Source organism: Falco biarmicus, chromosome 5 (assembly GCF_023638135.1).
Source record: "Falco biarmicus isolate bFalBia1 chromosome 5, bFalBia1.pri, whole genome shotgun sequence".
Lineage (NCBI taxonomy): Eukaryota > Metazoa > Chordata > Aves > Falconiformes > Falconidae > Falco > Falco biarmicus.
This window is the reverse complement of record NC_079292.1, coordinates 43,425,048-43,497,136: the sequence shown is the minus strand read 5'-3', so window position 1 is coordinate 43,497,136 and position 72,089 is coordinate 43,425,048. Positions and strand designations below refer to the sequence as shown.

At 37.0% G+C, this 72,089-nt stretch overlaps 1 long non-coding RNA gene across 2 annotated transcripts; it reads right to left on the bottom strand.

Moving 5' to 3' along the window:
• Window positions 1-25,305: 25,305 nt before the first annotated feature.
• Window positions 25,306-71,694, bottom strand: LOC130150537 (uncharacterized). 2 transcript variants are annotated; one of them, XR_008822248.1, is made up of 5 exons: window positions 71,429-71,694; window positions 40,310-40,416; window positions 38,162-38,265; window positions 37,000-37,059; window positions 25,306-32,132 (listed from the first exon to the last, which is right to left on the bottom strand). It is a non-coding gene; the product is annotated as an uncharacterized LOC130150537 (long non-coding RNA). The 2 variants fall into 2 exon arrangements; XR_008822249.1 differs by lacking the exon at window positions 71,429-71,694 and adding an exon at window positions 41,584-44,339.
• Between the last annotated feature and the right edge of the window lie 395 nt (window positions 71,695-72,089).

Here is a 72,089-nt window from a genome sequence, read left to right as displayed (position 1 = left end):
TATAACATGTTCGGGGAATGGGAATTGGCAGGCTATTTACTGGCATCACAGGATCTAATAGATCATAGAATTTATCCCCTTTCATCCAAAATCAGTTTTAAGTTGCAAAAATGTCTTATTAATAGTGATGAAAAAAAGCTATCATTAGAACATAGGTTGTTCTGCACTGCCATTCTATTCTGCCTCTTCTCCCAGTTCCCAGAATGAATTAAAAGAAATACTGGGCTGCAAAATTACTATTTACTTCTGTACCACTATTAGTCAAAAGATACAATGGGAACCAATTCAGTGCAAGTATAAAAGTATTCAAAATGTATGTTTTATTGACACTAGAAGGACAGATGAAAATAGGCATGTATTTTTTTGAACCAGTGTTTATGCTTATTAAGAAAATAATAAAATTACTTTGTTCTGAGCTGAAACCTATATCTGTAGGCTAGATTCAACCATCCATATTAGTTAACAACAAGTAACCGAGAAATAGAGTAAGTTTGAAGTTTAACAAAATTCTGAAACACATGCTTAGGTCCATTTCTAGTCACCAAAATACACAAGGATGTGATAAACCATAACTAATTAAGAACAGAAGATTACAGAATATTCCTTTAAAAATAGTCATAGAAATGTATCTATAATCAGTTTTTCATTGCAATTCAAATTAAAGGATAAACATGAATGTTTTATAGGTTCCTTAGGAAGTGATATTGAAGAAATTCTTTATAACCTCTTTTGTATCCAGTGTAAAACTATGTTCTTGTTTCAAAAAAGACATCTCCAAAAGAACTTTATTTCCACATAGATGAAGTCTTTCATGTAGACCTCTTCTACACTGTATTTTCCAAGAGCAGCTGAAATCTTGTTTTTACTGCCTGAACTCAAGTTCATTTCTTTTGTAACTCAGTTTCCAACTTGAACTATTTTGCTGGTGAAAAGCTCTTTCTTGTTAGACAAGGAGTTCTGCCATCTGTGGACTTAACTAGTTCAGTGGGGCAGAGGTGAAGGACACTGGTAGTAAGAAAAGCTGCCCTGAGGGAGGCTGCTTTTGCAAAATACAAGCTCACCTCCACCCTCTGCAGAGATCCAGTGGCAGTGGCTTTCTTATAACATGCCCCAGAACTGTGTAGCACTAATGAAGCAAATTCTTCTGATCCAGCCAAATTCTTCCTACATCTTTTCCCATCCTCAGAAGATGTCAGGAAGACAGTCAGTGGTGTTCAAGGTGAGTATCCTTTGAAAACAATAATTATTGTAGGCAGTAGTTGCAAAGATTTTAACAAATGCCTTTTTGTACAGCTCTGATCTCCATACCATGAAGGAGCACAATTTGTTCCTCTGTGTATGAGGAAAACTAACAGTACTTTCCACTTCATATTGAAAACCTTAGACCAGATCTCAGAGGAACATAAGTTTTTCATTAAAATAATGGGCTCTAATGTTACCTAAATGACTTCTTAACCTCTTTCTTGAAAGACATTTTGTCATTCTCTATTGATTTCTGTTTGCAATCAACATATCTGTTATCTGATCATAGCTGAAGGTCTTTACAGTATAAGTTGAAAGAGCTATCTATGTCTGTGCCAAGGTCAGTTCTGGGGTCTGATGTCTTGCCAGCATCATTTTTCCTCCACTAGTTTCCACATTGCTTATCTGCTACAGAACCTGGATGAATCTGGCTTGCCTGGAGCACGTCCCTTCAAGTCTGGTGAGACCACATTAGCCTGTACTTCAAGAAAAGAATATATACCAGACCTCCTGCAATGCTAATGTTTTTATAGAAAATGAAAAGCAGGTTAAACAGCTGTTTATTGCCTAAGAAGAAATATCCAGTCAGCTTCTAATAGAGATGTCATCCAGTGTCTCACCTCCCACAGAAACAGATATGTCATGGAATGGCCATGAGGCTTTGGCTCTATTTTGTCTTGAAACACAAGAGAACTGGGGTTACTGGAGGGGACTGTAATCCTGTAAACATAAATATTCACTCCAGACAGTTCCATGTTATTCAAGGCCACCATCTTTCAGAGAATCAAAAAGTTTGGAAGATTTAATGAAGTGGCAAAAGAAATTTTGAGAACTGATTGGCTCCCATTTCCCCCTGCTGACACTCAGATTAAGAGGAACCTGAGCAAAGATGACAGCCTCCTTAGCCTTCCAATTCTTACCCTATGGTAAACTATGAGGATTTAAAAAAACAAAAAGAAAATGCATAGCTGTGGTGGGTTGACCCTCACAGAGGCCTCTGTAGCCCCCTTACTTCCAAAACCTTGCCACGTAAACCAAATGCAATAGCTGTAAGGTCTTTTAAAAAAAAAAAAAAGCATGCTCATCTACTCTCCCAAGTTGTGAATCATTGGCAGTTGGATCTGTTTAAGCACAGACCCATTTGGTCTGTCCCAACAATGACACCTTATCCTTTTAAAAATAAACTTCCAATCATACAACAAGGTTTCTTCATCAATGCTTTGCTCCACCAGCAGTTGGAGAAAACTATTTTCAAGGAGATCTTGCTTTCAAAGTAGCTACAATGAAATCTACCTTCCTGAAAAAGCGTGTGTTTATACATCCCATATCATAATGGTATCTTCAACCCACTGCCTGTCACAGAAACTTGGAAAGGTTTGCCTAAAACCCATTGTCCATCTTCCATTGTCTTGACTGGGAAAGTTGGAAACAGGTTGCCCTGCCTGTAAAGATATTTGCTTCTCAAGATTTTTTTACATTCTTCTGTCTATAGAATCAAAAATTTTAAAGTATACAATAACAGACATCTAAATACATCCAAACTTTATCAGAAATCAGGAAGTCTAGAAATATCAAACAAAGGAATGTTAGAATATTTTTGTTGAATCAGGACTAGAATTTTGGAATATTTTACTTGCAAACTCCTAGTACAAGAACACCTTATATGATGATCTAAGAATTTTTCATTAGGCTAATGGAAGTCTTATTAGTCTAATCAAAATAAACCAAACAGTTATTAGTCCAATTACAACAGTCCTAACACTCATAGTCCAGATTATCAAATTATAGAAGAGCCTCATTGGTAATACAATTAAGATTTATACACATAAAATTCCTAGTATTTGCCCTAGTGCTGTGCTCACCCTCCCAGTATCCCTCTGCATCCTCAGGCTCACACCTTCAGTCTCCCTCAGGAAGAGTTTATGTGGCAGGAGAGGGAGGGTAAGTGTTAAACATCATCACTATGCTTAGTTCTTCACCAAGAAACCTATGACACTAATTGACATGAAAAAGTTGTTTTTAATTCCACTACTCCAAACCATAAGTAGATTTGACATTACTTTTAGGTTCTTTTAGTACAGTCAACTTATTCTTTATTCACTGCTTCCCAGCTAAAGTTTCCATATCATACCAGTACATCATCAAATTATGCAATTGCCTCCACTAGCCCTAAAGGCCTGTTTCAAAGTGCCTATACAGGATTTTTACCATGCGCAGAAGTCACCTCACCTCTAGACAATTTCTGTCTCAGAGAAAACAACATAAAATCAGTTCCTGCTAAGATCAAGCCCATACCAGGCCTAAAGTGGTGAGTTAATACAAAGTCAAGTCAGTCTTTGAATAATATTGAAAAATACTACGTACCGCACCACAGTAGCTGTGCCTTACAATACGTAAAGACAAAAAGACTACTGCGCTAATAAAACCAAAATGTAAATTAAGAAGCATTTAATCTTCAACTGGATGTCAGTCTGTTACTGAAAGTTGTCTAGGTTCATCTGATTTGATTTTATCACATATTCTTAAGAAACAAATAGAACCTACTCCCCCACTGTTATGGTGAGTTAACTGTAAAGACCCAGATATGGGCTTCCTGGAAACTTTTGATTTCAGAGAATGTGGAACAGACTCCATTTGGTCTGTAAAGACCTACAGGACAAACTTAAAATGAGATAATCATCAGTGAAAATGTAAATACCAGCTTTTATTTTATTTCACTGGGGTTTATATAATTTTTTGGCTGCTGCCTGCAACCTGCTGTGCTTCCACAGGCAAGCAGCTATGTCTCTCATTTCAGTGACAATTTAATATGAAATCACAGCTCTGCTGCTGGACATCCTGCAAAGAAATGCTCTTCATGATTAATTCCAGTCATTTTTGACCCTCAGCTTTCCTCGGAGAGCCACATCAAAAATATTGATAAGACTTCATATTGCCTTCTCAGGAGTATAACAAGGTTAAGACGATTGCTGTGTCAGCAAGATGCTGAGCTTTTGATTCATGCCTTTATAACAACAAGGTTGGATTATTGCAATTTATTGTTGGCAGTTCTCCCAGAACGTTCACTATGTAGGTTGCACTTCACACAAAAAACTCAGCAGCCTAAATGTTCAAAAACTAATACAAAAATATCTAAACGTAACTAGTAGTAACATCACAACCAGATACATTATGGTGAAATCCTGATCTGGTATAAAAAAACCTGTGAAACAAGTACTTGCTGTGAAACCTGTGAACAACCAGGAACTATTTCATCTAAGTGTTATCTTCCTGTCATTTCAGAAAGTAACCTACTGTTTCTACCGCTATGTCTCTGTCAATCCTTTGTCTCTTTCTTTCATGCACCCTCTGTGGAATGTCTTATGCTGAGCTCAATGCTTCTGTTACATTTCAGTTTAGATTTGAATATCTAAATAATATTGTTATCTTGATGGATTGGTCATTAGACTATCCTAATGCACATTATGCTGTGTATTTTTAGATAAAATTATACAGAAACAGTAATGAAAGGATGTGTAAGCTGCACACTTTTTTCAGTAGATCATCTTTGGATAGGACACTGTTAAGTTTACAAATATTAACTCAACAGTATCTGAAATAGTTTAGATCTATTTAGCACTTGCCATCTCAAGCTTTGAAAATGTTTTACCAATAGGTATATATGCATATACACATACTGCATATTTTTGCAAAACAGAGCAGATGTTATTTCCCTTATTTCTATTATCATAATTATTATTATTATTATTTTTAAAAGCAGAAACAGTATTTAAAATCACAAAGGTCTAAAAGCAAGAAGTGCAAGATTTTTAGCAGCTTATATAGTCAGAAGTGAAGAAAAGCTTTCAGAAATACTGTCTTTTCATGTTATTTGACATAGCAGCAAAACTCAGTGAAAGATCTTTGGGTTTGGTTCAGAGGTTTGATAGGAATGGCTTTGGCTAGAACAGCAGATCATGAAGACAGAAAAGATACCTAAAAGCCCAGCTGCTCTATTTTACCTATATCAGAGCTAGGTAAAACAGTAGAAAACGGTTTCTACTGCTAGTGCTAGTGCTTCCCTTTCCTATCAATAGGAATACCACCCTGAGTTCCTAGGGATCATAGAAACAGAATAATTTATGTGGGAAAGGACCTCTGGAGGTCATTTAGTCTGACCTCCTGCTCTAGGGCCAGTCTAGATAAGGTTTCTCAGAGCCTTGCCCAATTTTGTTTTGATTATCTCTGGGTATGGAGATCCACAACCACTAGGCACCCTCTTCCAGTGTTTGACCACCCTCCTGGTGAAAAAATTGTTCCTTATTTCTAGTCAGAATTTCCCATACCCAACTTGTTTCCATTGTCCCTCACCTGTTTAATCTGAGAAGCATCCAATTAGGTAGCTGAAGAAGCAGAAAGATTACCTTTTAACTTTCTTGCAGCTGGACAAATCAATTTCTTCCAACTTCCCTTTGTACACCTGTGCTCCATCCCCTGATGTGGATGGCCTGCCACAAGACTCACTGCAGCATGTTTTTCTTGCACTGAGTCCAAAACCAGGGACAGTACTCCAGATGCAATCTCACAAGTGCCAGATAGAGGGGAACAATCACTTCTCTTGACATCTGGGCTACACTTGCTGATACATCCTAGGATATACCTGACTTTCTTTGCAGATGCTTCTTTGATTGCACATTAACTCTCTGTCTCAGGTTTGCTCCTCTGTTCACTTCCCTTCCCACAGCCAGAGCAGAACTGCTCTGCTCTGGACCTTACTCCTCATGTTGGGATGGTAACTTGACATTTTGTCTGTACTGGTGAGAAGCATGAAACTGACTCTGAGCTGGAAGGAGAAAAAGAATATACTGTAAAAGTGGTGTGTGTCTTGAGTTCATACATTTTAGTACCCGCTGGAGTTAAGACTTAGTCCCCAGTTTCTTCTTGTGAAGGTCTTCTGTGGCCTCCCTGAGGATCAAGATGGGTAAGCCAATGGTTATTTTTGAAAAATATGCTCCTGTCCCTTATTGACTCTGTGTGTGAGATCCTTTCTGGTGCACGGAGACTATATGATCTCATACACATAATTTCCACGAGGCTATTTCATATAGTGGATGCAGTAGAGCATATGTAGAGATAAACCTGTGTAAAACTTATGGTAGTTAATGGTCTTTTTCTAGATGAGCACTGATGACAGTGACCTTAGTCTCCACTGACCTCTCTGACACAGATGCTAACGACCCATTTTCCCTCTGTCATACAGCTCTAACAATCTGTTCCCTGCTGGTACCTGGCTGTGCTCCACTGGTGCTGATCACACACTATCTCTCAAGTCGTTTAATCAAGAAAAAGAACAGATTAAACCAGGAGCATCCAACTATAAGGTAACATATATGTCCACAAAATTGTGTTCTTGATTTTAAGATTGATTGACTTTCTGCTATCATATCCTGAAAAAAACAAGTCCTCCAACTTCAGCAGTCTTACGATTCAGTTCTCAGTTTAAAGGTCAGAATATGTGGCTGTCTTTCACCCAGCAATAAAGTCTTTTTTAACGAAGTAATGTTTAAGCAGCTCCTGAAGTGGAAAAAAAATCCCATTTAGGTGCCTATCCAACTCAACACAGAGCCATTCCTAAAGATTCAGGCTTGAATATTTACTTAAAAAACTCTCTCTGTTCCTCATGCCCCAGTTGGTAAGGGTACAAAGATAAATTTCCAGTCATGGCTGGAACAACTTATATTTCCAGGCGTTCTTCTACCAGCTCAAATGCAGAAATACAGACTCTGTATGTGAAGGTTCAACAAAGTGACTCCTTTTGTCCTAAGTATACGGTGACAGCAGTTTAATGTTTGAATTATTTAATTAATTTTATATGAAATATCACAATACTAGAGAATAAGTACTTTTAAACCCACTTGACAATATGACTTTTTAATACTGAAGTTGCACAGTGACACCTATAATCACTTACATGGTAGCAGCAAAATTATTGAGTAATCTTTTTATCAAGGAGATATTAATGATCTCATTGAAAACAAATTTAATTTTAAAAGACAGCCCAGTTATATCGCAAGTGAAATCATTTATATGACAAATTTCTTATGGATAATTTATTCTTTAAAGAATAAAAATGCTTGAAAATATGGGATTTATCATAAAAAAATAACCTCCACATTTTTCTATACCACATATTTAAGTACCTCCACATATTTCTGTGTATTTCTGAAATAAGTTTCCTTCCTAATGACAGAACATTTAACTCTATGAAAAATGACAAAGATTACGTGGTATTCCTGTTCCTGGAAATTTGTTGAATTCTGTAGATATAATAACCAAAATAAAATATGCTGATATTGTGTAGTATGAATTATTAAGGTTCAAGTAAGGTTTTTTCTCAATTACAATGAAAAAATTTACTAAGATCAGTCTGATTTTCAGTGTTGTGGGGAATTGCTGTCACCCCGTGTCTATATAGTTTTTATTCCGTTTGTAGAAGATAAGCTGATTTCTTTCATGTGTCTAATACACACAGAGCTATTTTGGATGCTGCTAAAACTGCAGTGTCTCTCTTTTGCATGCAAACCACAGGTAATTCATCAAATTTTGTCTTTACCTATTGAAGCGGTAATTTTTGGATAAGTACTGTCCAAAAATTTATTCACTGCAAATATGAAAGCAGGTTACTGATGGTAAATTTTTCTTTTCTTAAATCATGAGAGCTCCTTATACTGCATCTTGTAGCTGTGGTCCATCTCATCATAAATCTAGAGTATCCTGTAAATAAAAGTAAGGTCTCTTCACCCTTTTATACCTGTGAGCTTTGCTGAGATTTATGAGAAGTTAAAACAGATATGTCCAGATTCAATATCTGATCATTCTCTGACTCTGAGGTATTTAGTAGGTCTCTCAATGTCTTTCAGAGTTACTTAGTGTCATCCCCACAGCAGCTCTCCACAAGCAAACAGAAGTGTCCACTTCATGCAAGCTAAAAGATGACACAATGAGAATCAACTGTTTGGCCATTGCTGACCCATTTCTTAGACATTTTGCCCTGACAGAGGCATTTCAGTGCATCCTCCAGTTGCCTGGTGCACAAGGTCAGAAACTTTACGTTAGTGCTTCACCTTACCAAGGAGAAAGAACTGGTCCTTGGACTTAGCAGAGTTCTGTCAATGTCCAAATAAATCATTTGTACTGACATCACAAGGGAATGTCTCCAAATGATATAAATGTAACAACAGTCTATGGTTTTCTGATTATAGTCAGCAGACATTAACTGTTAGAATCCTAATCCACTCCAGATGACCAGCATATAAATAAAATAAATAAAATCTAACTGTGATGAGATTAAATGAAGTTGAATTAAATTATAAAATAGACTAAAAAAAAAAAAGAAAAAAAAAGATATCCAGAGTCTTACTGGTGTTCCTGCAGATAAGGTACTTTGGGTTTTTTCTGCAGGACTGAGATTGCTGGAACTCTTAATTCATATAAAAATGCTGAAGATAATCTGTATTCTGAAGCATGATGTGACCTTTTAACTGAGACCATGTTTGATGATTTTATTTTAATCTTCAAGACAATTTAGTTTTACAACAGTAGCCATACAGTGAGACCAGTCAGCTGGTCTCTGAATTTATTCAACATGATCTTTTTAACCATCTGGAGAAGTTCAGGTTTTATTTCATTTCTCTCTGCTAATGGGACTTCCTTTAGTGTATGAACTTTTGGCAGGATACCAGTGACTATATCCATGTGGTACATTCTGTCCAGACTGCTTGGTAGCCTGTTAATCATCTCATATAATTGTTAAAGACTAGCCTATGAATCCTCTTCAGAAATGATGTATACGTTCATTTGCTTATCTGCACTTGCAGACTGCCCTTAAGTCAGGCTTAAGGTATGTGTATAGTGGGTCTCCACAGGGAATTTAATTTAATCACTGAAGTTCAGGGCTGACTTTGTAAAAGAATTATTGATGACTGTCATACGTGCACTCCTAGGAAAGTTAAAAGATCTAAAATCTAAAATTCTGTGCAATTGTCAATACAAACACACGTATCTGGTGTATTTGTGCTATTTCAGTTAAAAATGACAAGTGCATAACTTTTAAAATATTTATTGCAGGTTTTAGCTAATGTGTTTAAATTACACTAATTACAGTCATCTCTTATTGGGTCTTAACACTGTGTTGCAGCTGGCATGACCTAATAGCATAACTAACAATTTATTATGTATCGTAGTTGAGCTTGGATTTAAAGTAGCTTATAGTATTAGTAGAGTTATAAAACTGGGGGTTTGCTGGGACATAAATCTGTATTTTATGGATAAGAGATGTATCTATTCCCTTTATGATGTACTAAAATATTTAGAGTAGAACTCATGAATATGTTTATGACATTCAAAAATTTACTAGCCAACATTTATTCCTGTGTGAAATTTGTATTTGATAATGAAAATGTAAGAAAAGGTGCAGGCATTAGTGGATTTACACAATGGAATTGCTAGGGCAGGTTTCTTATGTGCCACCATGACATTTTAGATATAATAAAAAATCATAGTTATTGTTGTAAATTTCTTTTGAAGTGATTTCTATTGGCAATGTTTGGAAGCTGACCTTTGCCTGCATGACACTTTCAACAAGAAATGTCATGAAAGTATACAAATTATTTTTACAGCAAATTAATAATTTATAAAATTTATGTTGCATCATTTAAGGAAACCCAAATATTACATAAACATCTTGCTATAACAGAGGTATTTGACACTTTGGAGCACTACTGAAAATGAGTTTGATTTCTTTCACATCATAAAGGAATATAAGTAGCAAGAGCCAAATGGTGCCACTTAACTTATTTTAATTTGCTTCTCACTTTATGAATGCACGTACTTAGTATAATGGAACAATTGAGGAGTAAGATGCTGTTCAGCATGAAGCATCAGGACGTGCTTCTAGGAATGTCATCCTTATGACAAGAGCCCTGACTACATCAAACATCTTGAGAACTTGGCTCATGAAAATATTTCTGTGAATTCACTTTAGAAAAAAACTCAGGTAAAATGGATCCAAGCAAGGCAGTCAGGAAGGGTCTAATTCCATATCTGTCCTTGCACTTACTTCCAAGTCTGACAGCTTTTCTAGGAAAGTTTTTCCAGAGGTGGAAGTAGAGGGTCTAATTCTGGGCCAGAAAGATTTAGTGTCTGGGATTCATTTTTTTCTTGCTGTGGATACTATAGACCTCTTCAACCAAGTGACTCATCCTATCCTCCATTCATAGCTGGTGGAAAAAATGGACACTTTTAGGGCACATTTCATCTTTTTTTGAAATAGGCAACTAAAATAACTCAAATGAATCTCACCCTGAAAACACGTATTACTATCTGCTGAGTACAAAATTGACCTAAGCTCAGTTGTAGACATTTGCATTTAGGTGAGCTGAATCTCACCCCTCATGTTTATTTAATGCAAGAAAAATTAATGAAGGCTTAGTACAAAACCTCCTGGGTCACATAGCATTTTGTTTCACAAAACAGTGGAATTATCCAGTGCAATGTTGTGTTAGAAAATAAAATAGGCTTTTTAAAATATGTTAATAGTAAGGTCAAAGGAAAATATTGGACACATACTTGACAAAGATAGTCACTTGACAAATAGGATTATGAAAAAGAGATATTCAATGTATTTATTGCCTTAGCATTTAATATTGTTAGACCATGGGCTGCCCCGTGCTCTGAGCTGAAGAATCACAACTGCAAGAACTTTGACTTTCCATTTGTGGACACTTAAATTATAAGGAACCAGCTGTATTAGATGAATATTCATACGTCTATAGGACTTGATGAGATTCATCCCAGACTACTGAAGGAGCTAGTAGATGTTATGGCAGCACCCCTCTCAATTATCTACCAAACATCTTGGGAATCTGGGGATGTCCCTGCTGACTGGAAGCTAGCCAATGTTATTCCAATTTACAAGAAGGGCATGAGGGAATCATAAAATGGTTTGGGTTGGAAGGGACCTTAAAGATAATCTATGTCCACCCCCCCTGCCATGGGGACCAGGTTGCACAAAGCCTCATCCAGCCTGGCCTTGAACACTACCAGGGATGGGGCATCCACAGCTTCTCTGAGCAAGTGTTCCAGTGCCTCACCACCCTCACAGTAAAGAATTTCTTCCTAATGTCTAACCTAAATCTACCCTCTTTCCTCTCAAAACCATTATTCCTTCTCCTGTCCCTATATAGCCTTGGAAAAAGTTCCTGGGAAGACGCAGAAAACTACAGTCCTGTTAGTCTAACCTCAGCTCCTCAAAATACGGCGGAGAAGATCATGCTGGGTGCTACTGAAAGGTATTTAAAGGACAATGCAATCATTAGGCACAGTCAACATGGGTTCACAAAGGGAAAGTTCTGTTTAATTATTTTTTTATCCTTCTACGATAAGGTGACAGGCCTAGTGGATGAAGGGGAGGCAGTGGATGTAGTTTTTCTGGATTTTAGTAAGACTTTTGATACTGTCCCTCACAGCACCTTTCTGGATAAGTTGTCCAGCTGTGGGATGAGTCAGTTTAGGGTGTGCCAGGCAAAGAAATGCCTGAAGGGCAGAGCTCAAAGGGTTGTATTGAATGGGACTACATCTAACTCGAAACCAGTCACCAGCAATGTTGCTCAGGCCTCAATTCTAGGGCCAGTTCTGTTCAATATATTCATCAATGATCTGGATACAGGAGTTGAATGCACTGCTAGAAAATTTGCTGATGATGCCGAATTGTGATTTGCTATTGCCTCTCCTAAGGGTCAAGTTGCCTTGCAGAAGAATCCAGATAGATTGGAGCATTGGGAGATGATTGCTGGAATGAAATTTTAAAAGACCAAGTGACAGATTCTGCACCTAGGATGGAGTAAGGCCAGGCACAAGTATAAGATGGGAGAGGAGCGGCTGGAGAGCAGTCCTGCAGAGCGGGATCTGGGGGTGCTGGTTGACAGCAAGCCTAGTATGGGTCAGCAGTGTGCCCTGGCAGCCAAGAGGGCAAACCACATTCTGGGGTGCATCAAACACAGTATAACTAGCCAGTCAAAGGAGGTAATTATCCCACTATAATGAGCATTAGTGCGGCCTCACCTTGAGTACTGTGTACAGTTCTGAGCGCCCAGTTTAAGAAGGATGTGATAGTCCTTGACTGTGTCCAGAGGAGGGCAACAAATCTGGTTAAAGGGTTGGAAGGAATGTTATGTGGGGAGCAGCTGAGGACTCTGGGTTTGTCTGTTTTGGAAGAAAGGAGGGTCCTTACTGCTCTCTACAGCTTCCTGAGGAGAGAAAGTGGAGAGGGAAGTGCTGATCTCCTCTCCCTGGTATCCAGTGATAGGACGCATGGGAATGCTTCAAAGGTGTGTGAAGGGAGGATCAGACCAGATATTAGGAAACATTTCTTTACTGAGAGGTTGGTCAAACTGCAACAGGCTTCCTAGATAGGTGATGGATGCCCCAAGCCTGTCAGCATTAAGAGGCATTAAGAGCCCTTAATAACACACTTTAACTTTTGGGCAGCCCTGAAGTGGTCACGCAGTTGCACCAGATTGTTGTAGGTTCCTTCCAACTGAAATTATTCTATTCTATTCTATTCTATTCTATTCTATTCTGTTCTATTCTATTCTATTCTAAAATCTCCCAAGGTTCTACTTTGCAATACTTCTGTTTTAGGCATCCTTTTTTCTTCTGTTGGAAAGAAGTTCAATTGCTACATTGATTTAACTGTTAGGTAAATATGATTAGGTAGTGTTCATTTTTAGGAAATATGTCCCCTTCATGCTTTCTCTTCTTTACTTCAGTGCACAAGTCCTGTTTTACTGCATTTAAATAATCTTTCACACATCTCTGTTATTTTCTTTATAGTATTGATATGACTGTTCAATAGTCAGAATGAAATCTGTTCCTGAAAGTGAAAATGGCACTTATTTGGCTTAGCACAGCAATCAGAAAGTTCATGTGCAGCTAGTTCTTTATTTTTTAGTATTTATAGATGGTAGAATTATAAGATCATTTATTCTAATTGAGCTTTTGAAAAATTGCTGATTGTGGCATTCCTGATGAGGAATAAACCCATTATAGAAATGGTTTAAGCCTAACACCAGTGATCATAAACCTGTCTCCTTTGGATTTACTGCTTAGTAAATATTAAGAATTTTCCTCAAATTTTAATTTTATAGACCAAGTAATGGAGAAAAAGTCAAGGCAAATTCAGGCTGGATATACAATATTGCACTATTAGCAAAATACCACATAACTGAAATGAAAACAGGTATGCAGAGTCTGTCACCTTTGTTTGCAGAAATACATAATAATAAGTAGCTCTACTTCCCAGAAAGAGTGGGAGATTCTGGAACTAGGATAATTTATGCCTGTTATTTTGAATTTCATACAGTTGAAGGAAAGTTAAAATTCTTTATCTTGGTTTAGCTCAACACATATCCAGTACCATTAGGGTGTCCACTCTAACTCCAAAAGAGATATCAGAGTCTCTGTTTTCACATTTTAGAAATCCTTCCACCTGATGCATCAAATATTTCAAGTGGATGAAACCAAACAACTCCTGCAAAGCAGAATAAACAAACAGATGGACAACAAGGGACAGAAACACCTGGTTAGCAGTAGGGGAAACACTTTCCAGTAAACAACCACACCATCCCTGACCTCTCAGTACTGGTATCCAAGGAAGAACAGTAAACTCAAAACAACTTAAACCTCAGAAGAGGCTATGAGCTATAGTTCTTTATTCCACTGGACACCATAAATATTTGATTTAGCATAAACACTGGTTTCATGGCACCTTTTTATTTGTGCTGCTTCCAGCTGTAGAAGGTAACGATGTGTGCCTGTGTCTCTTTCACAGTGATCCAGAAATAGCTTCTTTCCTTTCCCCTTCCATCTCGTAGATACCACACACCTATTTTTCTTCTTGGATTGTCTTATTTACATAACTAAGTTAAATTGAGAGTAACTATTCCCAGCCTATACTTAGCTTGAACTATATTGCTTCTACGCCTGACCTACATCTGGAGGGTTTATGTGCCTGAAACATTGTCTTTTTCCTTCCAGCTTCAACCATGGGTCTAGCAAAGGATACTGCTAACTCTATACAGCTTGTTCATTCTCTGAATCTAAAGACATCATTGTTAACACTACTATTGCAAAAGTAGTTATTCCACATTTTTTGAGTGGAAATAAAATATTAAAAAAATCAGAGAGATTGTTATGGTGGATTTTGTGGCAAAGTGGGTTCCTGTTGAAGTGCTTTGTTTGATGTTGATGTGTATGACATTTCATTTTTGGAACACTACAAATAGAAGCTAAAGGTTGCTCAAAACAGCTTTCAGTGTTCTCTGCTCTTAGCAATCCACTCCAGGATTATAATCAAGCATGTATTTATAAAGAACCAAGGTTACAGTAGAATGATTTGGCATTTATAAGCAAGCCTCTTGTTTGCTGAATTTTATGTGTATATGTGAACACCCACAGAGTTTACACAGAGGATATAATTTCCAGAGGTGATTTTTGGCCTGTGTAGAATGGGAATTAATTTTGTATGGTAACTGCCTTTTCCCAGCAGCTAGCATTTCCACAGCTGGTTGCTGTTTCACTCACCCATAGTTTCACATCACATACTATAATTTCAGCAGCTTTCTTTCACATCCCCAAAGAAAGAAAATATTTATCCACAACAAATCAAAGGAAGTGAAAAAATGCCAGTGAAAGCCCACTGTTTTCTTTTGTGATTGGAGAAACCTCTCACCTTTGCTTTTTGGACTTTGTTGACTCAAAGTCATGGTTTTAAGACTTCAAGGATCAAGAATTTTGAGTTCTGTTCATTTTGACAAATAATATCAGAAGTAAATACTTTATTACATTAAATGACATAACTGTTTTATTATATACTTTTAAAATAATTGGTTTTGGTAAAGTATTGTTATGGTTTTACTTCTTTGTTTATCAGAACTTTTTAGGAATATCTGTAACTGAAATAGCAGAGTACTGCCTCTCCAGGAGAAGCATCATGAAAAAATGACATTATTTCAACAGAGGAAATGAGATTAGGAAGAGATTGAGAAAGCATTTTTGAGGTAAAACTCAAATGTCCACAAAGAGAAGGTACTTGCTACCTCCTGCTGTTTAATCCTACAGAAAAAAACCCTTATGATAGTTTTTATAAACATTTTTGAAGGACTGAAATGATTGACAGTTGTAGTAATGCTTGAAGAAGTTCTGAATGATAAATCAGAGTGAGGGAATTTAAAGCTTTTCTTCATTCTAATTAACTGATGGTAATGATAGATATAAGCTCAAGGCAATGACATTGTCCCTTCAGGCAAGGACAGTTGTCTTGTTTGTTCCAGTATAGGTAAAGATCTGATTTGCCTGTTTACCATAGTAGAATTGACATGAACTTTAATCATTCAGTTGATGAATGAAGAGATGCAAAGCTATGAGATGCATCATTTGTTTTAAAAATTAGTAAATGTTATAGGAATTGAAAATTGTATTAAACAGCCCATAATGCTTTCCAAACCATTTTGATCACCCAGAAAGTGAGGATAACTTATGGATTACTCTAATGTATTATATAGGGGCACAGACAGAAAAGCACTTGTGAAACCTAAGGTGTCAGTCCAAGGAGTCTCTGGCTCCTTCTCTTAAAAATTATTCCCTCTGCAATAGTCAGCTGTAAAGGTTTTGTGCTTGTGCTTCAGGTGTGTCGATACAGCATTCTGCAGCTTAACTTAAGTGACATGCAGAGATGGTTTTAAGATAGATGACAGGTTCTGCAACCTGTGGCTAAGGCACAAGCAGGCACTTTGTTCTGTCTGCCCTCCTAGGGGAGCAGTAAGTTCCATCAGCAGGAAGGAGTAGGCAGTCAGGGATAGGGATTTCTGGAAGATTGGTTAGATCTTCAATGGTAATCCCTTATTTTCCATCATGTAGCACGTAAGACTACTTATGTCGGCAAGGCCTACCTTCCAAGGAAGAAAGGATGAAAGGGACAAAATGAAATTTGAGCAGAATATTAAAGACACATGAAGAGCTGTGTTTACAGCTCTTTTAGTATCCACTTCTCCTAAGAGTTGCCATTAGCATGAAGTATTTTGAGAATATCTTTTGTATGATAGTGACTATCACTGGTAATAACTTCCATTGGTGTCTGTGCCTTGGGTGGCCCAGATTAACACCACTGCCATTAAACATTTCACAGTCTATAGCTCCTGTGATGAGAGAGTGTAGTGGGTCTGGCTGGGATGGGGTTAACTTTCTTCACAGCAGGCTGTATGATGCTGTTTTGGATCTGTGACTAAACAGCATTGATATAGACCAATGTTTTTGCTATTGCTGAGCAATTGCCTCAAGGTTTTCTCTGTTTCTCACTCTGCTCCACTACCAGCACTTGGGGTGGGAGTGGACAGAGACTGGGAGGGGACACAGTCAGGACAGCTGACCCAAATTGATCAAAGGTATATTCCAAGCCATATAACGTTATTCTCAGAAGCAAAAATCTTGAGAGTTGTTTTTTCCAAACGCACCATTGCTCAGAGACAAGCTGAGCATTGATCTGCTTGTGGGACATGATGAGTGATTGCCTTTGCATCACTCTCCTCCTTTCTCCTCTCTCTTTCTTTCACTTATTAAACTGTCTTTAGCTCAACTTGAGCTTTTCTCAAGTTTGCTCTTCTTATTCTCACTCATCATCTGTGGGGGGGACTAAGCAAGCAGCTGGGGGGTGCTTAGTTGCTGGCTGGGGCCAGCCCACCACAGCCAGTCATTACAAAGTTTGAATGCCAGCTCACATGCTGGCAGAGAGCACAGCACAGCTCTTAGGTCTATCCTGATATTAGCCTCGTGACAAACATACAAACCAGAATATGCAACTGACTCCAAAGATCTCTACAAACACCTCCTACTCTTTGATGGAAACCTTTCATTTTTAACTAAATGAATTTCTAGAATATTGTTAAAGTCTAGACTGCACTAGCTGTAAATACTTTTAACTAATTCCTTTTTAAAAAAAATTATTTAGTACTTTTCCACTTATATCAGCAGTGGTTTTGACTGTCAATATTTGGTTTTAACATTTCTGCTAGAAGTATAATATTAACAAAGGTTCATTGATTTGTATTACTCCAGCTTTTTATCCTGGTTATTTATAGGACACTTCAGACTACTAACTTTTTTCCATGTCTCAAAGTTTCTGAACTCAGTGTTTTGTCGATCTTTACTTTTAGATTCAGGAATGCAACCTTACTGTCACTTAGCTGCTGATTCCTAACACCAAAGTTTATTTTGCACAAGTGGAAATTAGTCAGTCTATGCTTTAACTTATAAAGCCAGTACAAATTGTATCATATTTTGTTCTATTCGTCTAATGGTTCCATTTCAGTGTATCTAATCCTATCACATCATTTTCAGACTTAGGTCCCTGCTTTACATCCATTTTATCTGTACAGAAAAAAATGTTTTGAAGGTTTTTGTAACCACAGCAAGTAAGGTTAAGATCACAGTCTAAATTTTACCTGTCCCTGTAATATATCTTCCTCAGCTCAGAATATGTTACTTCATAATGTGTTCTAGTCCCTGTCATGGGAAATTGAAGTCTACCTGTTAGCCTCGTAATCCTTCTGTTGATGAGACAGATTCACCATACTTCCCCATCTTAGCTATGCCATTTCCTTAATCTTCATTTTCTCAGAGGAGAAAAGTTGTACTTTCAGGATTATGTTCTCCATCTCATAATGCTGTATTCTGAAGTTTTCTCCAGTCTCAAAATTACAAGTCATTTTCCCCTAACATTTACTTAGTACCATCTTTCATAGTTCAGTTTCTCAAATTCCCTTGTATGTTTCATATTTTATTCCAGTATCACTAGAAAGGATCAACAGACATTTAATATTTTTTCTTATATTATTTCTCTTTTCTCTTTCAGATTTTGTGATTCTACACTTGAATTTTCCACATTAATATTCTCCCCCACTCTCTGCTTCTACTCCAAAGATTTGAAAACAGCGCCATCCCTTTTTTTGCCTGCCAGAAAGTAACTACAAAAATAAATTTCAGGGAACTGAAAAAGAAAGGTAAGAAAAAGCACCATACATATTAATAATCCTGAAACAATACACTACTAACAACCTACTATTATTCCTTTACATCTAAAGAAAATATAGAATGTGAGCCTGAGAAACTGCAAAAGTGAAATTGAAAATTACACAAATGCTCTCTGGAAGAAGAGAGTTCAAGGAAATATTTCAAAAGAAAAAAAAAAAAAAAGAAAGAAAAAGAAAAGGACATACACACACACCCACACACCCAAGAATGCAAAGTTAGAAGCACTCCACAGTGGTAAGTGGAATATACCTATAAAAGGGTAGCATATACATCAGCCCTTAAATGATAGGTGTTCAGGGTTGCTTAGCCTATAAGAAGCCATTATATACCTGTGCAGGGATCCTTATTTTCATCTACTCATAGGAAAAAAGGGATAATGAAAAATTTAGGGGAATACAGCAGGAAAAGGTATTATTCACAGAGCTAGCCCAAAAGCCAAATGCCAGCACCTCATATAGGCCAAGCCATTGTACACTTAGGCTATGAAACACTATGGCGTGTCACTCAACAAGAAATTCCAGTGGATAAAGAGTATGTGTAGAAATAAATGTGCTCTCAGTGTGGGTGAGAGTATTGCAGGCTGGTCCGTGGTGTGTTGGAATCTATTTGGAACATATTGAGGACACCACCTGTTCATACTACTCAGAAGTTTAGCTCATAACTATAGTCAATATTATCAGAGTAAGTTTTAATGAAAAGTGTGAGGAATCAAATCCCTCTTTGCTTGCAGGCATCTTGTATGGTCTGTTGGGTGATGCAGTGACACTGGAATTTCTGCCTGGTAAAAGTCACCATGGTCAGGGCCTCAGTACAACACAATCTGAAATCAAATAGGTTCGCTGATTTATCTGCAAAACCTATTAGATTAGAATCAATGTGAGATAAAAGCCTAGCAGGATACAGTGGGTCTGCAGCTCATCGTAGAACTAGATGTGATTCTGCATTCCTTGACACTACATGACTACCAAATCACACTCAAAAAAACCTGTCTATGTTTGTTTCAGCAGTTATTTTGATAAAATAATGAGTGACACAATAAAGGCTTGGCTTCCATAATAACAAAAAATAGTGTTGAGCACCCTGATCATACTAACCACCATTTGTGCTGTAAAAAGCTGTATTTACCTGATTTTAGCTGGATTATATTTAAACTTCATATATTTCTTTAATTTCACCAAATCAGATTTGGGAGTAGCAAAATAGAACAAAAAACCCTTCTTGCAAGAGCTCTGTTGTAACCAGCAAGGATGAAGCACCACAAGAGGTTTTGGAGACCACACCTCAGTTGCCTCCAGTTCAATCCCAGAAGAGCTACAAAGTTTGTGAAGGATGAAAATTCTGTGTACATATTCATGAACCTTTTAGGTCCAAGATAGTTCCATTTTCAGGACAAAATGCATTAAATACTCCAACAAAAGCTAGCTGGTTTAGAATTTGTAAAATCAATGTCATCTTTAATAATTCTGGATCAAACTATTATGTTTGCATGTATACTATTTTAATAACAGATGAATATAAATAAAAATTGCACAAAAGAGTGATATGGAGATATACCATATGACTGGATGCATCATGAGTATCCAAACCTGAAAAAATTATCACACCGTAGAAATCCATGTTTCTATGGTAAACATAACGTTTAATAAAAGAGATCCAGAGCTGTTTGTAAACTCATGCATTTTTTTCTCATGTCTATTTTTATGAAGAAATAGAGAGCATTCCCAACCAACCCATTAAAGTAAGCCCCCTAAGGCACTGCAAAACTAAATATTTTTGTACGCTTCATAGTCAGAGCTGTACAGAATGTGAAAATTTGCCTCAGGGCAGCAACACACATCACCAAATTCCCCTCCGTGAAAGCAGGTTGGAATTGTGCATTCTGGCCTACAGATAAAACAGAATGATTACTCCTCTATTCAGAACTGAAGCCATGTGCTTTTTTCCTTTTTTTAAAGGTGCATTCAAGATGTTGAGGTTGTTTTTTAAAATGATCAGCTAATGTCAGCATCAGTAATCTCATATCAAAAGATCTCTGTTTAGATCTGACAATGGAAAAGGAAAAATTGACGGACTTAATGCTTGTTGAATGATATGCAAAGAAATGCAGATCTTTGTTGTTATATTCCTACAGTCAGCTATAAAAACATGTCTGAAGAAGCTGCACTAGCTCCAGAAGCATCATACATATTAATTACACTGAATCAATAAGGACCTAATCCTGCTTTCCTTTAAGTAAATGGTAAAGCTCCCATAGATTTCAGTCACAGCTCAGTATGGGGTTTCTAAATACAATTAAGTGAAAGGGCTTTTAAAGTGAAGGCAAGATTAACTGTATGTCTTCCTATACAAAAAATGGGACTTTTTTTACAAATGATATGTAGAATTAAGCTTATAGAATTGTCAACAAGACAGAAAAGGAATTCTATATTTGTTGCAAAATACATGAACAAATTACATCTCTCTGAAAATAAAGAGGTTTTGTGGCTGGGACTGTTTTCTGGTTTCTTTATCAATGGATTTTCTCCCGTGTTCTGAAGTTCCTGCTCTTTACATTTTTATGGGTCTTAAATCACCTTGAGGTCTGTAAGCTATTCTTTGCCTAGTTTCAGGAAAGACACCACAGGAATGGAATCAGGTGATTCTACATAAAATGTGAACGAAATGTTACGTTTGATTTAGTGGTCTCTATTTGGAGAAGGGCTTCATAAGAAAACAGCCTGTAAATAATAATTTATTCTGACTCGTGAAGAATGTTGTCCCCATCTTCCTTTTCCTTCATGTTATCAGCCTGGAAAACACAGTAATGCTGAAAAAATAATTTCTCTTGGGCCTAAAGTCCCTTTTTTCCCCTTTTCTTTTTTAGGCTTTGGATCAGACTCTAGGAAGGGGATTATCATATTACATCTGTTTTGACAACAACCTTAGCTGATCGACTTAGGATGCTGCTATAAGGCCATTTAATATAGCCCCAAAAAAACCCTTTAGTTTCTTTGAGGAGTCATATTAAGTCAGGCTATATATACACACATATGGGACATGGGAGGCATTAGACGACCTGACTTGGGTGTGCATACAGACATACATGGAGACTGTGGTCAAAAGGTTCATGTCTCCTCTGGCCCCACTTCAACTGACTTCCAATGACAAAAATTGTGGTACTTAGGCAGGACAGGAGTGCAAACACTTTCCAGAAGCTTTCCTTATTAAGATGACCTGGGAAGCAGGACTATGGGGCATACCATGCTATAAATCTGCTGTATTGGTTAGACACATTGTAAGAGCAAGTAAATTAAAGCTCTGCCTGACAAATAATTTCATCAACCCAAAAGTGTTCATAGAGAGATTAGCTTCCTATACTCAAAGGCCAAATGTCAGCTGTGAAAAGTACCCTTCACTCCTTTAAATACTACTAAATATCACTGGGCCCCCTAGGAAACCAGGAACTGAATCCATGTATTTCAAAAGCTTCAGATTGAAATCACACATTTCTGTTTGTGAGCTAGAATTGGAGCCACCTTGGTTGAGATCTATGTGATTATTAATACATAAATATATAAAAATTTATGGTATATAGCAAAGTAATCATTAAAATTGTTCATGTGCTGCTGGGAAGAGACTTGTTTAAATTTTGTGCTTTTGCTGCTAATTTTTGGGAAAAAAATCTGTCTCTAGAGATGTCAATGGACTAAAAAAGGCTAAGCTCATGGACAGTTAAAGCAGATGTTTTTTAAGATAAAAGAAGGGATAATAAAAAGGATCAACCTAGATCAGCAAAAACATTATTCTATCCATGGGCTCTGTCTATGATAGTAGACAATAGCAGGTATCAGAGACAGGTATAACAACATGACAAGCAGTTGTGATACTTTCCCAATACAGCCTCTGGCAACTAAAGTGCAGGAATCCTAACCTTGAGGTGGCAGTTTTTACCTTGTTAGCTGGTGAGGAATTTTTTCTTCAATTAATTTGTTCAGCTACTTTCACAATCTGCAAAAAATGTTAGCATCCACAGTGTAGCATGTCAGAGTTCCACAGCTGTCTTTTATACAAATGTGTCCTGAATCAACTTAATAACATATAGGTTCTTTCTGGTTTATGAAAAAGCAGTTTAAAATCTCTGCTTAGCGTTGCTTAGCTTTTTCATGTCCCTTACGATTCTACAGGCTTTTCTCACTTTCTTTTTGTAACCATTTTTTCCAGGCTAAATGCTGTAATCCCTTTAGCCACTCCTCACACTGAAGCCAGTCTGTCTCTCTGACTACCCTTGCCATCCTTGTCTAGGGAAGCAGTAATGCAAACAGTACCCAAGATGCAAACACGCATTTTCTACAGTTGTGGAATGCCATTTTCTGGTTTATCTTCTGTTCATTTTTTGTGATTCCATTTGCTGGTCCCTGCTTAGCACTGTACGTTTCCATTGAAATACTCTAGTTCTTATTCCTAAATGGAAATATTTAGTTCATGGTCTAGTATTGTATCTAAATATTTAAGAGCTTTTCCACAATTTTAATGTTCATTTACACAGAATTCTATGTACTACTTTGATTCTCTAGTTACTCATAATCATGAGGTCCTTGTAAAACTCTCAGAAACTGGGTTTTCTAGTAACAGTAGCACTGCCAAACTGCCAACTGATCTTTCAGTTCCTTTACAAGGATATTTATAAATTCATGCCTTCATTCTTTTAGCTTTGATATATAATCAATCTGTAAATCAAGCATTAAATTTTATATTGAGTGAGTGCTGGGTTTAATGTTAACTACGGATTTGATAATTTTTCAGCATCCCGTGTTTAAGGACTGGAGGCTTCTGCAGTTTCCTTATTTGCAGGTCTGCCACATCAGCTTCTTAGTAAATTATTAGTAACTTCTAAGTTCATTAGCCTAACTTTATCCCTATTTAACACAGATTAAAGTCTTCAAAGTAAGGTTCTTTATATGCTTGTCAGAAAATGACCATCTGAAATTTATATTCTCAAAAATTCAATCAGAAACACAGCCATATCTGAGGTGCACTTATCATTTTGCAGAATAAAATGGTAAGTTAAAGTAATGCCTGGATTCTAATGCATGTGGTTAGCATTCCAAAATCAGCTTGGAAGAAGAGGAAATGCAGAAGAAATGCTGTGATTATTTCCAATGGCTTGTAACTCATTAACCCTATTGGTCCTTTTCTAAGTCCATGAACAGAGAAAATGAGAAGAGAAAAAATATCTTTAATTCTTAATGCCTCTAGTGTTGTGCCTTCCGAGCACACAAGTAATGGGAATTAGTGTGTGCACTGAATGCAGTCCAGACTCCTGGGTAATGAGTAATTAGTACTAAGCTATACTACATTAAGGACCATTAGGAGATAATACTTCTCCTTAGCCTAGTTTTACTGGGCCATTTCTTTCAGATTAATTTGTTCTGTTCTCAGGAAAAAAAAAAATCAATTAAAGATGATAGAATAGATAAAAAAAACCCAACAAAACAGTAGGCACAAATGACTTTTTTATTTTCCTGTGGTAGTTCCCTTAAAGCCAGCACCAGTGGGAAGTGGAAAGCCTGTGCAGCTAGAAGGGTTAGTGGAAGGGGGAAGGGAGAGCAAAAGAAGGTGGTTGCCTGACTGGTTGCTGCCTTCACACGTTGTTAACAAAGCTGCATGAAGAGACTGAGAAAGATGTTCTAAACTGAGTGGGTATCTCTTCTCATGAAAGAAGTTGGAAAAGGACTATGATGCCGTGACTCACCATTTCTTCTCATCACCCCACAGCCACTAGCCACTTCTTTTAGAATTGTGAAAAATCCACAATACAGTGAGATAATTAATGTTAAAATCAGCTATGAGCTACATGATTGTATTATGGGGACACATTTTATTTTAATCTCTCAAATTTGTTGCAAATCTCTTTGGGCTGTTGTGGCTTCTTTTTTGAGTCGTCTATGCCTGAAGCTTCCCAGGTTCTAAAACAGCAATAAACTCTCCTGGTCTTGTGTAACTCTGGACAGATGGTAAATGCTGTAGTGCCTTTCAGTTGAATATCAAAGCATGAACAGCAGTTGTGATTATTATTTTCTAGTGATGGTGTCATCCTAAAGATTCTTCAGTTGCTATCAGGGGATAAACTGATGTACACGGTCAAAGTAATTCACAAGTTGACAAGCACTATCTCTCTTTAACCTTGCCCCCAGTGAACAGCCAGACAATTCATATGAGGACCTTTAAGACCAGAAAAATCTGGTTTAACATGCTATGCAACCTGCGCATCAAACAAGTGAAGTGTTTGTGCTAGTGCCAATGTGCCACTTAAGCTAGCCAATACGCACTGGTATGCTTCCTTTTGGAACAAGAAACTGCCCTAGACCCACTGAGATCTTCATTTTGGGTAAATATAAAACATTTAAGAATCTTAATTGGGTACTCTAAATTTATCCATTATACATATGGTTGCTTTTCACTGAGCTGTAAATTTAGATTTTAATTTCTTTCCCCTTAAATATGTCTGGTTTGATATCTACTGGAACTAGGTTGAATACTTTTCTTCCAGTATCTAAATTTCTGAGTATATATGTATCTATATACTGTACATTTCCATGAACTGTATTTATCCATACAAGTTTATCAGTTCCACAACTGGGAATTACAGACAAGACAGTAAAAAAAAAATTACGTTACACTGCAAATGTGCTTTTTTTGAACAATTAGAGGATTCTGAGTAATCAAAGAAGAATAGAAAAGTGTGAGAAGGCAGGTTAATATTTTCACATATGCCCGAGTAATTCAAAAGCTAAGGCTTACTTTCAAGAGTGGATAAACAGGATACTGAAGCTTCCAAGAGTATTTTTATTGTCACTGTAATTAGTGGAATGGAGAAAAAAGATAAATGACTAGTCCCAGTATATACCATTCACACAAACTAATGTGAAACTTCATAAAAAAAAACCAAAAAAACCCAACTTTCTGTGTTACTTTGCAATGTCATCTTTTTATTCATTTAGATGTGAAAAACAGAACATTGACTTTAGCTGCATGTTCTACCTACTTACAATAAAAAGTAGAACCTAGAATAAAAATAAAAGAGCTAAAAGTTCTTTTGATACAGGTTTTACACACCACGCTTTCTTTTAATGTAGATTTTTGCTTCCCCTAGTGTGGCTTTACTAAACAAATTCACTCCAGGTGTCTTACGAGAGCAGAGTGGGAGGATCACCTCCCTTAACCTTCATGCTTCTTCTGATGCAGCCCAGGGTATGGTTGGCTTTCTGGGCTGCAAGCACACATGGCTGGGTCATGTTGAGCTTCTCAACCATCAACACCTCCAAGTCTTTCTCTTCAGGGCTGCTCTCAATCCATTCTCTACCTGGCCTGTAATTGTGCTTTGGATTGCTCAACCCAGGTGCGGGACCTTGCATTTGGCCTTGTGGAACTTCATGAGTTTTGCACAGGCCCACTGCTCAAGCCTGTCAAGATCCCTCTGGAGGGCATCCCTTCCCTCCAGCACGTCAAGTGCACCACAGAGCTGAGTGTCATCAGCAGACTTGTGGAGGGTGTGCTCAGTCCCACTGCCTGTGTCACCAACAAGGATGTTTAACAGTGCCAGTCCCAGTACCTAGCCCTGATGAATGCCACTTGTCACTGGTCTCCACTTGGACCATTGACTTCCAGCCAATTCCTTATCCATCGAGTGGTCCATCTGTCAAATCCATGCCTCTCCTGTTTAGAGACACAGACAACAGGCAATTCTGTGTTCTCACTTTTTCTTTGTGGCATCTGAAAGGATCTCACATTTTCAGGTTCAATTCTCAACGAATTTGGAAGTGTATATTCTTCTGGAACTCTGCTGACAGATTTCATGCTCCCCTGTCACCTGAGAATGTAAAAGACTTACACAATACAAACTAAAATATGACTTCCTACTTTTTTTATACTTTTCTTTATGCCAGGTAAGTCAGTGGAAGCATATGCAAAACATTCCTGTGGACTAAACAGAAGTTCTTGTTGAAATGAAAGGTTAATGGCTTAGTACCTATTACTTTTCTTAATCTTTTTAAACAAAATTATCTGGAAATACTAACACCACTTCTTCAGAAAATGAATGTTCATTCTTTACTCTTATTCTTTTTGGCCTGTATTTTCTTTTATCATGGTAGCACACTAGCATGAAAAAGGCTACCAATGACATAAGTCTGTGATCCATGCCACAAAGAAACAACCTATAATCGATTTTATTTATGCCAGATTTTGGCGAGTCACTTTGCAGACTTAATGTAAACCACTGAAAAAGTTACACTTCTCAAGCAATATTGTTTATTGGCTCTTTTAACCCTCATATTACTATTTACAAAATTATTGATCTCAGAGACTTTTCACACCTTTTGTTATTTTTCTTACATTTCAGAGTTCTGTATTCTGTAAAGAAAGAATGGAATAGTACTATGAATGGCATAATAATGGAATAATATGTGTTTTGCAATACATATCATCATGTATCATGAGATATTTATTGAGAATTACTAACAGAAGAAGGATAAATTTTGGCACTACTATCTGATATTGTCATGGTTAAACCTAGTCTCAACAATACCTGGGAAATATCTGTTGATTTGCTAGGCCTGACATTTTAGGGATATGTGGCTCTAATTCTTCATCTAACATTTCTTCCAGACTGTAATTATAACCACTGTACCATGTACTTTAGTTGTCAAGTAGAAAAAGCACAGGAGCTTGTATTGTCTTCCTTTTATATAGCAGCTGTACCTCTGCAAGGTGGGATTTAGTTATTATGATAATAATTAAAAGTCTTATGAAAAGTTACTACAATAAGACAGAAATGTTGCATGCCAACTTCGTTCAGAATAAAGCGAAGTTAAGGGATTAGGAACTGAATTCAGTAAACATTATCTTTGTTTTGTAGCCTAAATGCTCTTCTCAAAAAGAGAACTTACATATGGTTACTGCATAATACATGTTCTCTACACAGAGAAGTAGAAAAGGTAAATAATAAAAGTTTCTATTCTTAATTACGTGATCTAATTAAAAAATTGTGTATACCTAAATATGGACATACCAAAGACTTATTTTAAACAGACTTGAAAGAGAGAAGCTCAAGAAGCAAAATCCTTTTATTTATTTCTGGGCTCTTCACCGCCTTAGTGCCTTTAGTCTGTGGTTGTTGTACTACAGGCCGCAGTGGCAGCAAGGTAGCCTCTAACAGCTTCTGCCAGTTATGGAATTGTATGGCTGAGGTTTAAAGCATTGAAAAAAAAAAATACTAACTGTTTGGAAAAGTAGTTATTGCACATGCACTGTGCTTCTTCATGACTGAGACTCTAAGGCTGTATCTGCTCTGCAAAGTGGAAAGCACAAGAGGCTTTATGATCAGTTTCCTTCCTTTCCCCTTTTTGTTTTCTAGCTTCTTAGTCTGTTTATCTTCGGGGCAGAAACCATCCGTGCTCTGCTAAGGCAAAGAATATTGCACTTGTGGACTGAGCTTTGTCCTTCAGTGACACTTAAAAACCAAAATGAAAAGTTTTCCTAAAAGACATGCTCCCACACAAAAAGGAATTCTCTCAGAGGAACACAGAGGCCTTATTACATGACACCAACTGATTGCAGCAGTTCTGCTAACACCCCACCCAATTCACAAAAGTAAAACTGAGGCAGTTTCTGCCACAAAATGATGCAATGGAGCCTGGAAGGTTTTCAAAACTGTCTACAAGGGATCTTTTCAGATGATTAAAATGGGTCAAAAAGACCCATTATAATCATCTAACTTAACGTCAGACAAAACATATAGCTTTTCTCACAGACATTTTGGGAGAACTTGCAGGTGATTAAGTATTCTTGCCGTCTGTAGTATCAGTGTGCTAAAGCAGTTTTGCTTTTGAGCACTACGGAAAGAGCTGGCACATTTTTAAGGCCTAATGTAAAGACCACTGGAGCCATGGAAAGCAAATGCAGGTGGCTACATCTGAGCTACCGATTTTGCTGCATTCACAGTTAACGGACATAAATAGACACTCTGATGGCAGTTTATCTCATGCTAAAGTAGATATCTAAAAACAGTTATATGAATCACACTTGGAAGTGCCTCTTTCTTTTCATCAATTGTTAAAGCAGCTTAGGATGAATAGTTCAGATATACACATCCACACTATACACATGCAAAGTCAGATGAAATGAAATCTTCCCAGAAAATCTTTTTGCATACTGTTACCTGAATTTGGTTCAAACCTGGTTTTGCATTGTTACTGTTTTTGATATTGATAGGGCTTTGCAACACAACAAATGTTGCAATAATTCTCTATATACTGAAAATATAAAAGGTCACCTATAACTATAGGCATTGATGTTTTTTGCTTCAGATAATTTTTGAAACTAAAAAAATAATCACTTCCTTAATATGATCACACCAGTGAAGATAATGACCCTACAAATCTGTTTCAGTGAAGAACAGATAACAAATGCAAAGTATGCAATATGCATAAAACCTGCTGATTTGTAGCAAGTTACAACATAATAACTGATCTTTTACAGACTACAAAATATATGTGCTTATGATAGCAGTATACTTCGAAGCAATATTTAGTATCTTGCAAGAAGTAGAAATGAAACTGTAAAAGACTATAAATAAATCACAACTGCAGCATTTCATCTCTTCAGGTTATCTACACATTACTTCTCTAAACTGGAATGTTTTTAATTTCTTCAACATATTGACCATAAATGCTATGTGAGATTGATGATTTTACAGTCAATGGCCTACACCAAAGATAAAAAGCATGCTGATATGGCATTCTGCTCAAGAAATACTCCTTTTCATCTCCCTGGTGTTATCAAAAACTTGACTTGCTTTAAAAACTGATAGAATTAACTACAGTACTTCCTTTGTGTACTCACATCTTCATAATTTACAGTCTAGCTGCCAAACTGAGAAAGTCTTTTCACATCACGTTAGCTTTTCTAGATGTTCAAAACATTCTCATCTGGTATTATTAAATAAAACAAGCTTGTGCAAGACCTCCAGTTAAAATGAAGTAAAGAATGTGTAGTTTCAGAGTAATGCTAATAATGTCTGTTATTTGTATTTATTGATTGGAGGGGAAAAAAATCACTGCTCTATTTCAGAACTGCAGAGGAATGAATTTTCTTAAATCTCAGAGCTATATTTTTCATGAGTAATGTATGTGGCTAAAGCCAATACTGTTAGATTTATTAGGAATGCGATGCTCAGTATTTCTAAGGACTTAAATCAGCAATATTAATCCAATAATGTTAATTACAGAGCTATTTTGCAGACTCCCATGATTATTCAGTATCAAGAGTTAGTTATACCATGGTAAGTAATTTATTCTTCTGTCCTTTTTTGAAAAAAAATCTTTGAAAGGATTGCTGTAACAGTCTTCATAACGGTTAAGCATGTATGTTGATCCAGGGTAAAAAAACTATTTTAAAAAATGAATTAGGGACTCAGGAGTATGAAACACATTCAGATTTACCAAGGCTTATTAGTTCCAGCTCAGCACTATACTAATGCAACTATACTGTTTCTGCACAGACCTGGCTTGCATCCAGCCAACTCAGAGCACAGCAATCATGAGTCTCTGCAGCCATCCATGGAGATACACAGCTCAGCGCTCAGTATCTAAAGGTCGCATTCAGACCAGCCACCACAGCACCAAGGGCAGGTGTTGGCTCCTACCACAGCGTGCACATTCAGAACAGAGATTAGCAGTTTACATCACCCTGGTAGCCAATGAAAACACATTTCATGACTGCAGGAACAGGGCTGACAGACAAAATACCTAGCACACAGTTCAATTAAGGGTTTTGGGGGGGGTTGGGGTTTTTTTAGAATACAATAACTTCATTGTTAGAAAGAGGATATGTAATCCATGGAAGTCACTGGTGCTTAAATCTTGATGCCTCCACTAGGATTTCCTGGGAAATGCAGTCCCTCCCGTGGAAAACTTTGAATGGAGAAAGACCACATTCAGAAGACTTCCAGTAGGTCTCAAGCTTTGGTGTCACTTCTACCACCCCCTTTAAATACCAGTGGCCCGCTTGATGGGAGGCAGCCTGAATGGCCTACTGCTTTCTTAAACACAGATGCCTCAGCAAGCATGACAACAACTGGCTAAGAGCGGCCATAAATTTCTTTTCAAATGTGGTTGACTAAAAATGAAAATGAGCATCTACAGGGAACAAAAGCACAAAGACAGGGTTGTATTTCTAACTCTACTTAGTCAGTCTGAAAATCACATATCAGGTGGTGGGTTTTTTTTAATTTAAAATTAAAATAAACTGGTAAAAAGGTTAAAATCTTGGAAAAGTAAAACAAAAACAGTAGAGCAGTTTATCCAGCATTATCATAGTTCCAAGAAGAAATGAGAAAGCGTTGGAACAGAAAAAGTGTTTAGGGGCTGAATATCATTGTAGTTTACCTGTATGAGTCTTTTCCTCATGAACCAAATACATTTTTCTGTAATGACAGAATGCAAACTGCTTTTTATATCCTTCTTTGAAGGTATTTAAATCTGACCATTTCAACATGAGATGAATTACTTGCAAGAAAGAAAGATGAATTTGCCACGATTGAGGAACTGGATTAGTGTTTCAGGGAATTAGCCAACTCTATCGTTTGCTCCAGCTATGCTGGGAAATCTCTTTTCTGTACTATAAATCAGTAGAAGATATTTTAACTACATGCATAAAATATAAAATATTTCAGGCCAGTTCCTGCTACCCCAAGTGATAACAAAATTTTCTGAAACATTCTCAGACTAGTACTGACTTATTAAAGGCCTCTGTGTCACATATATTAATTGAGAGGACATTAACTACTAAACAGAAAAAATGCTAATTCATGGTCATAGAGCAGACATTTGAAACTTAATTCATACTGAGAAAGTATGGAAATAATTTTTTTAAACAGTGAGGTACACTACAAGAACAATCTTAAATGCCAGCATCCTGATCTTAGGAAATGGGATGGCTTTTGACATATGCTGGCAGTGTTGATGTTTAAGAGGAAGAAAATGGTAATACTGGTACTCTTGGAACCTAGAAGGAGTCTTATGGTCAGAGTATATTAAATTGTGTTGCAATCCCACTAGCAGGGATGAAATAAGCAAAAGCACCTGGTACCTGCAATCAGAGGACTGATTCCTTTCTCTGGGTAATTGACAGCTCCAGCTAAGGGGGTTGAATGTTTATGGACTATTGATCTAGCTGACACAGCACAAGCTGAGTTTCATGTAAAAGTCTGTACTCAAATCAAATTAGAGGGTAGGTGAGTGACTCATAAAACATCTAACAGCTCTAGTTTAGAGGAAAATGAAATGGCATTGAAATGGGATGTTTCAGTAAGAGGCTATACCTCTGATCATGACAGAACGTCTTCCACACTAGTGTTATTTATTTGGCACTTCTACAAATTATTAACGATTTTCTACTACTACAGTGAAACAATTCAATGGGAGAGTTCATTCTGGTAGGGAAAGAGAAGCCAAACTGCAGCCAGTGACCCAGACCACCCTGTATCAGTGCGGTACTAACAGAACATACTTCTATCAGAAACATGAGAACACTGACCCATGAGGGTCATTTTGCAAGGAGTACAGTCCAAAATAACAGGTCTAGGGATTAGGGAGGGAATCCATGGAGGAACTTGATTTTTCCAAATCTCAAATCTGAGATTCATTTAATCTCTCTTTTCTCAAGGAAACTCAGTTTCTGTGTTGCTTACAGATGTTTCCCAACAATGAAACAGCAATTCTTCCATGCTAGGGGAAAAAAAAAAAATTATCTTATTTCAAGATACAGCCATCAGAAATTTTCTATAAACATTCTGCAATATTTCAATTTTAATCTTGGTATTGTATGACTGACATCTACTTTTTGGTATTATAACTAAATTTGATACATCACTGATCTTGTACTAAGTAATCTGGCTTCAAAAAAAGGAAGAAATTAAATAATATGGTATACATATATCTCAGAGATTTACACTTTTCAACAACAAGACCTGCAGCCTGATAAAGTAGATGAAAATGAAGGTAAGGTGAAATTTAATAGCAATTTTCCAATATTTGATACCAAACAGAAGTATTAGGAAATTAATATACCAATGACATAGCATCTTAATATTTTAGTAGAATATTATCAACAGTAAATTTTCTGTGGTCTAAAAGGCTATGACAGTTCAAAATATGTTAGCACATATTAAAACAATGACTGCATTTCTCATTTCAAATGCATCTGATTTTCATAGAGCACCAGAAAGTCATCATCCCTGCTGCGATCATAGATTACAGAAAATAGAGGATGTAGATTGTCATGCTTCACTGAATACATTTTTATTACATTTAATGTTATTTAAATGATTGCAGAGCATACTTGAAAAATTGTGCTCCATCCTTGCCCAGAACCCTTAATGAAAGGCTGTGACTAGAGCAGTGAAATATATGCTAAAGGCTACCCAATTATTTACTTAAAGATTGCAAGTTTTTTCTATTATTGTAGTGTATATTCAACAATGTTTAAGAACAGCTTAAAATATTATTAAATAAAAATAATGTTGCATAAATCTTTTTCCCCAAAAAATAAAAAGCATATTTTACAAAGTGAATCTATGAGTATTGAAGATAAAATGTAACAGTCTTTCCTATAGACTGTTTGAATTCTTCAGAAATCTTCATCTCAAAAAATAGAAAGAAACGGCTACACTTTTTAATGGGCACAGGTAATCAAAAGAATAAAGGCCTTTACAGGAACTTGTCACTATCCAGAATGAAGCCTCCTGCAAGGCACAAAAAGGTTGAAGAATTTCATTGGCTTTTGCTTTGCAAAGTTTAGGTAGTCATAAAAGGCAACCTGAGAAGATCAGACAGGCTGTGAGAAAATACAGCAAGGAAACCAGTTCTGAGCAGACAAGTGACATACACTAAGCAAAAGTGGTTCTGTGTTTTAATGAAATAGGATTTAAGGCTGAACAAATATAAAAATAGATGTCATTGACCCTCTGATACCATCGTGAATTTCACCCAACAGAATCAACTTCTACCATCCTTAATCACTAGTTATCAAAAGGGAGCAACAACACGCTCCTTGAGCATGTGAAATATTTTCACATCTTTCAAGCACAGACAGATCTACTGGAAGTCCCCAGTAAGTTTACAACACCCCATTCATATGTGAAAACTATGAAGAGAAAGACATTGTTTTAGGTATGAATACAGCAAATTAATTCTTTGATTTTAAAACCTATGTTTTTAACTGAAACTTTTGAGTAGAAATTGACATTTTTCATGTTTGCATGAAAAAGGAATGACATCTAGTGGCAGATTAAATTAGTTACTACTCTGTAGCAGGGGTGAAGGACACTGTAAGGAAATTCATCATCTGATTGCAGTGTTATGGAATTAAATCTAATAGATCCTGGTAACATTTATCAGTATGATTCACTTCACACCTATCAGAGCAATTACTGACCAAATCTCTTTAATAAGTTAAAGGTATACATGCAGGACTGGACCTGAGGGAAAATAAAATACACAAGGGGTGCATTATCAAAACAAGATACTAAAACCAAACTAGCAAATATGACTGCAAGCAAAAAAACACCTTTGCACGTGCAAGAAAAACCTACAACAGTCCAAGCATCTATCTCTTTTCAATTTTTGCTCATTTGTGTTGATTTTAGGTTAGCCCAGGTAGCCTTTTCTACAAAAGGGTAGCTAGGAATGCTTTGTGATCATGTAATTTTTACAAAATAAGGTAATTCTTTCCCAGCCCCATCGTGCAATCTAAGTAGATCACTTGAGGAAACTGCTACTTTTATACTATCATGCTTTTTTTTTTTTATTTATTTATTCTTTAAATGATGCAATAAAAAAGAATGACCAGGGCAAAGAATAACATCATCCAAAGATAATGGCCACTTTGAAAATTTAGATCAGAATATTGAAGACATCAGGTTTTCTTCGAACTCAGTGTTTTGAAAGCATATGCATTGTTTTAATGAAGGAGTATTTGTGGTCTGTTCTCAAATATGCAGTGATTCACTGGGTAAGGTCTTGTGTTATGATAGGAAATACAGGCTAATGGGTGACTGCCATTTCAGTAAGTAGAAAGAAAGGCAAAAGAAAATTTGATGTAGTACCAAACCACAGGTAAATTTATGAATTTATATTCTGTTAATTTCTTCTTTGCCTTCTGAAAGCTGCAGTATTAATAGGCAAAAGTCACAGTCTTCTATTGCTGCTGAATGAAACATGCTGTGAATAGAGATTAGATCCCCTCAAACCTCATTTATTGCCAAAACTTGACTTGTGTTGGAGCTTTGATAAATTACAGCAATTTCCAAATGTGCGATTGGGATTCAGGGAGATATGGCATGTGTTATCATGACTGATAAACAGCGGAAGACTGTCAGGAAGATGCAAATTTATAAACGCATTACTTTTTGTTCTTGAGTTGATTCCTATGTAGAATATTGGCAGGTATATTTTGCTTGTTATTTTAATCTCTACTTTTAGAAATATGAGGGTTTATGGATGGTTCCTCTGTTTGGAGAAAAAACACTAATCAAGGCACAATGACAAGCATTCCAATAAGACTAGCTGACAAGCATTCTGTTTGCATCGCACTTTACCTAAACATTATTAAACTTTTACATTGAAATTATGTCAATGTAATTTCATCTGCAAGGGTCCAGCTTCTTAAAACAAATTAGATGAAAACTAACTATTGATCGGTCAAAAACTGAGCCAGTCCTAATTAATGAGCAACCTGTAGACTAGGACAATACATTCCCTGTGTCCCCCATACAAGTGTCCCGCTCAGTAAGTTTATCAGTTCAAGATTTCCAGGTCACGGGCCCACAAAAGCTCAGGGTTTTTTTGCAAAAGCCTTGTAACTTCCTTTAAAACTGGCCACTGGCTGCACATGTAAATCCCTACTTCTGCACTTGGCCACAGTATGAATGCCAAAACAAGGAGAACTGTTAATATCAAGCGAACATAAATTATATATACACAGCAATATCCTTCCAAGAGAAGTGTCCCATAATAAGCTTGGAATTATTATTTTTAAGTACTATTTAATAAACAATTGAAAAAAATTGTCTTAAAAGTTAATCCATAGTTTTTCCTCAGGTGTAAGAGTTCTTGATTTCCCCCTTACATTGGGCAAAGAGGACTTCAAGACCTCTCTATGGAAGCAGTTATAACTTCATCTTCAGCCACTGCCTCAGTTGCTGTTATAAATCAAGTAGCATAAATGTAAGGTTTTTTAAACAGTAGAACCACAAAATGGAATTAAATTCTGAAAGCCTTTATACACTGATATGTTATTTTCATTCTAAGCCTCTTTCCTGTCAAGCTTCATTAATTCTTTCATGTCCTTGGTTATCTACTTTTGTCTCTTTATCGCCTTTCTCCTATCCTTCCTTCCTTACTCCCTGCTGATAGAGTTCTAGTCTCTTTGCATGCCCTCCATTTCTCCTCTCATCATGTCCATTTGAATCTGAAAATTTTTCTGAGATACTACATCACATTTCTAAGTGCTTCTGAAGTCACTTTTTTATAGAAGACCTATTAACCCAAAATGATAAGGGAGTAACATGTATTTAGGCGAGTTTTTACCAAGCTTCCATGTGTTCCATTATTGATCTGATGAGCTTCATACAACAAAACTGCCTAATTCTCATTTGAAATGATATAAAGAAATGCAGATTTCAGAAGTCTGTTATACTAACAGAATAGTATGTTCCCAGTCTCTAATCAGAAAAACACTATCTAAAGGTTTGATCCTCTCTGACTGTAGTGCCAAATCTGCTCCAAAATTTAATGAGACAAGAATAGGTTTCAAATTTCAAATGCTGAAGAACATAGATGACAGAATTAATCAGCATCTTTTCTAATTTACTGCAGCAGTTAGCTATTTTGCCAGAGCAGATGAATCCAAGCAAGATATTTGGCTGCAAACCTTTGGTTTCACTTAGTACTGATAAAGCTTTCACTGCACAGCAGTGCTAGATCACCATTTAGTATACTGGCACACATTTTTTGATGAAAGTTAATTCTACACTTTTATCAATAATTTCTCACAATAGAATTAGACGTTACACAAACTACATCAGAAATGTGCACGTGGTTCACACCCCAACTTTGTAAAAGTAACTGCCTCTGCATTTTCTCCCAATTTCCAAATAAGCAAACAGTAACACTTAATTTCAGCCAGCTGACAGAAGCAAACCGGCAGGCAGACATGATAGAAACAAAAGTACTTATATAATTAATAGGGTGGACTTCCAGATGCTGGAAAGAGTGCACTTCAACAGCAGTCACTAGCATGGATTTTCAACTGACTTCAAACAATGACTTCCATGCCAAATAAGCAGGGAGCTGCTAAACAGCTCTTTCCCTTCCCTCCTTCCCCTCCTCTGCTTTTTTGTGGTTTGGGTTTGGGTTTTTTTCCTTTTTCTTTTTTTTTTTTTTTCTTTCAGCTGGAGACATAGACAATACCTGGAAAACAGCTTTTCTGTTGTTATTCACAACTATTGTGTCAATTGGTGAGAAACAATCTATTTCCGCTATCACATTTTGTCATGTTGCAAAGACACTAGCTTTTGAAGTTCTAAATACATACCCTTTCCCCCAGAGGTAAGACTTGTCCAGGATATGATTATGCTGAATCTCAATGATGTATCTAAAAGAAGATGTAAGCATCTCATTTTTGCAATAGTTAGCATATTAAAAAGGCACAGATAAAGTTCTTCTCTCTAATATTTCTTGGGTTACCGCACAATTTCACACTCAGAATAGATGAGGCACAGTAAAAAAAGAATAGTTTTCATTTGGAGGTAATGTGACATAGGAACAATCTTCAGGAACTAAAAAAGGACTGTGGTCTGTGGGATGGAGCAGCGGACCAGATGCTGAAAGACCTGGATTTTATTCTTGGCTCTGCTGCTCTACTCAGCTGCTTAACTTCAGCCAAGTTACTTCACAACTTGTGACACATCCCATCTGCCTCAGACGTTTTGCAGATATTCTCAAGGACTGAGATTCTGGGTTGCTGGAAAGTAAAATCACCTTTGCCACATATGCACCCAGAAGACTGCTGTAACTTTTGGAGAAGGGAAGTTTAGTCACACTTCTAGACACCCTATTTCTTCTTTGCTAGCTATAAAGCACCTCACCACTCCACGTAATGGCTTCAGAGACAGGGCTTCAAAGACATTTAGCTTTCTCCATTAAGGAGCCTGCACACCATAACCTCTGTGCTTTATATCAACTTGAGACCAGGTGTCTCACCGCTAAGTGTTGCAAAAGATAAGCTGCAGGCTTCTTAAAGAAGTGCCCAAAATCTCTCCTTTAGTTACATCATAAGTAGCATATTCCCAGTGCCTCTCCATAGGGACAACTGAGTGCACCTTACAGTCTTGACACTGTATTGGTTCAACAAAATATTTATCCTTTTTTTAAACTTAATTGCATTCTTGGATGTGAATTTTTGTATCAAGTCACTTCCTGGGCCTGTCAAAACACACCCAGTTGTTGTATGGCTGCTGTCACCTGCCATTGCAGGTTGCTACAGGCATGCTCCAACATGTATGTCTGTTGCACAGCCATCAGAAAACTGCAGTAAACTGTTTGTCCTTCTGAAAACACCACCTGGACATTCAGCTGGAGATCGCTATCTTAAAGCACAGTAATTCTATAATAATACTGTGGCTCCATCTGAGCTTTGTATTTTATTAGCTACGTGCATATTCTATGTAGAGACTTTTAAAAAACACATTATTTACCTAATAGGCTATAATGACTCCTTCAGCGCCTTTATAGTAGACTATATAATCTCTTCTGACTTCATGGATCATTGACATGATAGATGTATTCTTCTTTCATTCTCCTGCAGGCACATAACTTCCATTATCATTAATGAGACTTACAAACACATACTGAGAAAAGAATATATCCCTTATTGGTATTTGTTACCCAAAGCACCACATTTGAATTAACCTCTCTGCTACAAAGCAGCCAAGGACAGATACTAACAATCGGGATTGTTCTGTGATATCCACTATCCATTGTGTATTTAGTTTGTTATTTATTATCACCATCATACTTGAAAAAATGAATAGTAAAAGAATCATTAGGACACAGGGCAATTAATTTCTAATTCCATGTCTAGAACTAAATAGCTGTGTGACTTTTAACAAGTTGAAACCTCTTTATTATTTGTATAATGAGGATAATGCTACTTACCATATCTCCCTCAAAGGGGCCTTCTGAAGCTTAATTAATATATGTTTGCAAACCTCTGTTAGATCGTTAAGCAGAAGGCAATATCTGTGTGGTAAAAAAAGCTCTGACTATGCCTCATAGGCATTTTCATAATATAAATACCAAAAAAAATATGATTACATAAAACATTGTTGCCTGCATTAACACTTCTAATAACATAAACAGAAAGTGAGATGTTGAAGAGGTTTGCCATTTATATGACAGAAATAAATGTAGGATAGTATGCAATGGTTTAGCTTTTACATAGAAGGGGTCAAATGGTTTTGTTAATGAAGTACTAAATCTTTCAATGAATTAATTTATGAGATTAAAATGAGTATCAGATACTGCAGCTCTTTTAGCACTTCAAGTCCCCAAAACATAAATTTGAAACTTGGCTTTGCTGGAAAAAGAAAAAAAATAAAGTTCTTGTGTTAAACACTCATAAAGCTCCTGTTAAAATGATGTAAACATGATATTAACAAACATAATTAAGGATCCTAAATAGACTATAGGTCACATAACTGCACATAGCTCACAAGCAATTGTGAGCTTGTGATGAAAGAACTTGGATGAACTAGGAAGGTAAATGGAGTCTTTGTCTTGGAGCAGTTTTCTCAAATCCATAACTATTATTATTTACTTTGTTTCTACAAGACCAGAGAGTCTGCTAGTACTGTAATAACCTGTTAGAGATGTTACTTTATTAGAATGATTATTTGGGTCAATAAAACATATTAATCTTATTTATTGCTTATTTCTGATGAGCAAATTTACCTTCAAAAAGTAAAAGAGAGGTTGATTTTCTTATGGAATTTTCATATTGCTATTTTGTCAGATCTGGAAGAAATAATGGCCCTTCTCAATTGAGGTGTAAATAAATCACATAAATTCTGTCTTGTTACATTCCAAAGTAGAAAGTGTCTTTGATATTATTTTTTTTTTCAGTAAGGTATTGGAGCAGAACATTTAATGAGTCAAAAATAATACGTAATGCTTCTAATATTGCCTCATTTCTCTTTGACGTATGTTAAAGCTCAAATACAGTATGTCCTCACTTTTATAAGCAATATACGTCATGAATTGGACTAATAATAGTTAGTTGTATTAAACAGATTATCCAGGTATAGTAGTGCTCTAGAACCACAGCTGTGTATCAATATTCCCCACAAGACATCAATGACAAGAAGAGTTGAAAATTAAAACATAGGATGTTTTTTCTAATCATATCAGGAAAATGATGTAATAATGACTTACTGCATAAGAAAAATCAGATCAGGTTGCTTTTGCTGACTAGTAAGTATGCATGGTCAGCCTGGGAAGTCAGGCAACTGGAAGACATACAGAATGATAACACCCACTTGACCTCATGCTAACCTCAGTTTTGAATATACCCTCTGAAATACTTTCCAAAATTACCATGTGAATCCAGCAGGTGCAAATATATTTGCAACCAAGTTTTAAAATAAACAAATTAATCAAAATAATTAGATTTACAGACAATTGTTTAGGACCAAATATATCATTAATATAATAACATGACAATGTACACCAGGGTTGTTGATTGACAAAGAATACATGTAAGTCAATGCGAAGAGTGGCACTTTAACCTTAATAAAAACTTTGGAAAGAAAAGAAAAAGGAAGCCAGGGAAAAGCACATTAAATTACCTTCAGAGCACTGGGTGCTGAAAAGCAGGAGTGCATTCTTGGGCAGAATTCTTCAGGGGACCTGCAAACCAGTTATGCACCCTCACTAAAAGTTTTCCAGAGGGTGGCTGCAAAGGAAAAACATTATTGACTAGGATGAATAACTGAGAAACTAGATGCCATCTCTTGAGTGGCAAAATATGGTTTGCACATGCTTCAGTTAACTAGTAATCTGAAGATAATTTAGCGGATGGAAATTTTTTTTATGTGTGGCAGAGTGACTTTTGCCGCCCTATCAAACTTCTGGTAGGGAAAGTACAGATAATGTAAATTCTTGTCCCTCCTCAAACAGCAATCCTAACCAGCTTCTGGGACAGAGCGTGTATATGATACTCTTCCTCTCCCCCTCTACCTCCAGTTCATGTACAGATGGGGAATGTCCACAGTCTTATCTGAATTTAAAAGAGAAAAACTGTATTTTGTAAGATCTGACATTTATTTAAGATCCAAGAAGTTAAAATGCCAGCTTCTCCATCAGAGAAACAGCACAATCGATTTCAAAACATTCAGTATAAATTCCTGTTTCTGCTGAGTCTTTGCTAGGATACCTATTAAAATTGCATTGGTCTAAAAGTGATATTGCTAGACATGTGTAAGATTCAAATGAATTGATATTTAATTGGTTGAGACAGCCTCACGCCCATGCTATTTTACTGAAAGAAAGAAAGATAAAATATCATTACCACTGCAGATCCATCTCCCAAGAAAGGAACATGACTAATATAAAAGCTTTTCAGCCCTGCATTAAAGTGTCAGTGACACAGAGAATAATCCAGAAGCATTGCGTCTATGTCCAGGCTGAAAAGATTGCTCATTTATAATGAAACACTCATCAAATGAGCATCTATCTGATACCCACGCTCAGAATAAAAGAAAAACCAGTGGCTGATACTGTGGGAACGAGTAGGAACATAGATGGCTTTCCTTGATTAATGGGAGTAGCTGCATTGCCTCACTTGTCCTCAAGCACAGCTACTCCACATAATGCCTAGTTTTCCATGACAGAATGTTTGTGGCAATTATGATCTTAGCTTTGTATAGGCATGTACCAAACATGGATTAAACATCATTTAAATATTACTTTTTTTCTCTAATTACACTTAAGAATACAGATGAAGTCTTGCATTTTCACTCTCCAGCAGTTTTCAAGCTTTTTTTCCCCTTAATAATAAGCAAGATTAGTTCTAGATGGCTCTGACATTTTATGTAGGCAGAAAATGGAACAGCTTTATTACCTCCTCAGGGATGTTGCCTTCTTCACATATGCTCTTCTACCTCCCATTAGCTTTAATGGGATTTTCTCGCACCAATCCACATGAGAACAAATATATATCCAATATACGTAATCCTTTGTTCAAGGGCCACAAGCTTGAAGAAGAATTATTTTGAAGGGCTTTCAGTAGATAAGGATACACAGTAGCATATCCTTCAGATCTAAGCATATGTTTTTGACACCTTCTTTTTATGTGTTGCAAAAATCCTGAGGAGATACAAGATCAAACTGAAAGTGAAAAAAAAAAAACCTTATATGAACAAAGACTCGTTCACAAAAAATGCCAGAAATGAAAGGGCGATAAAGATGTGAATCTACCATTCTTCAGCACTACAGAATTACTCACTACACCTTTCTGCATAAGGAGTTACAACAAAATCTATGAAATACATCAAAATGCTAACATGGAAACTGGTAGAAATTGGCTATAGATCCTCATAATTAGTTTTAATACTGATGCTGGCAATGATTCATTCTTATCCAGACTCTAATATCCAGGACTCTAAGCATTAATAAATTAATTCTCACAGTCTACCACTGAAGCTGGTATTAGCACCCTCATTTTACAGAGGAAAGAAGGGTATGCTGGTCTCCCCTTGAGCTACCTAAAAAGGGCACCTGCGTATTGAAAAGCTCTCACAGGGATTCACTCATATGCTTTTCCACTGATTAATCTACTTGAGGCAGGATGGCATCTACAGAATTGCTTCTACTTCAGCAAAACGGTAAGACTTGTAGAGATTCACCTGAAAGAATAAAATTTTCTTTATGTGGGATAATGTGCTTACAAAGGGCACTACCCCACTGCATAAGAGAGCTTTTGTAGCATTGATTAGGCACAAGACAACAAAGCAAGTTCTCACCTCAAACTGTAGGGATTTCTTCTTTATAATACATGATTGCAGACTACTAAAGGAATGACCACTTTTTTTCATTTTATGTTAATTGGTTAAATACCATGATATTTTGGTAATAGGATTATTACAGAAAAAAGGAACACTAATACATTACATGTAGTCTTACCAGATTTGCCTAAAAGGAATAGCTAATGGCTATCTAATTTACAATTGGATGACAGGAAGGAGAACTCTATTATAGCCAAAACAAAGCCTCATAAAATATATAACTTTTCTTTTTTGACCAAAATAATTTATAGACACTTTCTTTTCTTCTTTCTGTCAAGAAACAGAAATTTCACAACTGCAGAACCCTGTAGCAAGCTAAACAAGATAGCTCTCTAAATGAAATTTGATTTTAGCTATTGACAAAAATCCAGATTTAAATATATTTTTATTTTTAAAGAAGGTAGAGCTTCTTAGAGATTTTGTCACCTCTGAGCAAATATTAATGATATTTCCCAATTTGTTTGTATAACTTATACCCACATCTTATGGATATGCTTGTATATCTATCTATTCCTAGTTTCTATAAAGACCAACATAGACTTGAGAACGTATCATATATGCACACACTAGCTCAGAAAATATTTTTAGTCCTTGTACTTTACCACAAAGCACCTCTAAGTATTCCAGTAGTCAAAAAACTCCTAAGCTTCTGAAGTTCTTCAAGCAAAAAAAAGTACATTACTATAACTGCTACCTCAACAGTGCATTGATATTCACGAAAATACTTCTGACACGTTTAATGTTAGGTTTGTTCTTAAAGCCAGATTATGCTAGTAGTATTGTAGCATTTTTATTACATCTAAGAATTTTTTCTTAATGGTTTTCTAAACTGAGGTCACAATCCTGAAATGCTACTAATAACTGAAATTTTTGAACATACCTTCCATTGCTATTCTGCAATAGTGACTTGCAATCAATTGTTACCATGAATGTACCTGCTGCTAAACTTAAATTGAAGCATTATTTAGAATGCACATAAAGGATTTTGAATACAATCACTGTAAATGTCTGGTTTGAAGACTAGAATTGCATTCATGCAGAAACAAAATAAAAACTATAGTCACAAACTAAACTGATTTCTATGAATGTAAAAGTATCAAGGACCAAAGAAAGAACATCATCATGGCTTGATGAGCCCAAACAGCAGGTGTTTTGAAACTCCATGATTTTCAACTCTACACCTGTGCAATGATAAGAATTCAACAGTGTAATGTTAATGAGGCAAATCATATTGGCATGGAAAGAGAACTTCTAGATCCGTTAAAGCAATTTTGCACGTTAATAAGTGTTTGGTCCTCTAAATTCAGACTATAGCTCCACTGCTGGAAACTTCAGCATTTAGATAAACACTAAAATTATGACATTTCTAAAGTAGCATGCCTCACTATTACTGTTTGGGGAGAGTTTTAGGAATGATTTTTTTACATGCAAATGCATACATGCAAATTTAGAGGTAATAATTATAAACATTTGTAGCAGTGGCAATTCAGTTACCTAAAGCTAGTTCTGATGGAAATTTTCCACCCAAATTACTCTTTGACTTAAAGTGCATTTTCCACTGAATTCAAATGTTGTCATTGTTTCCTATTCCTGCCTGAATCCAACATTCAGTGTGAGAAACCCTGATGACATAATTTGATTTGCATCAACTTAGTATTCTCACATTGCACTAAAGTGTTGCATTTTAAGTTTCCTTTGTCTTAATCACCTCTTCTCCGATCTGCTATAGTGCTTCAGGAAATTGCATTTTGATTTTGCAGTTATTCCGTTCTTCCATAAAAGTAAAGAACTCCATCTAGATTTACACACATAACAGTGTACTGGCATTTTCCTCAACCTGCAGTGAAATTGCCAATTTAAAAAAAAAACAACTCAGAGTAGTACAATGTGTCCACATGATTTCTCTCAGAAATATGCGTACTGGACAAGCACTCATGACGTGCTAAGTGCTCAAGTGTCTGTGCCATCACGTATTAGGGTTCCTCTAAAGCCTGGTCTGGTGTCCTCCAGGGAAAACTGGCTTTCCATCTTTCACTGTCCTAACTAACCATGCAAGTGGGGTGTCAATATTCAAGCAATGACCTGCATCACCTGGTGTCTATCCAGACAAGAAGGAAACAGTGCTCTCTGAGCTATATCTCACCAAACCAAGCAGAGTGTTTCTGGGAAATTATGCTGGGCAGAAAACTCGTGCTAAAAGTACAGTACCTATCAACTACTAGAATGTAAATGATAATTAATTTAATTTTAAAAAAATATTTTTAAATTATATTTTATTTATTGATGCTCTCCTCCTTTATAGATTACCCAGAAATCTATTAACTGAAACCTCTAAAATATTAATAATGTTAATTTTTACTATCCTATACAATCCCAAGGAATTTTAAAATGTGAGACAGAGAAACACAACTAAATTAAGACAGTAATACTGTGATTTTTAGCCACAACATTAATGTCTTGATTACAAGTTTTAATCTAATAAAACAATAGAGTCACAGAGGTTATGTCCATTTGGCTTGTTCATTGAATCTGAATGGATACTCAGTTTGTTCATTCTGAAACAAAGGAGCTACAGAGCAGGAGAGGAAAAAGCACGACTAGAACAGCCAGCTAGACCCCTGGTACATAAGTCAGACAAAGTCCACACCTTGAGATGAGGCAACTGAAACTTATTCTTGTAGCCCAAACCCATTATCACATTTTAATTGGCAAGGACAGAGCAGAGATTTTTTTTTTCCCATAATAACACATGGTTACAGGTCTCCTTCATTTTCATGTACAAACCCATATGGCTAAAGAAAATGTCAAACATAGTTGTTTAAAATCAAAACAAGATGCCAAGCAGGGCTGCTATACCTGCAAGATTCTACGAACACTTCATACCCATGAATATAGCAGAAATTCTTCTTTCTTATCCACTGCCAGGATAGTCACAGAACCGAGAGCCAAGGGACCCAGAGCAGATCGGGCTGCCTCCTTCCCAGATCATACTGGGATGAAAAAAGAGAGGGGGCTTTGGTTTCCAGAATGACTCAAGAAATATTTCAAAAAAATCCTCAGATGAGGTGATACCAGATATAGCACATTCTTTGCATCCTACCCAACTGCATAACCAAGACAAAGCTAGGTAACCACTGAAGCATTCTGTATACAAATTTATACCTTAAATATCTTATAATGCCTTATAGTATACCTTTTTATAAAATCCTGTAATGTGTAACTGGTGAATTATGATTAAGGAAGACAACTACTTAATATGAAAACTTAAATTAAAATAATGTCATTAATAGTGTACTTTATTGCTTCTAGTTCTCAAAGATGGAATTCTTAGAAATGCATTACTTGCCTCCTCTACTTAAATGGCAATAATATATCCTGATTCAACAAAGCATTAAAAGTGCACCCTGTTATGAAAAATGGATTACTTCAGTTATGCTTAAAAGATCTCGTGGTAATCATTAACAGAAAGAGCTATTATTCTCCCCTATTGCCTTTTCAAAAGAAGTTTATTCCATACAAAGGTGGATTTGGAAGTATTGGTAGGCTAGGAATACAAATGATCCTTAGGTCTGGTTTAGGCAGATTTCAACTCAGAAAGGGATTATGTCCAAAAAAATTTAAAACCAAAAAAGTTTTCCCAATACTTAACACTTGTTAAAGTATGAAGAAAGGATGGTTTATAGAAGCAACAAGTTTTCCTTTAAAGAAATTTTGCAGTGGGTTTGAAATTAATAAATGTTTGTCTGCATTTTGTTTGTACAGCCAGGTACATTTAACCTCTTCTTCCTCCTTCAATTGCTCTAATATTTCCCCATAGCTCATTGTTTTCTTTAGGTAGATGCCTATAATGAGTCACTACCTTTCCAGACTTTCATGTCTCTTCATTAATTGTTCCAAAACAGTGAACAAAACACAGGACAGCTGCAAGTTCAGATGGAATTCACTTCAATAAATTTGGCTTTGTTTACAATCAAGTTCCAGTCTGAAATAAACCTGGAATTCTACTCTGGAAAATAAGGACCCTACACTTTTATATTTAACCTTATTTAAACTAAAATAATAAGCAAATAATTTAAATAATCTATTAAAATAATTTAAAAATAAACATTATGTAGATTCAGTGCTCTGTACAAATGGCATCATCTGAATGTAGCAAGAAAAGGACAAATTATTTAATAGGTATTGCATTTAAAGAAGCAGAATGATATATTTCCTTGCAGCCTTAAAATAATGAAGTATCTTCATCTCATTAGGTATAGTTATTGAATGAATAAATCCTAATTTGCTATCATTAACAAAAAAAACCCCAAAACCAAACTACTAAAAAGTAGTTAATCTGAAGGATCCACTAAACTAAGAATCAAGGATATTAAAAAAGGTCAAAAAGCTGTCTGAATCTCTACTGATATTTTTAAACCACGTTGAATGCCGAGAATGTTCTTATAAGCATAAAAATGGCACTTTTGTAGTGACACTTCAGAAAAGTAAACAGAGCAGATAAAAAATTAACCCCAAATTTGCCCACCTCATGGCCAGTCATGAGTGCTAACAAAGGATGCTAGCAGTACATTCAGGGAAGACAATGCAATTGATGTCTGTGTGTACATGGTCCTGTGGAAAAAAGAGCTTCTCAAACTTGCTTTTGTACAAAAATATCTCAGATTTTATAGAAGAAAGCATCTGTAACACAATTTATATCTGTAAATTTCAGAACCAACAAAGGAGGATTTCTTTAGAAAGTACTAGAATTGCATACAGCTCACCATGATTCAAGTATAACCACCAGGTTCAGCTCTCTTTGCCACCTTCTTCTTCATAAAACAACAGCCAGGATATCTTCCAGGTTCAGTGTTACTGACTCCTTTCTCAACCTGCCCTTCTTTGACTCTATGGTTTCACCACCACCTGTTGTCATGTGAGAAAATGAGACAGAAGGGATCTTCCCTGTATTCCACCACCCTGAGCCTTCTAGACAAATTCTTCCAATGAGGGAGGACTGAGGAAGCTTCAAGAGATGTGGGACAGATAATCTCCAAAGCCATTTGGAGACAAGAACCACTTAGCACTACTTGTCAGAGATAGCTGTGGTTTGCTCCCTGCAGGGTATGCATTGCACAGCATTAAAAAGCCAATTATCTCTCTGTCAGCTGGTGTAGAGGAATGAGGGCAGTGGGTTGATCAGCATTGATAACATGCAGCTGTGGCCTTGCCTCAGAGGCAGTAGGTTGATTGACGGATGATGTGCAAGTGTAGCTCCTTCCTGCTAAGTGGTTAAATAGCCCTGAGGAGGAGCGGTGTGGTCTGACCTCTAGAGGAAGGGGATACAGCTCAGACAGTAGAATCTGACCAATGGTAAAGCCTTGTTACAGCCTACTGGTTTGTTTGTGCTGCAACAAGGTGGTTTACACAGCATTTGGATAACAACAAGGCACTGAGGTCAGGAGGGTGCTGTGCTTTGAGTAAGGTCTTTGGCTTGCCTAAATTGCTTGCCCAAATTGTTTGCCAAATTTGCTCTGCAAATGAGAAAAGCAAAGACAATTGGTTTGTAAAGGTAAAACAAATTGAATGACAGCTGTTCTCTTGCTTGCTGACTGAGTGTCCTAGCAAACAGCCTTACCTAAATCTATTTGTCTTCAACTCAGGAAGGGTCTTCTTGTCCTTTTCCAGATATGTTGACCTGTACTAGACAGCTGGCCAGGTATATGGGGTTCTTCCAGGGAGAGAGCGGGTCAGACTGCCCTCATCGCCCACCAAGAGCATGGTGGAGGGATGCTTCTGGGTCTGACCTAACCACGTAGCTATGACAGAAAGGGGCTGGTTGTTTCTGTAGACATTTACATATGTCAAGCCTGGTTAAAGTGAGGTGCCATACAGCCCTGCAGGGTCAGTGGGGAATACCAAAAGCCACACAGTCAGTATCTGGCCGCTGAGCTCCTTGAGTAGATACTTGCCTAGGATGAGAGAAGGCAGGTGAATTCAGGGATATGGTGAGTGTTGGAAGAGTCTGGTAAGGTGTTTGGGTCCTGAGGACACCCTCTGGCTCAGCAACCACTTCTCCCTCCCAAGAGACTCAGCTCTCGGTGCTTGTGCTCAGCTCTGACCACTGATCTGGCTTTTCCTCAACGATTCTGGTGAAACAGAGGTAGCAGTGTGAGCAGCTTAACAGTTCAGAAAATATTTTAAGTTATGCAAACTAATTTCTGTGTTTTACAAATCTAATACAACTATACGCACTGTGTCACAGAAACATCTCATGCCATCAGTTTTTCCTACTGAAATTAGTAATTGGCACTTGAGTAGATTAATAAGGACATTTTCTCTTTTTATTTTCATTTTTATTAAGAAAAATGCTACACTAGATAATAGGCAAAATGAAGTTTATAAAGACATTTCTTGTTATCTTTTTAATTATATGGCTTATGATTGGCTGCATATTCCCACAGTTAAATTTAGTACTATACATCAAGAAACAGAAAAAAAGTTGATTACAGTAAGAAATATAAAAAGAAAATTCCTAAAGCCATTACTACTTCACATCAATAAAGTCCAACTTAAAATGTTCTTGAAAACTGATTTTGATTATTTATTTTTTATTTATTTAATGCAATAAGAAAATTGCACTGTACCTAATATTTTTTCATTTATTTTATTCCAAGAAGTATCCAAAAAGGCAGTGTTCCCATGATACAGGGAAAAGAAACTGGTAAAGATGACCATCACACAAGGGCTAGTTAGAAAAGCTGGTGGCAGCTGGGTAGCTGAACTCTTTTCTCTGGGCAACTGAATACCAATCAAAACACATATGTGAAACATATAGGCACTCCTTAAAGCCAAAGTTAAAACTTTTTTAAGATTAAAAAAAAGTATCAGGAGTGGCATCCACTATCTACTTGAAAATTCAAATTTTCTAAAGGAAAAATGTTGAAGTTGTGTAAGATTATTGATTAAAATAGCAAAAGACAACTCCTACTGTCTCAGTGTCTCGGTGTTACAGTATGTTGAACTTCTTTTGCCCACTATATAAATCAGGAGTCAACACTCTAGGTAATTAAATGACTGTGCCCGCTGCTTCTCTTCCCAAAATGTCCTACATTTTAATAAAACATACTCTTCCAGTGAGAATACACTGGGGGTAAGAGGAAATAACTCCTTTCATATTTGAGCATTTCAGAGTCTAGCAGGTAAAAACTGAAGTCTATTAGTATTGCGAGGCAAAAAAAGTCTCTTAACAGGCAAGGCTTGTAAGGAGAAGGTATCTTTTATTAGACCGACCAATATAAAGAGGAACATATCAGTAAAAGATATAGTCTTTCATCTCAGACCTTGACTTGTTTATATTCTTTGACAGCCACAGCTACCATAAGAATATTTTTACTTTAGAAAAGCACTTAGCAGGCATGTCTGTGGCTGAATCCTGCAAGCAATAAAAGGATATTGCCACACATGGTAGGGCTCATGCCCACCTAGTACATTCAGATCCACAGCACGGTAGCAAGGGCTACCATATAGGAGGGTATTAAAAAAAAAATTCTCAAAATGTGCAGGGTTAGTACTAATTTCTTGCTAAGAGAGAAAGTATTTTTCCTCTCCAAAAACTTGATCAAATTGTGTGGTTTGCCCAGTTAACCAATCAGAAATAAATACTGGAGGGTCTTTAAGGAGGAATTCCTTATTTAACCTATAGTGGTAAACAAGGAGAGGGTTGCAATTTTTCATATTTATCTAGTAATCTTAAGATAGCCTCAGCAAAGGGATTTCTTGGTGTGAATTTATCTCTTTTTCAGAAGCTATTTGAAAAATTAATTTCCTCACACTATTTTTTCCTCGTTTTAATCCACAGCTCTGAATAAGCTTTCACACTGTTTTGTAACATCCCTCACTCGCACTGCATGATAATACTCTGCTGCGTTGCAAGTCACAAGACCACCTGTCTTGGAAAGCCTATTAAATACTGGTATGCATAACCTTCTTTTCAAAGGAGCACTGTGCTGAGTCTTTGTAGTGTTGTCTGTGATAAAAATGCATGTGAACATGGAGATAAAAAATTAAATTTGGGGAGTGTATGCATTTTAATAGTAGCCTTTCTACCCACTTGAAAGTCTCCATACTGCCTACTTTAAGATCTTTTGGTTTTTTACACTAGTCTAATATATAATTTGCTTCAAAATACATAATATACTGTGGGATTAATATCCTTTTTTTATTTATATCACTTTTAATGCATTTAAACTAATAGACCAACTGGACTTTTTCAGAAAGTATGACTCCCAACAACTGAGATTTAGCTATTTATTTCCCAGGGTAGTACAAAGTCCACATGCTTGGAACAGTGCTATTTTTCAGAGGGAAGGTGTACAAAAATCAGCTCATAAGAGAGTTGTTCAATGTTCTGTGCCTACTCTGACCTTTATTCCTCTGAGCTGAGGGCTTCTGGGTGGCCAGGGATGCCCTGGCTGCAGCCAGCAGTGGCAGCAACATGGAACATCCCTCCCTGGATCCCTTCCCTAACCTATAGAAACATCATGAAGCACCTTCCATTTTGCCAAAAGCACCTTTTAAATAGGAATGCAACAGCTCAGCTTCTACCAGAGGTTTCTGATTAATCCTTACTCTCATTTAGACAGTGTCTACATCAAAAGGTTGTTAGACCACGCATGCTTAGGAGTGTCACAGATCTTAGGATCTTCTTTGTTAGCCCAGAATAAATATTGATTCAGATGTTCTCATCTAAACAGACTCCCTAGTCCACTAGCACTTTGGTAGGGACCTCTGCATCAATCCTTACCACTGTAACGGGTCCCTATAATCAGCAGTTCATTCAGTCTCTTCAGGTGCAATAGCCTTTGTTTCCTTCCAAGAAAAGGAACTTTCTCCTTCTCACATGATCTTGTTGAATAAGCATATTATGTGTAGTATGTAACACTCTATAAAATTGTCTGAAACTCTTGTATTTCTTCTGAATTAGCTATCTATTGTCATTTTTCTATCCTGACTAGTGAGGTTGCTAAAATACCTATTTTCTCTAGAGCTTTTCAGCTAGAGGCATATATGAAGTACTTTGTTATATTTAAGAGTTTGTTCTGCTTTACTGGATTGTAATACATCCGGTTAACCTCAAATCTTCTAAGCTGTTGTGTAACTTTTTTTTTTTTAACCTATCAGCTTATGTTTGAATTCCAGGACTGAAAATGTAGTCAGATACTGTTCATCTATGGATTCTAGGTTGTTTTCCTTTTTGGTTTTTTTTTTGTTTGTTTTTGTTTTGTTTTTGTTTGTTTGTTTGTTTTTTTTACAGCCAGGGAACTTTTCTAAAATTGTACTCTTTATCACTGCTTTGCCTGAAGACCATTTCTCCTTTCAATACTCTATATTTTCTTTAAGTATTTTTGAAAATTCACACAATTCTTTTATGCATTAAGGGAACAAACATAGACCACCGCTCCAGTATGTCTCTGCAAGGTCTCCATGTTTTGATTCCCAGTGCTTTAACACTAAATATGCTACCAAGTATTTAGACTGACTACTGCTATGGACAGAGGTAACTATTTTCCTGAATATTGGATTTATAGGTGCCCTGATTTCAATGGGGATAGAGTTAATTTTCTTCTTGGTGGTTAGTGCAATGCCGTGCTTTGGCTTTTGTATGGGAATGGTGTTGATAACAAACTGAGTACTGCGTCAGGGACATTTTTGGTTTCTCAGGCCCTGCCAGCAAAAGGGCTGGAGGGGCATGGGAAACTGGGAGGGGACACAGCCAGGGCAGCTGACCTGAACTCAAAGGGATATCCCATACCATGGGGTGTCATGCTGTGTATATAAACTGGGGGACTGGCTGGACATCGGTCACAGTTGTGTCACATGTCACTTGTTTTCTTTTCTGCCTTCCCTTTGGATTTCATTCCTCTCCCCTCCTTTTCATTATAACTGTTATTATTATTGTTTTGGTTTTATTTTCTTTCAATTATTAAATTGTTCTTATCTCAACCCTCAAGTTTTACATTCCAATTCTCCTCCTCCCTCCTGCTGGGTGAGGAGGGAGTGAGTGAGCAGCTGTGTGGTGCTCAATTGCCAGCTGGGGTTAAACCATGGCAATAGGATAAATCAGTCCTAGAACAAGTCATGATAAATAATTCACAATTAATCAGTCTTTGAAGTTGAATCATATGATACAAATTACTCCATATATTCCATAACCTTTAAATATAATTTGCATATTACCCTACACTTGAACCAAGAGTAATTTCTTATCTCAAATTTTCCTGAGAATCCTGAAAAACTACAGAACAATGAATGGAGGAAAAAGACAACAGTGAATGTACAAGATCAGGGTTAGAGTAGCTAGCTATTGTTAATTTTCACTGTGAATGATTCTGGATTAGAATACAGTCGCTTTCTTCATCTGTCTTTTAAAATAAAGTATGTTCAACTAATAAAGCTGCCATTTGACTAGCTTGGAGAACATTATAGTGCCCAACTCTTATGTTCAGGCATTTTTCTTCACCATTCCACAAACAGGTTTTTGCAACAGTTCAGTGCAACATTTATCTTTCTTTACTGCCTGTAAAAAACTTTATTTTGACAAAGACAGTCAAGCCTTTTAATAGTTATAGAATATTTCTCAGTTCACTGATTCCAATCTAGTTTACCAGCTCATGTTCTCTCATTCTTTTTATTTTGTGAATATAAATCTATTTTGTCACATAGGCCTTGCCAATATTTTCATAGACTGCTAAGTACTTATCAGTTGTAATAACGTGTATTTATTAAGGCTTTCTTCACCTCTTTCTGACTACACCTCTGCTTCACTGAGAATTGGTTTTTAAATGTGTAATTCATGAGCCTTCACATGCACATTTGACTCTGCCTCTATCTTGTCAATGTAATACACTGTAATACCACAGAACTAAGGTCTAGCCATATCCAGAACAGAAAGATTTTTCTTAATAAGGAGCTTTTTTCCCCAGAGAGATATCAAGCAAAATATTTGGAAATATTTCTAATGTTCAAAAAATAAGAATTTCCAGCTTCACTGACGTTAGATATTAGAAAATCCAAAATCCACTACCAGAGGAGATCAGAAACAGTTTATATTACTTTAAATTTGTTTAATAGATTTATAAGTATTGACTCTGTAAATGTAGAAGATTACTTCATGCTCTATCTGAAAAACATAAGAAGTGTCACTGTTTTCTACTAAGAGGATTTGTCATTTTACCTTTTACATTGCAACAATTTACTACATATTATGCTGTGTAAAACATAACATCAAATCCTGGACAATGCTTGAATATGTCTTAAATAGCTGGAAAGGTGTTTTGTTGCTTTGCAAAATCATAATTTCTCACCAGATTATATTTTTATTTTAGCTACCATGTTTGGGATCCGAACAGATGGTACTCTATTATAAAGATTTTTGATTTTTCAAGTTTCTGGGGCGAGTAAAATGTTGGACATATGACTGTTTGTAAGAGAAAATGCCAATGTTATATCTAGGGATTTCAGTTTCTGTACACTTCTAAAACTGCTGTTTTAGGGAGGCAAATGGACTGTTTCATTTAGCATTTTCCGATTTGTAAATAAGATCATTTTATTAACGAACTGTAGTGGTATTCCCATCTTGTCCCAGTCTTCAAAGGCATAATACTTCTTTTAACTCCCAAGCCACATAAATGAGCCAAAGAGTACATTCATATTGCCTAATCTGTCTTGATTTCTATTTTAACTTAGAGTTTAACTTTTAGAAATCACCCTGCCGATGTACTTGACATGATTTTGTGCATTTGACAGTCAAACAGCTGGAAATTGTGTTAAGTCAGAAATTAGAAACATTTTGTTGTTGCCAGTCATAGTCTTGTCTACCTTATTGGTAGATTTATCAAAGATGATCCCCATCAGACATAGCAGTTTCTTTGCGCTACCCCATAGCTATTAGAACTGGACTATCCTAAACAGGGAAAATAGCGGCATAACTGGAGATATTTTAAATCCAACAATAAAAAAAAACTTGCTCAGAATTATTTATCCCCTATGAAAAGAAAGTAAAACGAAGTAACAGCATAAAGAATTTCCTCACTTTCAGGATTAGGGAAATGAAATGTTATGATTTATTTTGGAGTAGAAGCGTGTTATTCCTCTAGCTCTTTTCACAATGAGCACCTGTATCACCTCAATTTTCAATACTTTTTCAAAAGCCTTTATTTTTACATATATTCTGCTTATTGAAAATCATGCCATACAACCTATTGACATTTTGTTAATTCAGAAATAGTGTCTGGCATTAAGGGCAATATTTTCATCTATCAAAGTGCACAAGTCATACTAAGCATAATGAAAAGTAGCGTTAAACTTTAAATGTTTAGGATTTCAAGACTTTAAGTAGGCAATTTCTATTCTTCCAATAAAGACGACTCATATCTATAACAGCTTCATTTTGTAGTACCATTGTTCAGTCATCTCCTACCTTTGATAAAGTCATCACAAGAATATGGATTTCTCTAAGATAATACAAAATGAGTCTTGATGTCAGCTAAATAAATCCAGCTTTATTTTATTGTTGTGCTGTCAAAGTGGTGGATAGAAAGACATGGATCAAAATTCATGTTTGGTGGATAAAGTAAAAAAAATTAAAGTGCCTATGATTGTTTCCCACTATCAGCTCAAAGTATACTTGGTTTTGATTGATATAAAGGGCATGAGAGAGGTTCATTAGCTAAAAATCTTGCTACAGTCAACTCCAAAATGTAACCTGAACAGTGTGTTTGGCAGATTATTAAGAATATGCATTATCCTTCCAAAATACTAGCAGCCCTTAGAAGTGTTAGTCTGATTTTTGAGAAGGCTTTCCATGTGTTTTTTTTTTTTCTCCTGTAAGCAAGACATTCACCAGTGTACTTGAGCAGATTAAATTCTGAACAGCTTCACTACACAAAACCCTCCCTTTAAACATTACTATTGCTCTGTGGTGAAATGCACATACCAGATTCTTCCAAATTAGTTTAGTACTACTGGTAAGGAGTAAAGCACAAATTTACGAATTCTGACATAAATGCAGAAGTTTTCCACCTGACAGAGTCCTTAATGAGCAATTATTAGTTTTAAAATGCTTCCATTCAGGCTTCTTTACTGCTTTCCTTTACTAAGGATGTTAAGTGGCATTAATTTTTGAAAGCCATCTTTACAACTTTACAATGAAAGTGGCTAGTTTACTATCAAAGTGGAAACATTTGCCAAGAATGCAACAGTCAGAACAACCAAGCAAACACAAACTATTAAATACAAGAATTACCAGTTCAGAGAAAATAGATTTTATATTGTCACAATTTATATAATGTTTGAAAGGAAACCACATTGTGCAATTCAGAACAGTTGTAAGCTCCCAGCCAAGTGTTCTCACAAAGCAATCCTAAATCTCTACCCAAAGTTCAGACTGTAAATGTATGTCCTCACATCTGTTTGCTTCTGTTCCATCCTACTTATCTTCAAAGTACAGCCAGCCCTGGACCCTAAAGGCAGACAGATCTCCACTATGAACAAGAAACGTCCCTGCTTCCTCCTGTGTTTACATGGAGACTTCAGCTTTATAAACCCTGAGTTTCTGGATGATTAGTCACAACATATCTTGAGCACTATCTTCCCCATAAACAATTACTATTTTCTGGTCTGTGTATCAAGACAAAAAATTCAAAGACTGACTGCAAAACTTATCCCAAAGCTGTCTTTTGAGCTTCAAGTTTATAAATATGACCTAGATACTCAACTGTTTGTCCTGTTGCAGTAGATTATAGGCCATCACCTGGTCCTTTCCACAGAATGCTCATGTCTATCCAAAACAGTCTCTCTCCCACCAGCTCTCCTCCTTTCTCCTGATATCTTTTTTTTTTTAAACAAACCCACTTGCTTGAGTGACTGAGATAGGTGATAGTATTAAGGTGACTTTGGCAGATATCACCTTTGTACCTGTTTTCACACTTAACTGAAATAGTAATAACATCAAATTCCTCTTTCTTTTCTTCCAGAAAAATATTAATCTCAGAGTAATTCTTAAATGATTTTCTGCCTAATTTTTAAAATCTAAGTTTGGAAGTGACATGAAATAGAATTTAAAAGGAAATAGTCTTGCAGTCTTAACAATGGAACAAGAACTATGTTAAAAAGCAGTGGTAAAGTGTATGTCATTGTAGTCCAAAAATCACCGAGTGTGATGCCCTCATTTTCTTCAGAATTAACACATCTGTTTTCACATCTCATTTGAGAACATATTTCCCTCTATTGCATTTTATTAAATTCTTTATTGTATTGGTGCACAGTGGGAATACAATGCAAAAATACCACACAAAGCAGATATGTTGTTGTTCTGCTATGAAGCAGTTGTCAGGTTCTGCTTCTTTCTTGATAAATTCTTTAGTTTTCCTTTTTTGAGAGAACTGAAACACAGACATTGCTGCTATAAAATTCTGCTCATGTAGAAATGAAGCAACAGTAGGACATTTGGTAACAACCTGCTTCCCTTTTATGAAGGAAAACTAACGAAACTAAAGAAAAGCATCAGGAAGAACAGGTTGGAGTGAGTCTACTTAAACAGCAGTCTGAGGAAAATGATGTAGTAGAGGTTTTGTTGGAACTTTATTCCATTCTCTAGTTTTTAGTCTCACTGACACCAGTGTTACTTCATTGACTCCACCATTTCTATTTATTGAAAGGCTGGTTTAGCCCAGCCTAGCTATTCAGCATGCTCCATCTGTTTAAGTGTGCTGTTGTCCAACAGTCATTGGGTTCTAAACATTAGCTTAAACTGCTCCATTTAACAGACACACACATTTAGGTGTTCTCTTGAACTGAAGCTGAGGGGAGGGGCAGGGGAGAGAGACAGGGGGGAAAAAAAGAGGGAGACAAGAGAGATTGTTGGTCCATGAATAGTGACATCAGTGTGAAAGAAGAGCCTGAAGTTTTCCCTTGTATTTTCTTGCAGTGGAAAAAAACAGCATAATTTTTCCCAACAGAGCAACAAACAAACATTCTCATCTCTGGTACACGGTGCTACAACAAACTTAACATCTGACATTTTTTCCCTCTAGCTCCTTTCCTTCTGTGGATGTGCTAGGAATATACCCACAGCTTTCAACCAGAGCTGTAGCAGCTGTGTCTCAGCTAGATACAGCCATTGCACCTAGGGGATCAGGTGGTTTCCCTTTCAATACTAATTTCAGTATTGAAAAAAAAGAAGTTCTCTCTAGATGTTAGCAAAGCCAAAGCCTTTTTAAATGGTAAACAGAAAACCAGTCTTCTCATCACAGAAGCACCACTTGCCAAATTAGTTGCCTGGAACAGAGAAGACCAAGTTGCAAGTCCTAGCTCTGTGTAACCCACACAAAGGACATGAACATCAACACTAGGTGAACTCCCCATCTCTACCTGGCCTAATTAATATTGCCAACAAATGGACAGAGATATTGAGATCAAGATATTAGCATAATTGCCACAGTCAGGTCTCTCACTCAGGATGCGCAAGTTTGAGAAATCAGTCTTAATCTAAGAAAAACACAGCCCAAATTTGTTTTCCTGCATCCTGGTTTCTTGTCTCACACCCTTGTATTGTTACTGGCTGTGCAGGTCCTCAGTCTGACCAGAAATCCTATCCATCCATCTATTCCAAGATCTTCACATGCTTACAATGAAAGTTTTCTGTCTTTGACTTTTGCTGCCCGATTTTCACCTAAAACCACCCAATTAGCAATACCTACTTTACCAAATACATATTGCTTGCCTGACACCTCCAGCTTGAGAATTTAACCAGTACTTATAAATTCCATAAATGTGGATATGACACCAGCTAAACATACCTGTCATTTCTTTAGAGTCACATGCAAACATGTATCTTACTTTCCACAGAAATGTTCAAAGGCTTTTGAAAGTGACACTTTCTACGGAAACTTCTGTTTTCTGATGAGCTGTTTAGAAACCTTGTATCAGTTGACTTGCGAAAGTTAGGCAAACTATTAGTCAGTCTTGAATGTCTCTAATTTCATTCTGCTTTGTCTTCCTTCCAAAGTCATTAATTAAGGGCATTATACTGAAGCACTAGTGTCTAAATACACCAATGAAAATTCATTTGAATTACTCATCTTCTAAGAAAAAAATTTGTTTCTTTTTAAACAAAGAAACACTAAGCCTCCATAAAAGCAAAAAGTTAAAACAATCTGTTCAAATTTTGTGAGCTACCTCCAAGCTTTGCTTGCTGCCAGTTAGTCTGCGGCTTTCTCAACCTGCTGAAAGCTAAGCATAAGTCCAACTCTTGCTTTTTTTTTCCCCAAGAGGTTCATAAATCACGATTTTCTTAATTGTTTGTTACTGTAACATGCTGACTTCTTAACACTAATTGTCTCTCATCTTCCTATGGAATACTAATGTTTGCAAGAAAAAAACCCAGAAAGTTTTAGCAGCAAATTCATTTCCATGTAAGTAGAAAATATGGCTAAAAAACTATTAGACAAGCTTTGTAACAACTGCTGCAATCCATGCCAGGGACACGAGGAAAACAGATTGAATCCACAAAGCACAACTCTCGTTGCTGTTGTAGAGTCTAAAGAGACTGGGCTGTTTCATTTCCTGGATTCATGGGTCCTCAATGAAGTATAATTATATCTCTATGATTGTTTCATGCTAATTGAAGGAGACTACAGAGGAAACTAGCTTCTACAAGGATTTTTTTTTTTTAAATGGACAGTTATCATTAGTCTTCTCCCAAGGTTTCACCACTATTTCTATCATCTCCTCATCTTTTCAGAGGAATAGGAACAAGCACATCATATAGGTTTTTTTACAATATATAAATATTAATCTTTCACTATGTACTTACAAACAAGTAATGTTTTTAACTGGATTAAAACTTTTCATTAACATCCCTATACTGGCATAAAGTCAGCCTTGCATTCTCATGCTACACAGCTCTAAGTTGTATTTCCTATACCCTCTCTTTCATTTTCTTCCTGAGCCCTAATACAGTAGGGAAGGTCCTGTGTTAATCCAAACTAGCAGACCACTGTACATCAAGGACCTAGTGACCCACATAACATTACCCACATTAGTCACAGTTACTAGTTACCATACCCAAGTTTGTGATAGGATAATCCCTCTTGTGGGGAATAGCCCCACAAGGTAACTGCTACCTACCACCATCACTTTAAACATTTTCTCAATTGCCACATCCTAGGAGCTAGAAAACCTGCTGGCCATTTTAGAGTGATAAAATATTTGTAGGGTCTAGGAGGCGATCCCTCAAGTCACATATTCCAACATGTGCTTATCTCTATCTCTTATATACAAAACTCCAATACACCACTCTTGCTGATAGTCTACAGAGGTGTCACAGGTTAAATGACCATAAGAAAAAGCATACTCCCTCCCATCACCCAACTATTTATTCAGATTCTTCCCTGGAGTGATCACCTTTGATTACATAAAAGTACTAATAAAAATAAGCATCACTGGCAACTTACGGAAGATACATGCATTTAAGAAACTCTTTCAAAATGTTTTTTTCTTATAAACTATCCCAGATGACCAGTTATACAGAAGTTCTTGAGTGTACATGGAAAAAGTGAATATACACTTTCTGGCATCACTGTTATTTCAACTTTTACACTGACTTTTCAGAAGAATGATATTTTAGTTCTGTGGGAAAACTATGCACACTAACCATTCTGTTCTTACAATACTTATTTGGAAAGTATAGCTTGCTTACACCTCCCCAGTTGACTCTGTAGCAAAGAAAAACCACTACTTTTCAAACACTTTGGAGAATTATAGAGGTGGCTCTGACTAAATCAAATTATGCTCCAAAAGCTTCTAAAGAGTTCAGTCTCTCCAGCATTCAAAATTATTTCTGTAGGCTGAAAAAGCTGACAGTTTTAATCAGGTTTGATCTAGGTCCTGGAAGAAAAAACCTTTGATTTGCCGAAGTAGCATAGAACTGGAATAATGAACATTAGCACTAAGGTCAGTAATATATACCTTTAAAAAAATAATTCTAGGATTTTATTTTTTTATCTTAGGAAATGTGTGTATAATTACATTTCTAAGTCTGCAGACATAATACAATGCCATTACACTTCAACAAATCACATAACGTTTATATAAGATTATAATTTCAATAAAATATCACATTTAGAATTTACATTTCTAAGACATAAAATGGAAAATTAAAAAGTAGATAATATAACTAATCATGACAGTAAAAATTAGAACAGGTATTGAGGGGAAATTAAACATCACAATTGTTTCTTGATGGAGGGAATTCATGCATTTTAATTTTTGTTGGTTCAAGTTATTTTAGCTTCCCTGGAGATGTTGTTTCGTTGCATGTGTTCCTGATTCTATAGCTAAGATCTTACCACAGAAAGCCCAGAGCTCCGCTGAAGTCAATAGAACTCTTCTTGGGCACCACAGTTCATCTCCCTGTTATCAGCTTGAAGATTTAGTATCTTTTTGGTTGCCTAGCCACACATCCAATTCTGTTAACCTGCAGCAAAAAGCTTTCTAGGACTGTCGTGGTTGGAATTATGATTAACAATTTATTAAAAAGCTGAAATTTTCTTTTGAAGCCTTCAGAAATATCTGAAACAAGTGTTGCTGAAACTTTCCAATTACATATTTAATACATCCATTATTCTGATTAAAAACATTGACATGTAAATATTCAGGGGTTTTCTTCACAAAAAAATTATTTTTAATCCAGGCTTCTGCTGCAGTCCTACTCTCCCCCACAGAGAGATCACCACAACTAAGTCCAAATTGCATGTTTGCCCTCAGTCCTGCAAAGCTATCAGTTCATCTCTATACCACTGCCAATTATTTGCACTGAAATTCATGTGCTTTTTGAAAATAGGTATCTAAGTCCTCAGATTCCCTCTTGCAGCAAGATCTCTCCAGCTATATGTAGGAGATGCTTTCTCTTTTAGTTATATGATTTTAGAGATTAATGTCTCACCCTGAGGATAGAACTAAATGCTTTGAGTCACTGCAGACTATAAGTTTGCAACAGAAGCTGAAAATTAGTTTAAATTTCAAGATAAGTCTCAAAACTTAGCTACCAAAACTGGAATCTATTTTACTAGCATATTATTGGCAGGTATATCTTCATACTGAGTTGAACTGTTGTCTGCCTGCCTTTACAAAGCAGCGTAAATGTAAATCAAGCCTTACAGCCAGCTTTGAAATTGGACCATACTATCCATTGTTATATTGGTCTCTATTTTACACATGAATTCACATACCCTAATAAACTGCTTTCGGCATTTAACACTCCCATCCAAAATATTAACTAACTTCAATTTGTCTGAATTATTAAGTACATCATATTCTGTACATTGGTAGGCCTTATTTATAAACTTGATCTTTCACTTTCAACTCAAGAAATTGATTTCCAGTCTTCCATGTTCTTATTCACCTGAATAATTCAATCTTGTTAAAGTAATATCATGAATGCCAATTAATTACTTGTGGTGGGGAAAAAGTTCAAACACTTTCCCCATCACATTTAGTGATATAGTCCAATCAAATTTGTGTGAGCAGGGCTGGAGCATGGCATGCATAACATAGCTATCAATAGGGCTCCAGTAACATCAGTTCTGTGGATGAGCTGTTTTAAGGCTGGGACCTAAGTGAGTATTTTCCATGCAGCTGTTCATTGGGTACGAACCTACTCAAATATACTATGAACCCAAAGCAAATACATCACTGACATACCTATGAACTAGTTACTTCTGGGAAAGTGGCAGAGTCTACACAAACATATCCTTACTCAGTATCTGATTGAGTCAGTAAACCTAGCTGTTAATCATATGTTATACTGTACAAGAACACCGTTCATTATCTAATGATATATATCCAAAAGATCTGTTGTTACATTACACATATTGTATAAGGACATTTTTATACATTGTTCAAGTAAAAACTAATTCTTATTTGCAGTTCAGGTGCATATAAAATATTTATAGATGCAACTCACACTTCATGAAAGCTTTGTGCAACTGCTAAATTCTTAACTCCTGAATGCAAATAATTTCCATAGTTGGTTCAATTTGCAATGCAGCTGACTTTTCAGTGAGTCCTTAAATTAATATTAAATGTTAAACTTGCTGGATCTTTTTTAAAGGTTCTTTTTTGGTGTTTCAACTACATAATTCAATTGCAAAAAAAAAGTAACATGAAAGGCTAAATATTTCAACCATCTTGCCCTCTGAATCATAAAAATAAGATTTTGGGGGTTTTAATAGAAATATTAGATTATGAACTAAAGGGTTTGGGCTGTATTGAGCTCCTTTTCAACTCATACATACAACTTGTTTCTGGAACATCAGTTAAGGTACTTTTTGGATGCTCCTCTTATTACCTTGAAACATCTGTATATGCTAAAAGTGCTGCTATGTAAACATGCTGCTTCAATATTTAGTAAAGCTCCTTTCTGTCAAGTGGGCCAGCAAATAACAGACTCTGTGGGATTTTAAGTGGCCCTCCTCATGTTTTTTCCAGTTAATACTGGAAATTATACTTGACATTGAGACTTCCTTCAGCTGAAACATGAGGAAGAAAGTGACAGTCACCAGAACTGCAAAAAGGCAAGTGCAACAACTGCCAAAAAAGTCACATATATTGTAGACAGGCTAGAATGTAAAGTCTATCTAAAGCCCAGTGGGGATGAGATGCTTAGCTGTGGGAAGACAGAGTTAAGTCCACACAAAGATATTCTCATCCAATTCAAATTGAATTACTAGAAGTATCTCTTAATCTTCCATTATTGTTTATAAAAATATTGTGTTATCACATCTTTATGGTTGCATAAATTCATACCATAAGTGTTTTTATAAGTGCTTAAATATATAGAAATGGGATTTATATATATCTAATAAAGGTGGTGCAGCTTTATTTGAGCCTAGATTTCAATTCCATTAATAGGATCTCTTTATTGTTACTAGTAGTTTATGCAAGTAAAGAGAACGGGGGGGGGGGTCACAGGATACAAGTCCAAAATCTGAGTGTTTGTATTTCAATCCAACAAACTTTGATATATTTGAAAAACCAGAGAACACATCTTAACAGGTAAGGCAGGCAAGCTTTGCCATCAGCTCCGAGACAGAAGCCAGTCATGAAAACACACACAGTTCTATTTTATGAGTTCTTGCATTTACTGAGGAATAATATTTTCAGATGAAGCTAGACATCTAAGTCCCACTGAAGCTGGGTCTTCCATTCCCTTAGACTCTATGGGAAATTCTACCTACAAACAAAAATATTTTAATATAACCATTCTGACTTTAGATTATGAAAATAAGATAATACACTAAATTGTCACTGATTGTAGCTAGTAATATTCTTCTCTTTCTACAGTTTATCAATTCTCCCGATTATTCTTAAAAATAACAAATAATTATAAAACATGTTTTTAAAAAGACCTGTCATGACACAGAAAACAATCAGTGAAGCAGGGGAATGAGCTGTTTACAAATGCAACTGAAAATCCAGAAAAACAAAAGTTCTGTTTGATAAAAACCAATCCTTGCATTTCACTTCTGAGCAAAACAAGTGAATCAGTGTGACTGAACTGTCAGGCTTTAATTGCTCCGAAAGTCTAATGACAAAGGGGGAGAAGTGCCAGAAATTCACATGATTTATTATCTTCCTACACTTCAGTTTCAAGAAAATCTACAATCCCAGAAGGATTCTCAACCACTTCCTGACAGCCCCTCAGCACTGAATTAATACACAAGGTAAAAGAAAATTTAATGTAGAGTATCAGAACTCATTAATGGAAGTCATGTCAGCTGTCAGTCCTCTGCAAACTAATTAGACAAAGCACTCAAGAAACTCAGTGCTGTATGTGAAGGTTGCCAGAAACTTTAAAGAGGATTATAAAAATAACAGTAGTTTATTAAAATAAAAAAATAATTTTCCTTCTATGTTTAATATGTATTTACTTGGACAACTGGTTTCTGTAAAGAAACTAGGATACAGTCCTACAAATTCATTCTGATTATTTGCTTGAATTTTCTAGTTTTTTTTTACTTTTTACTTTGAGACCTTTCTTTAATTCTTTAGAACACAGTTCTAAGACACTACTGAAGTAATAAAACCCAAAGAATTCTAGGTAAAAATAATCTCATACACAGTGTAACAATTTCATTATGAATTTATTCATTCTACTACATGCCATGACTACTGAAGACTGAAATATTCTATCTTGAAAGAACCTTTGCTTTAAGCGTGCCCAAAAATCAAACTCTGTAGACACTAACATGCACTTGGCCTTGAACCACATTGGAGCTCTCATGTGAGAGGACACTGAATACCAAAGGAAAAACATGAAAAAACTTCATATAGGACAACATATATGAACAACTCAGTCTGAATGTCCCCACACTTAGAAACACCTACAGCTGCTTTTTTTTTTTTTTAACACTACCTGTCTTAGAAAGCATCAGTGTGTCACAGCACTATCCAAACTAGCCAGCTGCAACAAGGCTTTTACCACCCAATACCAGGTTAACTTCAATAAGTAGCTCCCACACCTTGCCCCGGCACAGCCACCAACCCCCGACAAGGTTTCAAAAGTTCACCTACTGCCTGTGCTGTTTCTTCATCCTCTTCAGGCCAATCCACCCTGCTTCTTGCCTCTGCTGCATCTGGGTTCTTTCTTCTCTGGACTCCTCTTCCAGCCAGCCTCTCCTCAGCCAGGCTAACATTCTCTCAGGGCCTCTCCTTGTTTCTCCTACATCCAGGGCACTCGCTCTCCTCCCTCTGCTTCTTCCAGGTCTCTCTTCATCAAGTGCTCTTCTTCACACAGTCCTTAGAGCTATTTAACTACTTAGAAGAACCAACCACAGCTGCACATTATCCACGTCAGCCAACCCACCGCCCCTGAAGACAGCCCACAGTTGTATATTATCAATGTTAATTAACCCACCTTCATTCCTCTACAGTTTCTCTATATCAATGAACCCTTTTCATCACTGAAGTCTTTAATCAAAATACAGAGCATTCATGAATATTATTCTGTCAGAAGTATTGGACTCGGTTCAGCCCCTCCATCAACTGAACAGGTCAAGCTATTCCACTAGAACCAGGTAGTGCCATTGCCTCTATCTCAGAACAGTATCACCTTATGGTATTTTCTCTATGAAAAGTATGTCTGTGTGGAAGTTCAGAAGCCAGAGCTCACTGCAGCTCTTAACTGTGAGCAGAACTGATATGTCTACTCCATCCACGTTGCCTTTACTTTTTTATCTGTATTCTATATATAATTCCACATGGGACCTTTAGTGCACTACTGGAGATCAAAAGCCAAGCCTAGTGTATCCATGCAACTTACACTCTTTTTCATGTTACGTTTTCCCAGTGAAAAACAGCTGAGGCTCCTAGGCATCCTCAGCTAGTGAGGCAGAGGGCCACAGGCCAATGGCATCACTGAAGATGCTTCTTGGTCTGTTTGATAATTGGGTCAGCTCAGCCCTTCAATAGCCAAATCCATAACTTTCCTGGTATCACCCACCCCTATAGAGGATTCCCAGTTTCATCAGCCCTTTCCCACTCCTTTTCCATGAATCAGATCCCAGCTGCAACAATGTGGTGGACATATGTGAACTCACGCATGGCCCTGCTATGCGTGCTTAGAGACAGCGGGGGACCTCACCTTGTAATAAACTTTCAATGCAAACATGCTTGACAGCCTGGTTCTTGCAAGGTACGCCAAGTCCCATTTCTCCTTAAACTTCCCTAGAGTCCACACTTTCCCTAGAGTGCACACACATCTGGAAAAGCTATAAACCTAGAGAACAAACCTCAACATATGAGTGGAACATTTCCTTGTAGCTAGTCTTGTCACACCTTTTCTTCATCCCCAGATCCCAATCCCTTGTTTGTCCTTTTACTCCTTCTTTAAGACATCAGTAGGCCTTCTCTCAAAGCTACAGTTTGTGAGTCCAGCTCCAAATTCACCAGTTCCAGGACATCTCAGACTCCCAGTCTCTGGAGATGCCACACTACAGCAACAGAGAGGCTCCGGTTACAGGTTTATCACTCTGGGTTTTTCAGGGAAATTCCTCCCACAGAGGAGGACTGTCAGAGGTGCCAGATTCCACAAGGGAGACTTTGGGGGCACACCCCTTCTGCCTGTAGACATTTCAGTCCATAGAGAGAGTCTCGGGATGACAGATTCGGTGTCCACACTGTTTTGTATCCACATGTCTGAGGAAGAGCCAGGGAGGTGTCCTTCGGGGGCCTTTTCTTTGATCGTGGTCTCTGTGAGTGAGAGGAGGAAAGTCCTGGTTGATAACCATTGGGGCAAACTGCTAGCATGAAGTGTGTGGCATCTGATATGCTATATTTTCAGGAAATAACAGATTCAAATACATCTACCCACACAAAATTAAGGATCAATATCCAAGCCAAGCAGCAGTATTTCCACTGGGGCTGGTGTGCTCCATTTAGATACTAAGGTGCCAAGCTGACAGATGTTTCCCAGATTGTTTTAAGTTGCCTCGTAGAAGCAGAGAGAGGTGCTGTACGAGGTGGAGAAATGTGGTATCTCATCTTTCACAGTGTCACAGCTTTAAACTGTCTGCCTCTCCTCCGTTCACCCTCGCACAGCAGTTCCCTGGAAACAGAGGTGCTGACAGATAATTCCCCCGATTTAGGACAGTGGAGGGGAGGAGCAGGCATGATGCATGTAAGCTGGGCACAGCTGAATGTTTAGAAGCAGTCAAAGGGCCTCAGAAGTCCTGGCATGGCCAAGGTGTCCCATGGGCCCTGACATGTGCATGTAAATGGAGCACTCTGAGGGCACCCACACCCCTCAGAGATCAAATGGCTTAACAGATGCCAAAGACCTCTTCAAGAGCTTAGGTCTATGATAAATTTAAAGTTAATTAAGCCCCACAAACTTTGTTTCTAATTCCTCACATCTTTGCGGCAACCGATATCTAATTCTAGCCAAAATACAGTCTAAACAAAAACTGCCTAGCGTGGTCACACAACGTGTTTAGCTTGAAATAATTAACTCAAACAGCAAAGCAGCAATTAGTTACAGTTCCATCTGCTGACGGGTCATTCTTCATTATTATTAAGTATAAACACATCTTGGAGTTACAGGCAGGCCCTGCCCTCCCACCATGTCTGTCATACTGTCCAGGGCCACCTGACCTCTTTACAGCTCTCCTTGGCTGTCCCTTGGGAAAAGAGGGACAGGTCAAAACAGCATGGCAACGAGGGGCTACGGCCTGCTCCTGTTTTATGATCGATTGGCATTGAGTTTCCTGGAGAAGAATCAGACCCATGCTCAGAAGAGAGCCCCACGCATCGCACACAGAGGCAGCTTGGCAGGCACACAGAGCCCCTGTCCACCCCCAGGCATCCTGGTGAAATGCCCGTACTGTTACACCACAAGGGCCAGACTGCAGCCCTCAGAGTGCAAACTTGGCACAACGGCTTCCTTAAACCTCCTGAAAAGTCCATACTCCTTTTGCACAGGCAGTCTACTACCACCCTCATAGCTCTTAAGTCCTAAAGTCATGCCCGTCACTGGCAGAGGCTGCAGGGCAGGACTATGGATGTACAGCTGCCATCTGCCTGCATTGTTTCTGATTTCCACAAGCAAACCCAAAGTACCACCCTAAATATCCTGCCAGACTTGCTGTTGCACACCCAGGCATGTTATATTCTTCAGCCAGCACATCAGACACTCTCAGGGTAATCGTGTCAGTGAAACCAAGCAAACACTTCACAGCAGAATGAACTCACCCAGGCAATCTATAAAGGATTAGGCAATTGCAAGTGGATGAATATTTCTCACAGAATAATCATTCTGTCTCTAATCTTCAGCCCTGTAGCTTAGGGAAAACCCACAAAATACCTTCTAAAAATGAGCATGGGAACTAAAATTCATAACTCTACTGGATACAAAATCCACAGACTCAGCAGAGCTAGCAGTTATGCCACACATAAGATGGTCCCTCCCTCCAGTAATGCAATCAACAGTCTGATAACTGCCTTTCTCTCTTTCAAAGATATATCTTACCAACTTTCTCCTTTTACCCTTTCTTTCCAAGATGGTCTACCTGCAATGTAAACTAACTGAAGTCCAAACAGGCGTTCTCAAATTGTGTTTGGTTTTGAAGTCTTCTCTTTTCTTTCAGACCTGAAATCTGCCCAAATCTTTGTCGAGTTTTACCAAATGAGGAGATAAATTGGCCTTCACCGTAGCAACTAAAGAGCAACACGGTGAAGACCTGTAGTCTTCTATCAATTTAAAACTATCGCAGGATCAAAACAGGATTCATAGGCTTTCTTCAAAAGGGAAAGAAGGAGCATTTGCTATCAAAAATGTTTTCTGGAGCCATACTGTCCATATGGAAATGAGCTCAGCGGGGATTTAATTCCTTACCAGGCTGGATACTTGTAACTATTTCACCTTATACTGACTTGAGAGCAGGCTGTTATCTTGAAGCAATCTGTCAAGGAATTCAGTACCATTTTTTTCTTCTCTGTTACACTAGTGGAAAATGTTCTATCCTGACTATTTCAAAGGAAAATTAGATTTCTTACTAAAGAAATTATTTTCAAAAAAGAGTGAGTGTGAGGCTGCTTGCCTTGCAAAATGTTGGCTTCTACCAGAAGCTCTTGCAGCTTTCCAGACAAAAACTGTCCAAGCAGGAAGGGACAAATAGCTTGTGGAGAGATCTTCCTTTTTTTACAAAGGCTTGAAATGTCTTTGAGTTAAACACTCCAAGCAGTTCTGTTTCCGGTCTCGGCCATTTTTGAACTTGTATCACACTATGGAGTAATACCTTACAAGTTTTGTACTCGTGTAATTTTAAGATACCTGCATAAGCCACTGAAATGTCATAAATACCTTTTAAACAGCTGACCTGCAAAAGAATGAGCATGTTACAAGCTGCAGATGCGCTTGGCAGCATGAATCTCAGTCAATATAAAAAGCTGGGGAGTGCCTGGGGAGTGCCTAATGAGCTGTACTAGAACAAGACTTGAGGGGATATGTTAACTAACACAACATCAGCTATGACTCTGCAATCAGGGCTGACAGAAACAAGCCTGTGGTTGGTGACCAGCTGACTGCTATCCTGCTGGCTGCTGCAGCTTGTCTTCGCTGGTGTTTCTGAGCCAGGGGTCGGCATGTAAGGTAACAAGCGGAGAGATGCAAGGCTTACACAGCTGACACGGCACTGCTCTCTTTCCTTCCCATGCTCAGGGAGGATGTGCACACCCAGCAGCCCCAGCTAGCCTCAATCTTCTGACACTCTCTTGAGCTTAACAGGCACTTCATTTCATCCTTGACGTGATAGTAAGAGACTTCAAGCAGAGTTTTAATTTTATCGTCTGCCTGCTGGCCACTTAGGACATTTAACCCTCCCACACCTCCTAATGCAGCTGACTAAACCAGATCACAATACCAAGTAAAATGTTTCTTTTCAGGCAGAATGTGTAAAACACTTATTTATCCATGGTTTTAATTTTGTACCAAAAAGCCAGTGAGATGGAAAGTCTTTGAAATTAAATAAAGGCACAAAATACACAAGTGACAGAAGACAGGGGTCTGAAATACACTCAGCTGCTCTGAATTTTGCTAAGCCTTGGCTCAGGCAAAGCTGTTGAGTTGGACAGGGAGCCTACAAAGCACGAAATGAAATGGGATTTGGGTTAATTTTATTTCATCATGTGCAGCAGATGTTTGGGTGTTTTGATGCAGAGATTCAAGTGAAAATGTTTAAAGGGTGTTTATCACAGAAGCCTACTATTTGCAATTTCAGCTAAAGGTGGTAAAATGTATCTAAATAACAAGAATCAAAAGATTGAAAGGAACAGTGTAACTGAATCATTCTCCCTTGATTAGTGAGACATAACTGCCACCCCTGCATCTTATCCTCTCTTACTTCAGTCTCATTTTATTTCCTTTATCCTAGTCACTAGAAGAGAGGAGCACATTTAATTCTGAAACTGTTTGATCACTTAAATATACAACTACAAAAATATCTGTAAAGAATAATGAAAAGGACAAAATTTTTGTACAGACATTACTTAACAAAAGCAATAGTGTTATGATATTCATGGAAATAGGAGCAGTTTGACTCCAGAGATTACCATATTCGCTATATTCTAACACAGCCACCAAAACACAGCAAACATATCTATGTTATATCTAAGTGCTATGATACTTACAATTATAGGTCAGGCATGTGTAAATTAGTTCCATGCTAAATAAAATCGGAGCATTTGTATATTAGGTTTTTTATCCTCTGAAGAGGTCTTTTCATACTTTACATTGAGAAAACTTGGCTCCAAAAGAAAGCTAAATTTATTGACCTAAAGCAAACCAGAATTGTCATGTGTTGCTTTTAGTTCCTTTTCCTACGATAAAATGATTTACAGCAAATTCTCTTATCTGATCTACTCAAACAAATGAATTCTGCTGGGAGTTCAGCATATGCAGGAGGAATAGAGGGTCAGTTAAAACTGGCTGCACAGACCTCAAAGGAGGATCCTGATCACAAAGTTTTGCTGGTTGGTTATTTTTATTGCTACTCAGTATATTACAGAATATCACATCAGAAAAGACAGCTTGGGTCATTCAGCCTATCTTCTGCACTCTAAACTTCTCCATACATCGTTCTCACTAACACCTTGTTATCGAACCCACTTGGGTCCCCCAGCAGTGCTGCAGCCGTTGCAGCTATCACCTGACTTCTCCCCTAGTGCACAGCCTCATGGCACTCTCCACAGCACCACCGCACTCCCACCACGGGAAGGGGCAGTGTGTGTCCCTTGCCGTATCTGTGAGCCTATAAGCCCCACTCAGGGCTATAGTCAAATGATAAAAATGAGTAAAATGAGACAGACCTCTGCCACTGGACTCTGCAGCTGGACACCGTCATGCCCTCAGAGGCAATGCACAGCCCTTCGTGTCCTTCACCTTCTGCCCACGTGTATGCTCCTCCTCCGTATTCTCACCAGATGAGCAGAGCGGCTGCCTATTCGAAGTCATCTACCCATTTCTCCATCCACTAGCTTTAGATAACAAAGGAGCAAACATGCTGCCCCAGCTGAAAGGTTTAATGTTTAGTACATAATATCAACACAAATGTTGATACAGCAGCTTTGCACCACCAAAAACGCAGTTCCCCTTTCAGTACAACATACAGCATTTGTTTTCTTAGGTGAAATGAGTAAGTATCTGTGCATGGGAAGTTATTTAAGTATTTTTAGAGATGTTTAAAATACCTATCAGTTTTTATTTTGTTCTTGTTAATTTTCTACAGGTAAAACGAGGGGAATTGAGTTAGATAATTATAGAAAGAAAGGTACAGAAAAGAATACCGCACAATTTTTTAAAACATTGAATGCCTTTCAAAAGTTTTATTGGCCCTCAAACATAATGAAATTACAGCTTGGTATTACTTAATGATTGTTCTCTAATGCAAAATAGATGTGGAAGAGACTCCAGAGGTTGGTCTAGTGTTTGTCCAGGCAAAACTAACAACACTCAGTGTTTCTAACTCAT